At 37.2% G+C, this 71,723-nt stretch overlaps 6 protein-coding genes and 1 non-coding gene across 9 annotated transcripts; 2 read left to right on the plus strand and 5 right to left on the minus strand.

Annotated features, from left to right (window-relative positions):
• The first annotated feature begins 14,297 nt into the window (after positions 1 to 14,297).
• Positions 14,298 to 19,169, plus strand: LOC142170439 (uncharacterized). The gene is made up of 7 exons (XM_075232347.1): positions 14,298 to 15,756; positions 16,450 to 16,611; positions 17,799 to 17,965; positions 18,316 to 18,444; positions 18,560 to 18,740; positions 18,919 to 18,963; positions 19,107 to 19,169. The coding sequence occupies exons 1-7, from the start codon at positions 14,383 to 14,385 to the stop codon at positions 19,167 to 19,169; spliced, it is 2,121 nt and encodes a 706-aa protein (XP_075088448.1). The 5' UTR covers positions 14,298 to 14,382.
• Positions 19,170 to 20,324: 1,155 nt separating this feature from the next.
• Positions 20,325 to 20,990, minus strand: LOC107809159 (kunitz trypsin inhibitor 5). The gene has a single exon (XM_016633752.2). It carries the CDS (start codon positions 20,988 to 20,990, stop codon positions 20,325 to 20,327), a length of 666 nt encoding a protein of 221 aa, XP_016489238.2.
• Positions 20,991 to 23,918: 2,928 nt separating this feature from the next.
• On the plus strand, positions 23,919 to 31,112 carry LOC107809158 (uncharacterized). The gene has a single exon (XM_075233388.1). The coding sequence runs from the start codon at positions 24,000 to 24,002 to the stop codon at positions 24,549 to 24,551; it is 552 nt and encodes a 183-aa protein (XP_075089489.1). The 5' UTR covers positions 23,919 to 23,999; the 3' UTR covers positions 24,552 to 31,112.
• LOC107809161 (uncharacterized) lies at positions 24,826 to 31,037 on the minus strand. Of its 3 annotated transcripts, XR_012700320.1 has the most exons (3): positions 30,735 to 31,037; positions 27,761 to 30,461; positions 24,826 to 25,709 (listed from the first exon to the last, which is right to left on the minus strand). XR_012700320.1 is itself a non-coding variant. In XM_016633755.2 (2 exons), the coding sequence occupies exons 1-2, from the start codon at positions 31,035 to 31,037 to the stop codon at positions 29,859 to 29,861; spliced, it is 906 nt and encodes a 301-aa protein (XP_016489241.1). In that variant the 3' UTR covers positions 24,826 to 29,858. The 3 variants fall into 3 exon arrangements, 1 of the variants encoding a protein (XP_016489241.1); XR_012700319.1 differs by having other exon boundaries at positions 27,761 to 31,037; XM_016633755.2 differs by having other exon boundaries at positions 24,826 to 30,461.
• On the minus strand, positions 25,599 to 29,697 carry LOC142170440 (uncharacterized). The gene is made up of 7 exons (XM_075232348.1): positions 29,247 to 29,697; positions 28,687 to 29,088; positions 28,577 to 28,584; positions 28,267 to 28,471; positions 27,322 to 28,050; positions 26,634 to 26,894; positions 25,599 to 26,395 (listed from the first exon to the last, which is right to left on the minus strand). The coding sequence occupies exons 1-7, from the start codon at positions 29,695 to 29,697 to the stop codon at positions 25,599 to 25,601; spliced, it is 2,853 nt and encodes a 950-aa protein (XP_075088449.1).
• A 10,580-nt stretch (positions 31,113 to 41,692) lies between the features above and the next one.
• Positions 41,693 to 44,097, minus strand: LOC107809160 (protein RGF1 INDUCIBLE TRANSCRIPTION FACTOR 1-like). The gene is made up of 4 exons (XM_016633753.2): positions 43,989 to 44,097; positions 43,459 to 43,731; positions 42,722 to 42,880; positions 41,693 to 42,380 (listed from the first exon to the last, which is right to left on the minus strand). The coding sequence occupies exons 1-4, from the start codon at positions 43,989 to 43,991 to the stop codon at positions 42,150 to 42,152; spliced, it is 666 nt and encodes a 221-aa protein (XP_016489239.1). The 5' UTR covers positions 43,992 to 44,097; the 3' UTR covers positions 41,693 to 42,149.
• Positions 44,098 to 48,642: 4,545 nt separating this feature from the next.
• LOC142170817 (small nucleolar RNA R71) lies at positions 48,643 to 48,749 on the minus strand. The gene has a single exon (XR_012700430.1). It is a non-coding gene; the product is annotated as a small nucleolar RNA R71 (small nucleolar RNA).
• Positions 48,750 to 71,723: the final 22,974 nt, after the last annotated feature.

Consider the following 71,723-nt stretch of genomic DNA (forward strand, 5'->3'; position numbering starts at 1 on the left):
AGAAGCCTTTGATAAAGTCAAAGAATACCTTTCGAATCCCCCGGTCTTGGTCCCTCCAGAACCGGGAAGGCCACTTTTCTTGTATCTAACAGTCTTGGAGAACTCTTTCGGTTGCGTCCTCGGGCAACACGACGTAACCGGAAAGAAGGAGCAAGAAATTCACCGGCTACGAGGCCAAATACACACTGTTGGAAAGGACATGTTGCGCTCTCACATGGGTTGCTCAAAAGTTGAAACATTATCTCCAAGCCCACACTACGCTCCTCATAAGCTGGTTGGATCCTTTGAAGTATATATTTCAGAAACCAATGCCTACTGGGAGACTGGCTAAATGGCAAATCTTGCTTACGGAATTCGACATAGTCTATGTCACTCGCACGACAATGAAAGCCCAGGCGTTAGCAGATCATTTGGCCGAAAATCCGGTCGATGACGGATACCAGCCATTGGATACCTACTTTCCAGATGAAGAAGTAAACACCGTAGAGGTGGTCTCGGAGGAAGCTCATGTTTGGAAGATGTTCTTTGATGGAGCCGTGAACGCCAAGGGTGTAGGGATTGGAGCAATTTTAATCTCGCCTTCTGGTCAGCATTATCCCGCCGCAGCTAGACTTCGTTTCTTTTGCACAAATAATACAGCTGAGTATGAAGCCTGCATCATGGGCATGCATATGGCAATCGATCAGGATGTCAAAGACTTACTGATTATGGGAGATTCTGACTTGTTTATCCGGCAAGCTCAAGGCGAATGGGAAACTCGGGATGTCAAGCTTATCCCTTACCGACAGCATGTAGAGGACCTCAGCAAGCGCTTTACATCAATAGAGTTCAGGTATATCCCGAGGTGTCACAATGAACTGGCAGATGCACTTGCTACTTTGGCTTCAATGCTACCCTACCCGGGCAACGCCCACGTCGATCCTTTGGAAATCCAAATCAAGGAAAGACACGGTTACTGCAATGTAATCGAGGCAGGATCAAATACGCAGCCGTGGTACCATGACATCAAGAGGTTCCTAAAGACACAAGAATACCCCGAGCACGCTACTGGAGATCAAAAGAGGACCATTAGGCGACATGCAAGTGGTTTCTTTCTAAGCGGTGAATTGTTGTATAAGAGGACCCCGGACCTCAATCTTCTAAGATGTGTCGATATCGAGGAGGCAAGAAAGATCATGCACGAAGTACACGCAGGTGTGTGCGGACCTCACATGAACGGTTATGTCTTAGCAAAGAAAATCCTTCGAGCAGGTTATTACTGGATGACCATGGAAAAGGATTGCTTTAGCTTCGTTCGGAAGTGTCATCAGTGTCAGGTGCACGGTGATTTGATTCATGCACCTCCCACGGAGCTGCATCCCATGTCTGCACCTTGGCCATTTGTCGCCTGGGGCATGGACGTCATTGGACCAATCGAACCGAAGGCTTCGAATGGACACAGGTTTATACTGGTTGCCATCGATTACTTCACAAAATGGGTAGAAGCTGTCACTCTCAAGTCGGTCACTAAAAAAGCTGTAGTGGATTTTGTACACTCAAATCTTATCTGTCGTTTCGGTATTCCTGCGACTATCATTACAGATAACGCAGCAAACTTGAACAGTCACTTGATGGGAGATGTATGCGAGCAATTCAAGATAACGCATAGGAATTCTACTCCTTATCGGCCGAAAGCCAATGGCGCTGTGGAAGCGGCGAACAAAAACATCAAGAAGATTTTGAGGAAAACGATCCAAAGTTCCCCACAGTGGCATGAGCAGTTACCATTTGCATTGTTGGGGTATCGTATTACGGTACGCACATCAGTAGGAGCGACTCCTTATCTTTTGGTTTATGGGACCGAGGCTGTAATACCGGCAGAGGTAGAAATTCCTTCGCTTCGAATCATTGTCGAAGCAAAAATCGAAGACAGCGAGTGGGTCAAGACTCGGTTAGAGCAATTGACTTTGATTGATGAAAAGCGAATGGCCGCAGTTTGTCACGGACAGTTATACCAACGAAGGATGGCCCGTGCTTACAACAAGAAAGTCTGACCCAGGAATTTCGAAGTAGGTCAGCTGGTACTGAGGCGTATTCTGCCGCATCATGAGGAAGCAAAAGGTAAGTTTGCTCCAAATTGGAAATACCCATACATCATAAGGAAGATATTGCCAAGATGAGCGTTGTATTTAGGTGATATCGAAGGAAATGACCCTGAAACAGCAGTAAATGCAGATGCAGTCAAGAGATACTACGTCTAAATTATACTCCAGTGGTCCTGACACATTTGAAAATAACGAAGGTCTTATTCCCCACTACTCCCAAACACTACCCAATTCTCTCTACAAGCCTTTGGGCCGCTTACAAAAAAAAAAAACAACAACAAAAACAAAACATTGATTGAGGCCTGAACTACGTTTGACTTGATTCCGAAAGGATACGTAGGCAGCCTCTCCCTGAGGTTCAGTCACACCAATAATAAAATCCCATTCACCCTGAAATTGAAACCGGGGCACGTCGAGCAGTTTGGAAGTTAGTATCATCTGCCTCTCTTTACCAAGCACAAGCTTTCAGATCAATTACCAAAGATAGTGGGAAACCAATAAGCGTCACAAATGGAGACCGACACACTCTGAATCGAGAAAGAAAAAATGAGAGAGTCTCATCGGTGAAAACCTTCGGGCACCACGAGGCGACGGGAGTAGAGAAACCAAAATGAGAGAGCTTGTTTAGTAAAAACTCGCAAAGAGTGCTATCAAGCGATGACAGGAAGAGAAATGAGAGAGGTCAGCTAGCGAAAACCCGCAAAGGGCGCTGTTGGCCGAAAAAGAATGACTCCACCCCAAGGAGGTCTCGGCAAAGCTCCACCGGTTTGGAATCGCAGATCCGTTCTGGTTCAGGGAAACGCAAGTTCATGGAAGGTCAGGCGTCCAGTTCAAAGCGCATGTCATGTCATTTAAAGCCAGCGTTATCTTCCTCAGATAAGTCTTTCTCGTCCCAAAAGGGACACTCCCTTCCTGAAATTTGTTTTTTCCTTTCTTTGTTTTTCTTCGAATCCCTTTTATGTTTTAACCCCAAGTTCAGGATACACCGGAAAGGGCAGGTGACAGGTTTGTTTGCATGGAATCCCGTTTCATGAAGGAAAACGCCTCATTTCATTGGCACGATTGCCCAAGACTGATGAATCATGATGTTTGATGGTGTTTAAAGTAAAGAGGAAAGAGAGAAATCTTCCCCAGCAAGTCCGCCTTCGGACGAATCCCCACAGAGTCTCCCTCTGTACAAATCCCCACAGAGTCTCTCTTTGTACAATCTCCCACAGAGTCCCCCCAATATGAAAATCCCCGTTAGAATTTCCCCAGCACATCCCCAGCGAGTCCCTTTGTAAAATTCCCCGAAGATCTTACCCCAACCAAGCCTAGAAAGCCCACTGCGAAACAATTACCCAGCATACCCCATTGTACAAAGATCCACACAAAGAATACACTTTGTAAATATTCCCCCATAGGACTTCCTTTTGTACAAATCCCCACAGAATACCCCCAATAAAATCCCCGTTGAGAACCTCCAAGCAAAAACGGGACACAAAAAAAAAATGGTTCGACATATGGATCAAATCAATGGCGAGACTTCGCAACAGAAATGAAGACTCAACAAAGCATCCGGGAACGATCAAGGTCACCAAACCGACCGTCATTTCCGAACTAACAAATGTTCTTTGTCTGAAAAGTTGAAACAGGTTTAATCCAAGACAACCGTGCAAGAAGCAGGTGTCGCCCAAAGGAGAAGGTACATGGGTACAAGAAATATCTTGGCAATAAGGAACTCACTCGAAAGGTAAGTTTCCGCGAAACTCTCTTTTGTTTTTTTACTAAAACAAGAAAATTCAAAAAAAAGAGGTCAGTTGTTTGTTCTCGAATTTTGCCCCCAGCTAGTCAGCATTAGGGTTTAAAACCCTAAACTGAATTTTTCCTTTAGTCAGCATTAGGGTTTTAAAACCCTAAACTGAACTTTTTTCCATTCAGCCAGCATTAGAGTTTTAAACCCTAAACTGAGTTTTTCCTTTAATCAGCATTTGGGTTTTAAACCCTAAACTGAACTTTTTCCCATTCAGCCAGCATTAGGGTTTTAAACCCTAAACTGAGCTTTTCCATGCAATTAGCATTAGGGTTTTAAACCCTAAACTGAATTTTTCCTTTAGCCAGCATTAGGGTTTTAAACCCTAAACTGAGCTTTTCCATGCAATCAACATTAGGGTTTTAAACCTTAAACTGAATTTTTCCTTTAGTCAGCATTTGAGTTTTAAACCATAAACTGAACTTTTTCCCATTCAGCCAGCATTAGGGTTTTATACCCTAAACTGAGCTTTTCCATGCAATCAGCATTAGGGTTTTAAACCCTAAACTGAATTTTTCCTTTAGTCAGCATTTGGGTTTTAAACCCTAAACTGAACTTTTTCCCATTCAGCCAACATTAGGGTTTTAAACCCTAAACTGAGCTTTTCCATGCAATCAGCATTAGGGTTTTAAACCCTAAACTGAATTTTTCCTTTAGCCAGCATTAGGGTTTTAAACCCTAAACTGAGCTTTTCCATGCAATCAGCATTAGGGTTTTAAACCCTAAACTGAATTTTTCCTTTAGTCAGCATTTGGGTTTTAAACCCTAAACTGAACTTTTTCCCATTCAGCCAGCATTAGGGTTTTAAACCCTAAACTGAGCTTTTCCATGCAATCAGCATTAGGGTTTTAAACCCTAAACTGAATTTTTCCTTTAGTCAGCATTTGGGTTTTAAACCCTAAACTGAACTTTTTCCCATTCAGCCAGCATTAGGGTTTTAAACCCTAAACTGAGCTTTTCCATGCAATCAGCATTAAGGTTTTAAACCCTAAACTGAACTTTTTTCCATTCAGCCAACATTAGGGTTTTAAACCCTAAACTGAGCTTTTCCATGCAATCAGCATTAGGGTTTTGAATCCTGAACTGAACTTTTTCCTTTAATCAGCCTTAGGGTTTTAAACCCTAAACTGAACTTTTTCCATGCATGTCAGCATTAGGATTTTAAACCCTAAACTGAACTCTTTCCTTTAGTCAGCATTAGGGTTTTAAACCCTGAACTGAACTTTTTCCTTTAATCAGCCTTAGGGTTTTAAACCCTAAACTGAACTTTTTCCATTCAGCCAGCATTAGAGTTTTAAACCCTAAACTGAGCTTTTCCTTCCAGTCAGCATTAGGGTTTTAAACCCTAAACTGAATTTTTCCTTTAGTCAGCATTAGGGTTTTAAAACCCTAAACTGAATTCTTCCTTTAGTCAACATTAGGGTTTTAAACCCTAAATTGAATTTTTCCTTTAGTCAGCATTAGGGTTTTAAACCCTAAACTGAATTTTTCCTTTAGTCAGCATTAGGGTTTTAAACCCTAAACTGAATTTTTCCTTTAGTCAGCATTAGGGTTTTAAACCCTAAACTGAACTTTTTCTTTAGTCAGCATTAGGGTTTTAAACCCTAAACTGAATTTTTCCTTTGTTCGGCATTAGGGTTTTAAACCCTAAACTGAACCTTTCCCCAGCTAGTCGGTATTAGGGCTCCAGTCCTGAACTAAGAATTTTTATCTTCCTTCATCAATTTTGTGAACTTCCTGGCGAATAATTAACGAAATTTTCCTAGTGAAACTGGGGCAGAAAATTTCGTTCGTTTGTTTTCTCCCGCAGGTCTAACCTCGAGCCACATGGATCGAAATGACCCACGAGATGAGTCCCAGCTCGGAATCAAAGAAGAAAAAGAAAAAAAAGAAGATGTCCCGAGATATCAGAGTAAATGGAAGGCGGATTGACTCCAACATTTGTTTAAGGTCCTGAACCCTGCCAATCGCGTCTCACTCAGTATCCCAGAGATTAAACAAGTCGCCGCAACTCGCAAGCATCAAGATTCAGATCGGAGTCTACAAGCAGAATCTGCTAAGACCCAAGATCAAGTCATAAAAGAATCATAGATAGGAATCTTGTAACTAGCAGTTTGAACGCATATAAGTAGTTAGTTCAGTTTCCAATTTTCGTTTGGTTGTAATAAGGCGTTCACTGACACAGCAGTGACAACAGCAACAGCAGTAGCAGCAAGCATTGCAATCCCATGGTAGTCCCAGCTACCAAAACTTCCCGAACTACATTGACCTGATTCCTGTTTAGCCCAGGATATGTAGGAAATCTTTGAAGCAAGATTCAGTCAGATCTTTCAAAAACATGCTTCATACGGAGTAGTCCATAGGCAAAAATCGCTCATACACGCTCACTTTATCTTTGCACGAAAACTCTTCGTGTTTCCGAACAAAAAGGGGCAGCTGTGAGCACGTGATTTTTGTTTCGCGCGACAATCGCTCCAAAAGAAATAAAAAATAATAACAATTGGTCCTGCTGTACAATTTTTTGATTTCTATATGACACTTTGTTATTTATTTATGACTTTTGCCCATTTTTATTTTTTTTCTTTTTTTTTATTTAAAGCAAAATACAAAAAATGTGTGTGTCATGCATAATTCGAACCGTAATCCGGTTATTAAATGGAAAATAATAAATAGGCATTTTTGTCCGTAATTTTGTTTTGTTTGATTTTACCTGTTTTGAATTATTTCAATATGTGTGCAAACAATTGTATTAAGTGTTTATTTAATTTTAATTTGATTTTACTTAGTTTTGTTTTTTTAAAAATAAAGAAGAAAAGGAAATAATAAAAAAAAATCTCTTCTTCTTCCGGACTTGGGCCAATTTTAAATAAATTGGCCCAAACAAACTCAGCCCAAAACCAGGCCTGCCCAGTCCAGTCCAAGCTGACACCAAGGACGTCCAAACGACGTCGTAATGGTTGAGTCTGATCTGAGCCGTTGATCTCCGAATGATCAACGGCCAAGATCACCTCCCCATAACTCACTAATGACCCCGACCCGTTTCCACCCGGACCGACCCAAACCCTCTAAAAGATGAAACGATACCGTTTCCTTCAAGCTGAAGGATCCTGGCCCTTCATCGTGCCTCATCCGACGGTTGAGATCGACCCACCCATTCCATATATAAGCCCCTTAACATACCCTGCCCCCCTATCCAATACCCCAGCCTTCGTCTCCACAGACCCTTCCCCTCAAACCCTAGCCGCCCCCATCTCCCTTCACCAGAAACCCGGCGGCATGAACGCCGGTGACCTTCACCTTAACACCCTAGAATCCCCTTGCCATCCTAAACATGGATCTGTTAACTACTTAACTCGAATACCATCCCACCTTCTCGAATCTTCATTTGAAGATTCGAGTCAAAACTCGATCTACACCGTTTAACCCCAGCTTCACACCAGACACTCCCCAGACCCCCCTCGAGACCAAACCATGCTTGGTTTGGTCCGAATCTGATCAGGGAAGCATGAATCCCAGATCTGATTTTTGGAACCTTAGGGTTCCTCATCACTGGTCCATGTCCGTTCGAGCCAAAGAAATTAAGGTCTAATGGACCTTAATCGAAGTGTTTCTCATCTGAGAAACACTTCGATTAAAGTCCGTTCAGCCTTAAGAAAGGTCTGTCCGAGTCCGAGTTAAGGTTTTGATTTTTCGAGATTTGAGGTGAGTCTTGCTTTTTCTTTTCTTATTTCTGTTTAGTCCATGTGATTGACTAAAAGTCTGTTCATGTTTGTTTTAATTTGTGTCTTTGAATTTTATCAACTTTTGTTTGTCCACTTTACCTGAACCTCTGTGTTTGTCTGAATCCCTCTCATATTCTGATAATGCGTATGTATGTGCTGTGCGAATAATTGAGCTTCAAATGTTGACTGATCAATTGGCTCCTCGAGTACCACTTTGCTTAGTCAGTATAATTCAAATCGTGTGTCGATACAGTTAAATGTCTGATTTTTGGTTACGATTGTATGTGTTATAACTAGTATAGTCGAGTCGACATGTGTCGTCAATTAGTTTCAACTGTCTGAACAAAAATAAATCGATTTGCTTCTTTTAAACATTGCCTGAATCAATTAAGAACTAAGTTCAGTTACTTATAGTTGTTAATGTGACTTCAGAAACCTAAGGTTTGGTCTGTAATTGCAATCTGAATTGATGGCATGTGCACTTGTGCACAACATGTGCATAAAGGCCCTTTTCGAATTAAAATAGTTTGACAGCATGCTTGTCAGATTATATTCCTGCCGCCCATGTTTGCTTTTAGTAAATAAAATGGGAAAGAGGACTGTCAGGAAATGTCATGGGAGGGTTTTATTTCTAAATAATTAAGTGGAAAAAGAGAACAGAGCACATGGGAGGGGGTTTCTTTTGGTCTAACAGGCTGTTAAAGGGCTAAGGTTTAGGCTTATAAAAGAAGGGAGCTGAAATACAAAAGGAGGGGATACAGAGCATACATAGAAAAAAGAGAGAAAAGATAGAGAAAAACAGGAGGGGGAGGAGATAGAGATACAGACACACAGGGAAATTGTTAACACAAAGGAGAGGGGAGGAGAGTGTTAAGGAAAAGATAGAGGGAATTTTCTTGAAAAGGGAGGGTGATACACATTGAGAGATATATATACACACACACACACACAGACAGACATTGATAAGAACAGAGTGAATTGAGAGGGAACATTTTGAGGAGAGTTGAGTTCTGAAAAACAGAAAAACTGGAAGAAAATTCTTTTGGATAGCCAAAAATAATTTTCAAGGCTGAAATTGGACATTGGATTTTGAAAAGAAATAGATAGTAAGAGGGATAAAGATACAGAAATCAGAAACTGGTTTCTGCCTACTTTTGTTCAACTTTTAGCCTGCTCAACCTATTTAGCCAGTTTTCTTTTCTTTCAAGTATCAGTTAAAGTGTGTTTAGTTTGGTTTGCCTTGGTTGATTCCCTTGGAATTGGATGGTCTGATTTCTATTTCCTACTGCATTGTCTGATGCTGCCTTTCTGCCATTTTTATCGGTTCCAACTGTATCTTGCACTGGGAGCTGTCCTATTTGCACCTGCTGTTACTGCTGCTGTTTGGTGTTACTTCTATTGCCCTACTGACCCCTTGCTTCTTCTGTTGTATCCAACATCCAGGTACATACTAAGACTTTGCATTTAATGTAACGATGAAAGCATGAAATCAAATATATGCAGGAGTTTAATCATTCGTTTGCTGTAGTTACAGTTTTTACGAATGTTATTAAGATCTGTGTAATTTTTTTTAGTTTGTAATTCAGTAAAAGAACACGTTCGGTAGCCTTGTATTTAATCGCAGCTTAGTCCATCCTAAATTGTGATTTTGTTTGCTTAATGGGTTGTCTAATGAGGAATGTATGAGTGTTTTAACACACAGGTAATTAGATAACTTTTCAACTAATATTCTGCATGTACAAAAAAGAATGCCTTAGGCTTGCTAGATATGATATTTAGTTTTTACTGAATCTTTGTAGATAGTTCACATGATCCTGTTCAAACTCTATTAGTAATAGTTTCCGATAAGTAATTCCACTGATTTGGTTCAAATAAGCGAGTTTCGAACTCGGATCTGAAGAACATTTATTATAAGCTTTTTAACAGTTCTATTAATCTTGTATATTAGTTTCCCCTGACAATTTAATAACATGCTCATCCATGAAATAAGGCATAAAATAACTCACGCCTCATAAAATCAGATAACCAAGTAAGGATCCGGATCAGGCCAAAGCATATAATTAAATTAGCATGTACCTCTTCTTCTAGTTTTAGGGACAAATGTATTAGAAATGTAGCCACTTTAGGATATCCTTTCTAAAATAGAGACGAGCCTCGCCAAATAAAAATGCAAAATTGCGGGGCCCTCGATAAATAATCATAATAATTATTTAGAATTCAGGCTAGGCCGTTTAGTGAATCTCATGGCCTTCTCAAAAAATAATAACGCGTTAGGCTCTTTAGGCACGGTTTAATTAAATCATATTCTTAAATTCGGGTGCACATTGATGTGACCCAAATCCAAATCTCAACGAAGTCAAAATGTGTTGACGATCACGGGCGCATTGATTGTGACGTGGTTCGAGATGCATTTTCACGACGTTGCAATTCTATAAAAAATAAGTGATAATGATAAAAGCGGTTTAAACTTAATAAAAGCATGTAAGTCATAACATTGTATTTAAATCAAATATTTAGCCACTATAACAATTTAAGCGACCGTGCTGGAACCACGGGATTCGAGGGTGCCTAACACCTTCCCTCGGGTCAACAGAATTCCTTACTTAGAATTTCTGGTTCGCAGACTTCATTTGGAAAAGTCGAAAATTTACTCGATTTGGGATTCAAGATAAACCGGTGACTTGGGACACCAAAAGCCAAACCATTCCCAAGTGGCGACTCTGAATTAAATAAATAATCCCATTTCGAATATTGTCACTTAAATTGGAAAAACTCCCCTCGCGCATTTCTAACCCTTCGGGGCGGGCGCGCAAAAAGGAGGTGTGACACATACACATTAGTTAGTCAATAACATTAGCTTTTCAGAGTTCTATACAACTCTTTTATGGTATCAGGGCTATACTGCCTAACGGTGCAACCATCCCTCATTTTTTTCGACGCCCCAAGAATTCTGAAGGAAAATCTACCCAATCTTCCTCACTTTTGATTCCAACTACCAGTTCTGCTATAGCACCAATAACTCCTCCCTTCATAACTGACATCATTGCAGCCGATGTATCTCACAGCATCGGACACCTTCCGTCACTTCTGGTTGGCACTCATCCCTCAGTGGCTGCAACTACTACATCGTCTACTTTAAATCCCCAGGATCTGCTATCAACTCTTTGTTGTTTCACCCATCTCTGGGTTCTCTACCTGCAACATCTATGTCACCTTTTCACATGGCTGCTCCTTCTACCTTTTTCCAAATTATTTGATGGAACCTTGTGTTAATCAGACCCTTCTTCTCTCCCTTCTTTACAGACTCCATATCCAGCATCTACGTCTAGTTCTTTTGCTCCTCAGATAATAAACCCAATCCCCTCATTCACTGTTCCTTCTCAACCAAACACAAGTCCATCTTCTCAGTCATCCTTCCTCCATTAAACTCACGCCATCGAATTATCAAACTTGGTATTCACAATGGCGCTCCATTCTTATTGGATACGGATTCACACAGTTTGTTACCACACAGCCATCTACACAGCAAATTCTGTCTGACTATTGTTATCGTCAAGATCAATTTTTAAGAAGGCAATTATTGCTTCTCTTTACACAGAAGTTCTTCCACTTGTTAAAAATAGGTCTATCTAAGAATGCAATTATCAATAAGGTACAATAGGATACCTTAGGGTATTTCTTGGTAATCTTGCGTGTTGGTGGATCAATATCAACAACCGATTCTCTCGTTTCTTCTTCTTCATCGGTTTCAGAGGAGGGCGCGGTTGCAGAGGATGAAGTTAACAGGTTTTTTTCTGATTCCTTCACTTTCTGAGCAGTAACCTGAAAATCCGATAGAAAATTAATCTGAGAATTATATGTGAATGAAATCAAAATGAGTCAAAATTTGAATAGCGTGGTACTAAATGCATTAAACGATGATATCTCTGCCAAACTCACCATTGTTTCTGTATAGAGAACTGAGAGCTTAGAGAGAGATTCGGAGATTTTGAAAGTTAACCGGAATGAATTGTGAGAAATGAAGAAAACTGGCGGGAGATAGTGCAGAGGAGTTGAGTTTATTGAGCAACGCGAACTGTATGCTACAGTGGCTTAAACGGAAATTCGGAATAAGGCAGGGGTTTTATTTTGAACTCGGTCATTATTTGTTTCCTTTTTTCCTGTACAACATTACTTTCTTTTTTATCAAGTTAATTTATGCTGTAGCAAATAAATTTACTACTTTTGAGTCTAGTTATGCTTGAATTTACTACTTTTGAGTCTAGTTATGCTTGAATTTATTACTCATGTATGTCTAAGAAAGTAACTTAATAATTTTTGGTATCCACTAATACAACTTAGGTTAATTGGTTTATGGTACATTATAGTTTTTTTAAGTTTTATATTAAATCTCCTAAAATAAATTTATTTTACACATAAAAATATAAGAGATCTTTCATATTTACACGTGTCTTATAGTACTTCTTTTCACCTTATTCTATTTCTTCCTCCTCTAACGTAAGCAATGTTGAATAAAGCAATGCGCATCAAGTTCTTTGTCTGGTTTTTAGAACCAAGGAGTAGATAAATATTAATATGTAAATGAAAAATGAGATAAAGTTAGAATTCAAAATAATAGAAAAGTAAACAGTTCAATTAACTGTCAAATAGCCAAGTGACAATTTAAACTGGCAAATTTACCCGAGACACAAAAAATACAGATTTTCACAATAGTAAAAAGAGCCTAAACTTCTCTATTAATTTACCCTAAGAAAATTTAGTAGTAAAAGGATCACAGTACAAGACCGGATTATGTTATTTTTGACAGTCACTGGAATTTTTAAACATAGATAAGTTAATAAACAATAACATAATTCCGGAAAATGGTGAATGGAGCATAAAATTACAGATTAAGGCGAGGTCGATACAATTTAAGAATATAATGCAAAGTTTTGACATTAAATGAAGATAACTTCTCAAATCTAACAAGTTATTCAGATCAGGTTCGATGATCGTGAACTTGTCGCACAATATTTTAAAATTAGGTTGTTTAGCAATAGAAAATCGCTAACAGAGAATCAACGCTCTAATTAACAAACTAACGTTCCGATCAATTGCAATTGAATAGCTACACATATATATATACGACATGCTTGCGCCTGCTCTTATAGATAATAAATGTTCGTTAATGCCTGTTTAAATATACGGAGTAATAAGCTCAAATTAATGCGCGATCATAATTAGCTGGAAAAAAAAAACGTCGAAAGGATGAAGTTAACAGGGGCTCTTACTTGGAGGAGTGAGTCCTGCTCTGTAATCTCTGATTCCTTCACTTTCCGAGCAGTAACCTGAAAATCCAATAGAAAATTAACGTGAGAATTATATGTGAATTAAAACAAAATGAATCAAAAGTCGAGAAATGAGAAAAGCATTAAACGATGATATCTCTGCTGCACTCACCATTGTTTCTGTAGAGAGAGAACTGAGAGTTTAGAGAGCGAGAGATTTGGAGAACTCGGGAAGTTAATCGAAATGATTTGTGAGAAATGAAGAGAACTGGCGGGAGATAGCAGGGGAGGTGAGCTTATATTGAGTAACGCGAACTGTGTGGCAGTGGCTTAAACAGTAATTTCGGAAAAAGGCAGGGGTTCTTTCTAAGTGCTTTAGGTCGGGTCATTATTTGGCTTCCTTTTTTCTTGTCCAACATTACTTTCTTCTTTATCAAGTTAATTTGTGCTAAAGCAAATAAATTTACTACTTTTGAGTCTTAGTTATACTCATGTATGTCTAAGAAAGTAACTTAATGAGTAATTTTTGGTATCCACTAATACAACTTAGGTCAATTGGTTTATGGTTCATTATAACTTTTTTAAGTTTTATATTAAATCTCCTAAAATAATTTATTTTACACTTAAGAGAATTAAAAATAAAAAATAAGAGATCTTAAAGCATCATTATATTCTATATGAGATAAATTTCTGAAAGCTAGTTCAATACGTAATAGTAATATTTTATCTGAAAAAATAGATATTTATAGCTTTTCCCCAACGACATAAATATTATTTCTACTGTGGCGCAAAAATGCTTATAACCTTTGGCGAAACAAACTCAAATTTCCAAAAAAATATTTTCTGCAATGAAAAAAGTACTTTTAGCTTTCCAAAAAGTTGCTAAACGTGATAGAAACCACAATGCCGGATTATCTTTACCAATTTTTGTGGCATTATTTGATTGAACATGAAAAGTATAAAAGAAAGATTTTTTTTTTAATTTGTAATCTAAAACAGATCATAAATATTTGTGTGAAATAAAATGTAAATTTTAAATATAAAATATTTTTAAATAAAAACAGTGTTATTCTTTTTAAAATAGATTAAATATAAGTTTTCACATAAGTTGAAATAGAAAAAGTATATTCTATAATTTTTAATTATTTTTCTTCTCTTTCTACAACATATCGTAATGTACATGGAGCTTTCTTTCCAAGCAAGAAATTGAAGTGAATAGGCAAATGAAGGATTTGCACGATTAATCATTTTGAGAATTTAAAAATTAGAACTAAAGGTACAAAAGTCGGAATCCGCACGAGAAAAGAAAAAAAGAAAATGTGAGGAAAGGGCGTGACTGAAGTGGACATCAACGTCGGGCCCCACTCAACCATAGCGTATATAAGCCTCACACTCCCATTTCCTCTCCGAGCAAACAAACGCTATTAACGGCTTTCTCTCAGTTTCTCTGAATCACGCACACACAACTTGAACACTCCAGTTGAGAAATTCACACGTTCTGAACCAAAGTACTAGCAATGAAACGAAAGTTACACTCTGAAGCACTTCAACCGGCGGTGAAGAAGCAGCTCCGGTCAAAGCTACCACGCCGGCGGCGATCACATATCTCTCCGATTCTACATTTCTCTATTGCTGGTAATTCATCGCACTTGACCTGCGAAGTCTCACGCGATTCGAGCAAAAGTTCCGTGAATAAGGAAACGGCAGTGAAAAAGCGTGAAATCGAAGGAGATGAATTTAGGAGAATTACTAGAGCTTATTACAGGAAGAACATGCTTGAGAATGATCAGAAGAAAGATGCTTATTTGGAATTATCGGAGTGCTCTTGTGTTGATTCGTGTTCTGAAATTAATGGAAAAATCATGAAAAATGAATATCCAGTTGATATCGTATCAAAACAGAATAGAAATGTAAAAGATATTGAAGGAACTGAGGATTCTGATGCAATTTCGCAATTTCTGAAAACTTCTGCTGATTTTTGCGGTAAAAGCTCGAAAAATGCTGCGGAAATCAACGATGAAGATGCTGTTTCGTTCAATTCCGTGTTACAATCGCCTGCTGAGTCTGAATATGGTAAATCATCAGTTCAAACAATCAAATGTACTGAAAACAGAACAGCGGAAGATGTTGTTTCATTCAATTCTGTGCTTCAATCGCCTTCTGAGTCGAAACGTGCAAATTCATCAGTTCAAACAATCAAATGTAGTGAAAACAGAGCAGCGGAAGATGTTGTTTCATTCAATTCTGTGCTTCAATCTCCTTCTGAGTCGAAATGTGCAAATTCATCAGTTCAAACAATAAAATGTAGTCAAAACAGAGCAGCGGAAGATGTTTTTTCACTCAATTCTGTGCTACAATCGCCTTCAGAGTCGAAATGTGCAAATTCATCAGTTCAAACAATCAAATGTAGCGAGAACAGAGCAGCGGAAGATGTTGTTTCATTCAATTCTGTGCTACAATCGCCTTCTGAGTCGAAATGTGCAAATTCATCAGTTCAAACAATCAAATGTAGAGAAAGCAGAGCAGCGGAATTTGAAGAAGTAGAACTATCTGCTGAAGAACAAGCACATGAGAAGCTCGTTGAAGCAGAATTTGATCTAGAATGTTCTGAAAATTTCTCAATGACTGATGTTTCTGATGACTATTCATCAACTTACTCAGAACTCCAGTCGGAGATTTTCCCTGAGAGTTCCGATATAGATCTCTCCGATTATAGTCTATGGTACGACGACTCTGGAAGCCAATTTTCTGAGAAATCGAACGCAGATGCTACTCCGTCACATACTTTCACGTTGTTTCTTCAGTTCAGTCAACAGTTTTTCAGATCAACCGTCGCTTTGCAGTCTCCTTCCATAAACTCCTCAGACGATCACATTTCTACTGAATTCACCGTAAGTTTTATAAAATCTCAACTTCTTCATTTGTACTGATAATTTACATTTCACAAATTTTAATCTCTCTCTAACTTCATCGAATATGAATATGTATCATAATAGAGATAGAGAATTTAGATAGAACGTCGTTATAATCGTTGAAGTTCAGGCTTTATGTGTAGTTTTGATATTGTATATTAATTTTGTTCACCTTTATATCATTATGATTCTGTTTATTCATTGATTTTGAAATTCTACAAATCTTCTTCCTTTGTACTGATAATTTAAATTTCACAAAATCTAATCTCTCTATAAATTCATCGAATTTGAAATTCATGTAAAGAATTTAAATAGCGGATTCAACTAGTTTGAGATCGACATGTAACTTTTGTTTTTTGTGGTTGTTGAAATTCACGTGTTATTTTAGTTTTAATATTGCATACGTATTCGTTAACCTTAAAATCATTATGATTCTGTTTATTTAGTCTCTCTCTAAGCTCATCGAATTTGAAATTTATGAACTTTGTGCTAAAATTACAAATACCGAATAATGGAATCAAAGGAAATATATCACAAATCACAGTAGATACTGATAATTGATATAGAACGTAGTTAAAATTGTTGTTGAAATTCAGGCTTTTATCTAGTTTTGATATTGTAACTAATTTTGTTAGATTTAAAATAATTATGAATTTTCCTTTATGTATGAAGGAGGGATGGGACGAAGAGGATGAAGAGAGTTATTTGATGATAAGGAAGCGAGAGAGGAGGCAATTGTATCTACACGATTACGCCGAGGAGTACTGTTCTACAACGGACCACGGCGAATTAATCGTACAGCAGCGGTTGCAGATGGTTCATTGGATCCTTGCGGTAAGTTACGTTTAGCGATGAACGTGCTATTCTCCACATTCCTTTCTAGTTGATCAAATCACATAAACTCTGTGTGACATGGAATGTTTCCGTTATAGTGCATGTGGAAGTTATATTTTTCTACTACTGGTAATAACTAATAAGAGAAACAGAATCCAGTTTGCACGTGAGCTTATAACGTTACTTGATGTCCATATTGCGTGATGCATGTAATTCATGGCAGTTTGAGTGCGCTTATATACCCCTACATTTACCTTTTTTTCTGAAATAGAAGTAACTGTTAGTAAAAAATGATCCATGAACTATGATATAGCACAACTACACAAGTGTGTTTGACTAAATACAACGTTCAAGATGTTAGTCATTGCGTATTATTTCATACTAGTGGTATAGAAAAAAATTATATTTGCTGAATAGTTAGTTTGATAGTGAAGACATCATGTTAAAACTTAAATTCATGAAATTTTTGAAAGTTGAGTAGATCGGTTATACACTTTGGAAATGTCGAAAATGAAAAGGATGTCGTATAAATTGAAGTAAAGTATGTACTATAAAATCTCTTGTTTTGCTTTTTATTCATAGATTAACTCATTGGGAAATTAATTATAGCAAAAAGGAAACAGTAAATCCTACTTAAACACCGAATTAACTTTTTATGTAAAGAAAATAATACCTCTCTCATTTTGATTGGGATAGAGAATTCCCCTTACCTCAAAGTCAAAGGTCAAATGAGATGGTCATTGATAGAATCTTCAAGTAAAAAATGACCCTCAATTAGTAAGATTATAGCATGCATAATTTCAATAAATAAAAATCTGAGGTTTACGTGTTAAACCCAATGGTGGTGGGAGTAGTCCTCCACTAAATTGTTGTTACTTGGTACTATGTTGATTAGAAATTTTACAATACTTTAGATGGTGAATTGGGCGAAACCATTCATTGGCATCTCAGAATTCTTATATATAAGTATATTTTTTGAATCTGCAAAAAGTTGCAATCGAAAATATACCTTTTAATAATATTGACGGATGCTAAAACCCCTGATTGAGAGCCTTGGTAGTTGGTATACAAGGAAATAAAATTTGTATTAACAGCCTATGCTTGGGAATTTACAAATACAGACTAATTCAACTAGTGTTATGGCAGTTCCTCTTGCTGTCTAATGTTAGACATTACATCTTTTACAGCAAGCAACGAGGAAGGACCTTCAGAAGGAAACAATGTTCTTAAGTGTCAATCTCTTTGACAGACTCCTAAGCAAAGGGTACTTCAAAACCAAAAAATGCCTTCAAATTGCTGGCATAGCGTGCCTTACTCTGGCAGTGAGGATCGAAGAAAACCAGCCTTACAACAGGTAATATTTCTTGCTCTGATGTTATATCCGGGCTTGTTCACTTGAGAGCCACTAGAGTATCAGGATGAAATGGCTATAGAAAGTGCATATAACCAGAGCTTGAAATCAATTGTAGAATCTGAGGAACCTCATTGCAGATCACCTTGCATTCATTTTTTCTGATGTTAGTTACTGGGAAATATAGTTAAAATTTCCAAAGAAAAGCTCAAAATGATGAGACTGAGCACATTAAACAATTTAAGAGTCTTGGTCTTTCATATCATTATAAAAGCATACTAATATGTCTTAGGTCTCATTTGCAAAAAAAAAGGTTACATATTTAGTTGACAAGTTCATTACTTTCATTTCAGCATTCGCCAGAAGACATTCGTTGTTGCAGACACTGCATATAGCTGTTGTGAAGTGGTGGCTATGGAGTGGCTGGTGCAGGAGGTCCTCAACTTCCAGTGCTTGCTTCCCACAATATACAACTTCTTATGGTACAAAGATTAACCATTGCTGTACAATTGCTCAAGATCTGAAATTTGATGATTTTGCCTTCACTAAAAAGAGCTATGCCATCTAATTTATACGGCTTTGGTCACAATGGCACAGGTTCTACCTTAAAGCTGCTAGAGCTGGCGAACGTGTGGAAAGGACTGCGAAATACCTGGCAGTACTAGCTTTGCTCAGTCATGATCACTTGTGCTACAGACCATCAACTGTAGCTTCCTCACTGGTGTTTCTCGCTTCATCAGCTGCAAATCTTTATGCCTCCTGCTATTTGGTCACAAAGGTAATTTCTGAACGACATATTTATTAATCCAAGTAAAATGTGTCTGTAACTTTCTTCTCTACTTGAAAATACGACTTCAAATACGAAATCAGCTCGAGTGTTTTCTTTTAGTGTGGAGTCATGACGGAAAGTGCATTTGAACTCTAATTCACATGCTTTTTCATCTCTTCATTTGCAGACTCATGCCAAAATGAAAGACGACGATTTACCTGAATGCATAAAGGTACTATATCCCTAACTTCCAATATTTAGCTCATCTTTTGTTTCTCCGCAGAAACACACGTAGAGAGACTGAAAACAACTAAAACAACACTTAGGTCACTCCTTTTTTAAATTTTTGTATAATCAAAGTTGTGATATTACTAGTTTAATGAGGTTACTGCTTTTACCTTATCAAAGAAGTTCCCTAATGGAATGTTTCATACATGACAGAGCTTGGAATGGTTGGTGAGGTACATATGATACGAAGATGGACCAGCATCTCAGTCACATATTTTGGAGTAAATCAGTATATCTTCCCATTCTTTTGCTGAAACTTTTTCTTGGTCTCTTCTCAAAGTCGTGGGTAATAACATCAGGATATTCTTTTGAAGTTTGATCAAGTGATGCTTACTTCATCATGTTGTCCTAGTAAAAATACCAAAAGTACACTTTATGTCTACTGTCCTCACCAGGAAACAAGCAAGTAGTTAGGGCTTAGAGTCATTCTTGTACTCAGCAGCACCCTGTACCCCAAAGTATTGATAAACAATGGTTTAGCTGAAAGAGAATTTGTGATCTATGTTTCAACTCAAATGTTGAAGGAATCTGTAAGACTGAATATCAACTGAGAAAGGGAGTTTGGCAATGGCAAAGCCAACCGATACCTTTAGGTATGAGATTTAAAATGTAACTTCTGTACATCAAAGCTCGTACTCATTTTAGCATTGGCCTATGCCTCAACAGGTCAATGCTCACTCTCCTGGTTTTATTTTACAATCCTAGCCAACTGTTTTATAATGCCTCAACAGGTAAATTCTCACTCTCCTAGTTTTATTGCGAAACACTACCGTACTATCACCACGGTTCCAAGGATAGAGCACAATCAGAACTAGTAATTCAAAAGGCATAGTACTAATTGTTGCTACAAACTTCAGCAGCAAGATCATCTAACTAAGAACTAAAATCAACCGCAATATAAATTGTTAACATTCCTTAATATCTAGTTTGATCGATGTGAACTTCTAGGCTATTGTTTCTGAGACTTTCTTGCTGGCCGTGGATTATTCTAGCAGAGATCTCAGCTAAAGGTTCAAAGAATGCATTTCACTGATTTCTAGTGTTGGGATATCTCCAATCTCACAAGAAATTTCCTTTAACAGGTAGCAAAATTTGATACCATAAATCTAGTAAACTACATTCATTAAGTATGCTTAGTTCCTTTCATGAAAAGCTTAAACATTGTTTAGAGCATGGACCTGCAGATTCAAGGAGGAGGTATTTCATGCAAAAAGCGGACTACTAAATCTACTATTTCAACATATTGTTTTGAGCTATAACCAAAAGAAATAAGAAGAAGAAAAATGATAAGTTCAATTCTTCATACTAATTCAGAACTTTCTTGAACCTAACAACAAGTGGTTCATCATTCAACCCAAGCCATCTCTTCCCATTCTCATTAAAAACACCAACATTCCCACACACTACCTTACAATTATTACAAACCCCAGGACAGAACACAATCTTATAATACCCATTATTAATACTACTCCCATTCGCAATCCTCTCTATTCTAAACCAATTGCTCACTGTCTCCAGCCCCGGCCGGCCAGTCATGCCACCACTCATGACATACCTCCGGCCGGTTATCTCGTCCGCGCCACCGAGCTTCCACGCCGTGGACTGCACACAAATGGTGGCAGCAAAAAACACAATGTTTAAATCAGTAGAAAGATTTATGACATTTTGTTTATTGTCAACCGTCATGAATCTTGTTGGAAGGCCATTAGAGGATTCAAGATTTTCTTGCATGACATAAAAAGGACATGGCCTGTCTTTAGCTGCTAGTGCTAGTCCACCTCCACCAGTTCCATTTTGACTAGGTAAAATTGTGTATTTTGAGCCAATTTGGAGCTCATGGCCATCAATGTCTAGCACTGGTGTTGTGGTTGGTGTTGTTGATGGGGCTGCAGGTTGGCTGGTTATTAGGCAAGCTAATAATAACAAACTCTGGAGTAGGAGTGATAATTTTAGATAGTTTGTAGTACTCATGGTACCTTTTCTTTTTGTTGAACAATGTAAGTACTAAATGACCAGTCACACGTATATATAGACTATCCGAGTAATTGTAGGTAGTGGACCATTTAAAATTTTAAGTAATGAAGCATAGTACCACTGAGTAGTAGGTGCGATCATAAAACACAAAGGTGCGATGACTAAAATTCTCTTAACCAAAGGTATCAAATTCGAGTTTTAAAAATAAAAATTTTCTTGATAAAGAGCGGTTTATCTCCTTAGGAGGACTACGCAGCGTGAATTTAAGTGATCCAATATTGATTTGAATGCAGTAGCAAATACTTGATGCCTAAAAACGTCTTTTATTACTGAGCGTGAACAGTTTAGTATTTTTCTTCTTTATTACATATGTGTCTATTTTATTAAGCTTAAGATTATTTACTGAAAATTTTACTGAAAGCATTCGAGAATGGTCCATCCCGCCATAATGAATCTCTCCTATCACTACCTACTATGGGTCGATTTAGGAAAGGAAAGAAATGTCGAAAGTTGACAATTTGAAAGTTTAGAAAGTTCATAGGTTTGATCATGGGTTGACTATATCAGGTTCGGATTGTTCCGGGACTTGGATTAGATTCGTTTTAACGTTTAGAACTTATCTCAACGGGTAAGTATATAGCCTAGACATGATTTCTAGCATGAATAATAGCTCACGTAGTCATACAAGTGAAGAAAACATGATATCAAAGAAGCATGATAGCAAAACAAGACATATAATAGCCTAAGATCTATCATGATCACAATCTACGTTAGCTTTAAAGATATTCAATAATTTTACTTATGAGTTTGGGGTTTAACCCCGTCCCCAGGTATACCTTCTGTCCAAAAACTCAGTGAACAAAATGACTTACTTTAGTCATGAGCACATCTAGTAAAATCTTACGGATCGGTACGAAGACGTTTGTACTCATTTTTGAAATGCTACGAGATTGTTAGGAAATCTTCTCTTTATTTCGATATATATATATATATATATATACTCCACATGGAGCTTGGTTGCAACCATAGTTATCATATGTCAATTTTAAATTCTGTGATGTGTCGCATTGTAATTGCTAGTTGAAAATAGAGTTTCACGAGGGAGAAAATCATAGTGTCTTTTTTCTTTTGTTACTATGTACAATTTCTTCTCTCACAGGGACCAAGAAAGTGACTTGGTCCTATGAAGAAAATGAAATAAAATGTCATCACCTTCACTTGATTACATGTGCAACAGTCTTAGAGGCACTCATGTGACACAATGGACGAAATGAATCATGCATGCTTTCAAAGATGAATAAATAATGGTAAATTTGTGTGAGTTGTTCTTTTGTAATTAAGAAGTTGCCCCCATATGCATGTAGAATGCTAATCAATGTTATATTTGCTCATGCTATACCCACTACACCTACTTGGTTGAATCATGATGCAACCCATATTTCATCTTCTAAAAATTTGTTTTTGATTATTAGGTTGTGACTAAGTTTGGCTTTTGGATCTTTTACTTGGAGTGGAGCTAGAGTACAACTTACGAGCTCGGCAAGATATAGCTTTGGTTCAGATTCTATATTTTTATTAAAAAAAAAAAAAAAATAATAATAATAATAATAATAATAATAATAATAATTTAACCATAACCCAATAAGCTGTCTTTTCTGCAATTTAGAATTTATAAACTCAATTCAAAGCTCCGCCTCTGTCCAAATGATACTTTACCATAACAATTGATAGCTTGATGATCAAAAGGACATAATTTGAATTATAGTATCACACCTTCATTATTATCATTAGGGGTGTACAAAGCCAACTGGAAAAACGCACCAAATCGGTTAAAAAAATCTGATTAGATTTAGTTTGGTATTTAGTACAAAAATTCGAACCAAAGCAACATATTAATATATGATTTTTATATATAATTTTAAGATTTTATATAAAATTTTCTTTTAAAATGCCTAAAAATATTTGAGATTCTCTTACGTGACGTAATATTTAATAGAATATGAAGTGCTCCATATTTATTAACCTTAAATAATGAGTTGTATGATCACTTTCTTATCAGGTGTTATTGAAATGCGCCAATCACTGTGTTCTTCGATATTCATATGTCAAGATCTATTAAATTCTTATATCTTTTTCGAATTTGAAGTGGATATTATTATTTAGGTATCATATTGATTTTTATATTTAATTACTAAATTCGATTAACAATAAAAGTGTACATCAACGAAAAATTATTGTCAGACGACTAAAAAAGTAACTATCACGTGTTACTAAGTAAATTCTCTCATAAGAATACTTTAATAGATAATATGTTTGTCAATTTTTTAAATTTTTACTAAACATATATTTACTTATCAATATATGTGACCAGGAGGTTACAGGTTCGAGCCGTGGAAACAGCCTTTTGCAAAAATGCAGGGTAAGGCTGCATACGATAGACCCTTGTGGTCCGGCCCTTTTCCGGATCCCGCATATAGCGGGAGCTTAGTGCACCGGGATGCCCTTTTTTTATTTTATATATTTACTTATCAAAAATTTAACAAAGTAAGATTGAAATAAATTTAAGTAAAAAAAATTTCGAAAAAGACGACAAAACCGAACCAATCCAAACCGATATAATTGATTTGGTTTGATTATAATAAAAACTGAACCAACTCGATCCATGTAATCCTAATTATGATGCTAACAATGTGAAAAGAAAGTGTTTAAGTGAAAAATTAAAAACCACAGGCTTCCATTTAACAAGCAAGACATGATTAATTTTCTAGCTGTAAATTCCATTATGCACAAGAACCTCATATATTCAATATGGTTTAGGTGAAAAAATAAATGGTGGGTTAAGTAACCAAAACCTTTAATAGAAGTTTAACAAAACCCCCTAAAATGAAACTGCATTAAAAGCAACCTCTCCAAAATAATCATACATCAAAGTCCTATTCCTCAAATCAACTTCATTTCTTTTATAGACTACAATCTCACCATTCATTCTAACCATTTGATATAATCATGATAGGAAGAATAATTTTTTGCACTGCAGTTCTTCTAGCTACACTTTCAGTCATTCTCATTGCAATATTCTCACCAGTACCCCACGAAAATAAATCAAAAAATTCTCCTTGGGTTGATTTATCTCTTTATATTCAACAACCTCAAGTCTCGACTTCCAATTTCTCCCCTAAAAAAGCCCCAACAGACGTTGGCGCTTTGATTTTCCATCGCCTTCTCACTGAGGGGCCGGAAAACACCTCTCGAGTAGTTGGAAAAGCGCAAGGTTTTATCATCCCAATTCAAGATTTCGCGAATTCAGCGTTTAATATTATTTATCTTACGTTTAATAACAATGAATTCAGTGGAAGTCTAAGTGTTGAAGCTAAGAGTTTGACAAATGATAATAAGGAAGAGTTGACTGTTGTTGGTGGTACTGGCTATTTTGCCTTTGCTCGTGGCCTAGCTGTTTTTGCACAAACAGAAAGGGAACATTCTGATAATTTGGAAGCTACTTATCATATAAAGCTACAATTGAAATTCCCAAATAAATCCAAAACAATTCCTAGATGAATTGCAACTTTGTTGAAGCATCTTTTCTTGGGGTTCTTTTTATTTATTTATTTATTTGTTTTACTTTTTTCCTCTGACTTTTGTTTAATATGGACATAATTTTTTGAAGAAATCTTTTCTTCATAAGAGAAAGTCGTATAAGATGGCAGTGTATGGAAAAGAAGATAGCAATAATACATGAATTGAGGCAGCTGCTTTTGCTCTGAAGTGAAGGTTATGGTTCGATTCTACTCTTTTATTCAGGTTTTTTTTTTTGAATGTCACCATAGAGGGGTTGAGGCATGACCCTTTACCTGTGTATTACCAAAAGTCAAAAAGTGAATACATGGAGGAGAGTGACATAGTGCCTTATCTCCTTTGGATCATAGTCCGAATTAGGCCTATTTAGAGATCTACTAATTACACAAAAGCTCCTATGAGGAGGGGTACATGAGTGGTGATTACCGAGAATTTGTGAGGGGTTATTTCCCGTTCCACAATGATAGAAAATATATAAAAATACGGGGCTAATTGCATAGTACATAATCACCATGAGAGTTTGTACCGTACCTCCTAAGTCTAATTCTAAAACATGGGAATTGTGCTCTATCCATACAGTAAGCTCCCCTTGCTTCAGCTACTAATTCACACACCTGAGAGAAAATTCTTGCCTCTATAGACATTTGCGAGTTGGCTCCAAATTTGGCTAAAGCATCAGCGGTTTCATTTCCCTCTCTATAGCAATGCTGGACTTTTATGTTCAAATCGTGTGCTATTTGAGTCATGTATCCAGAAAGGTTTATAAACTCCCTTCATCATATTGATAGTCATAAGGGAATCCATCTCTAAAATGCAATTGGTCATATTATTTTGCCTGCACCAATTAAGAGCATACAATGCTGCCTGAACTTCAGTTTGGTTGTTAGTGCAGAAATGAAAAGCTTTGGCAAATGCCATGATCAAATCTCCATTTCTGTTCCTAACCACCCCTCCAATTCCTGCAGTTCTCTTTGTAATATTACTGCTTCCATCAGTGTTTATTTTTACCAAACCTTCTGGAGGTTTATTCTATATAACTGGAGTGCTCGTGATTCTTGGTCTATAGTCTTCCATGTAAGTGCAAATTTGATGCCATTGCCATTTCATGTCCACAATAGCTCCTCTCTTCTTCATGTATACCTTCACACGAAACAAAATAGACTGTCTTAGCTTTGCAATCGTAGGATTTATGTTTCCATACCTGATAGAGCATCTATGTTTCCATAGATCCCAACAGATAAAGATAGGAACTACTCGACATAGGTCTCTTTGGACATCATTCTTATTCTGAGGTTCCTCCATTCTTTTAAAGTAATATGCAATTGATTGGCATCCTACTTTAATTCCAAGAGGATCTGCAAAGAAATTCCAAGTTAGAAAAGCACTATCACTATTAAAGAGAATATGAGATATAGTTTCTTTCTTGGGATGTAGGCAACAAGAACATCTGGAAATTATATTATGACCAAATCTCTTTAAGGTTTCATCCACAGGTAGTTTACCCTTAATAGCTCTCCAAAGAAAGAAAGACATTTTAAATTGGACATTCTTCTTCCACACATCTTTCCAAATATTATCCATATCCCTTCTTTTCCTAATGCAGTTAAAAGCAGAGGAACAAGTAAAGGACCTATTAGAAGTCTCAGTCCAAACAGGGGTGTCATTAATCTGTCTATTGCCAATAGGGATATGAATAATATGATTCAACATATTATTAGGAACCAGCCTAGATATAGTATTTACATCCCATGTCTCATCCTTGATACAATCCCTGATCCTCACATTTCCAGGTTTTCTGTTACCATTGACATAAGCACCAAGTGGTCCTGTCCAATTATCCCACCAAAAGGAGCTATCACCATCATTGAAGGTTAAAATCTTTTCTGATTTGTATCATTTCCTTCCATGCAGCAGAATGTTTAGGTTCCAAGGCCTTTGCAACAGGGTGGCTTCTCGGGGAATTTTTAGCTCTCATGAATTTGGCCCTAAGGTTGTTTGCAACTCTGAACCTCCACCATCTTTTGGCAGAAAAAGTCTTACATAAGTTAGTTAAACTTTTAAAACCCACACCACCTTCATCAGTAGGATAACAAAGATTCTTCCAAGAGCTCCAGTAGTATTTGTTCTTGTTTTCAGATTTGCCCCAAAAGAAATTGGAGAAGTAACTCTCCAATTGTTTGAGAATTGTCTTGGGAGGGGTAACAACTGCAAGAATATGAAGAGTTTGAGATTGAAGCACATGTTTAATGAGAATAGCTCTTCCACCAGGGGATAGTACATGACCTTGCCAACCTCCTATCTTATTCATAACATTCCCGACAATATCTGTATAATAGCAAATTTTCTTTCTTCAAGAATAGATTGGACAACCCAAATACTTGAAAGGGAATGATTGATATCGATAACCAGTGAGCCTCTGAATCATATTATGTCTACTATCACGAATATACTTGGATGCCAAGTAAAATCTTTTATCCTTATTGATCTCCTATCCTGAAGATTCCTCATATCTTCTTAAAGTTTTCATTACCTGCTTTATGGAGTATTTATCTCCAGAAGTGAAGATAACTAAGACGTCTGCATAGGCCAGATGATTCATTCTTGGACCTCTGTTATTCATAGAATATCCAATATACTTACCCTTATTATGGAGTTGATTAAGGGCTTTGGACAGGGCCTCAGCTGCAATAACAAATAGGCTAGGGGAAAGGGGGTCTCCCTGTTTAAGACCTCTAGAAGAGGGGGGAAAAACCAAATCTAGTGCCATTAATAAGAACAGAGTACCAAACATTAGAGAGCAATCTATGAATCATTTCAATGAAAGGTTCAGCAAATCCCATACACCTCATAACAGAAGTAGGAAAAAACCAAGAAACTTTGTCATAAGCTATAGCCATATCTAGTTTCATGATCACATTTCCACCTCTATTTTTGCGTTTAATATCCTGGACAATTTCTTGAGTTAAGAGAACAATTTCAGTGATTAGTCTTACTTTGATAAAACCAGTTTGATTTTCAGAAATAATACTAGGAAGCAAATCTGTTAATCTATGGCAGATAATTTTTGAAATAATTTTATTGGAAAAATTACTTAGACTAATAGGTCTAAGTTGAGAAAATGTAGAAGGAGATTCAACTTTTGGAATAAGAACTAGACAAGTATGAGTAAAATATTTAGTTAAGAGTGTTACCACCAAAGAAGTCTTTAACCATAGCACACACACATCCTCAGCAATAATATACCAGCAAACTTGGAAAAATTTGCCATTGAATCCATCCGGACCAGCTACACTATCAGGATGTAGCTCAAAGACTGCAGTTTTCACATCCTCATCGGAAGGAAGCTGGATAAGAGCTTGATTGTCTTCCCAAGTGATAACATTGTCAATCCTTTTGAGGAAGTCCATGTCATTGTTCTGGTCAGGTTGTGAAAACAGCTTGCTAAAGTGAGAGATAGCAACTTCTGCAATTTTCTCGTTCCCTTGAATCCATTGACCATGATCATCTTTAATTCTATGGAGATAAGATCTTTTCCTCTTCTGTCTAATGATGCTATGAAAGTATTTGGAGTTGCTATCCCCTTATTCCTCCCATTTGATGTTGGCTTTCTGTTTCAGAAAAGAGTCTTGAATATTCATCCACTTAATTTGTTGAGCATATGCTAAATTAAGATTGATCCTATTATTGTCGCAGTCACCTTGTTCATATTTAATCTCTAGATCCTCAACCTTCTTCTCAAGTTCTTCTGCCTTGTCGAAAATATTGTCAATACTTTCTTTAGACCATTTACTAAGACAATGCGTGAGATTCTTGAGTTTCTGATGTAGAATATACATAGCATTACCTTGTATTTGAGTTTCCCAGCATTCGTTAACAACTTGTTCAAAATCAGGTTGATCCACCTAGAAATTTAAAAATCTAAAGTATTTGATAGGAGAAGAAACAGACTTGGAGCACTTATAGAGCAGCACATTATGATCAGATCCTGTTCTGGGCAAGTGTCTGACCGTAGCCACTGGAAAGAGAGCTGACCATTGATCGTTATAGAAGACGCTATCTAGTCTCTAAAGAATCCTATTATCTCTCCTCCTTCCATTAGACCAAGTGTAATTGATACCTGTATATCCAGCATCTGCCATACCACAATCTTCCATACATCTGATAAAGTCCATGCTTTTACTAAGTCTGTGAATTCTGCCACCTTTCTTCTCATTAGGGTCCATAATTACATTGAAGTCACCTCCAATAGACCATGGTCCATTGATATGATTACTCATATCGTTGACAGATTTCCAAAGGCTCTTTCCTCTTCTTGTACTGGTTTTTGCATAAACAACAGTAATCCAGAAAGGAGTCTGCATTATACTATGATTGACTTCCATAGTAATCTGTTGTTTTTTGTTGCTAATGACTTTGCAGGTATAATCATTATTCCAGAAAATCCAGATCTTCCCATTACTATTTGCAATCGCATTTGGAAAGCTAAATTTTCTTCTGTAGTGGTTCAACTTTGTTTTGTCTACAAAAGGTTCCTGAAGAGCAATAAAGGTAACCTTGTGCCTTTTGATAATCTTTTTAAATCTTTGGAAAGATCCCTTAGAATTAACACCCTTGATATTCCAAATGATTGTATTAATCATGGAAAACTGGATTAGAGATTATTTTTGGTTCCTCTACCTCTGCCTCTAGTATTAGGTGCAGTAGTAGATTTCTTGGTGCTTTTGTTTGAAATTTTAGCTCCTCTTGGAGGCAAATCTTCCTTTTCTATCACTTCCTGAACCTGTTGGATGACAACATCATGTAAATTCAGATCTAGAGGTGAAGAGAAAGCATTGAATGATTGCTCATTTGTAGCATCATCTTCTTTTAAGCTGTTAGATTGTTGTGTTTCTTGATCTCCTCCTTTGTTGATTTGATGTACATGAGTATTAGTGATGATGTCTTTCTTGATCCCTTCAGAGTTAATCTCTAGAACTTGAGACTGTTTCTGATTAGTGTCACTCTTAGAGCCTTGGTTCTGTTCTTCTTGTTCTTCCTCCAAAATCTGAAAGGAATTATGGATATTGATTGACGATCCTTTAGGATCACAAACAACTTGTTGATCATTTGATTCCTGGCATGTAATCATCAACCTCTTGGATTGAGGTCCCTGGACATTGGTGCCAAGGTTGATGGTTCCCTTAAAGAGGTTGTCTTTCTCAATATTGATCCCATTTCAGGATTAAACTTAACAGTTGATGCCTTTGTAGCATCAATTCCTGAAGCTTGCCCAATCCCTTCATCCGATTGTTACTGGACCTCATTCCTTATTGGCTTGTCAAAGTTGTCATTTGATTTTCTATCTTCAGTTGTGGAGAATAGAGCCATGTCCTCAACTTGATGTTGTAGATGCTCATTTACCTGTTTTTTCCTCTTCTTGATTTTTTTTGAAATGGCAGTTCTTTGCCTTCTCTGTTTCCTTTTCACTCTTTCTTTCGATTTTTTCTTGTTTAGCTCATCTTGTGTATTGTTGTCAGGCTGGTTAACCTTCCTTTTGGAAATCATATTGCTAGTTTGCTCCATTTCCTCCTCAGATTGTTTGCTCGCCTGAGTCTGCTCAACTTCAATCTTATCTTCTATTTCTTCTACTGATTTCTTCTTAATTGCAGCTCTACATTGGACTAGAGAATGTCCAATGAGTTTACAATGCTTGCAATATTTTGGAATGTGTTCATATTCAATCTTCTCAGTAAACCCTTTCAAAGGATTGGTTTCCTCTTCTTGGCCTACATAAACACTAGTCTCCTGAGGTTTTGTGAGATCAATGTCGACTCTGACCTTAGCTGTACTTGGTCTAGTTCTGCCAAAAGTTGCCACATCCATAGATAAAGGTTTTCCCACCGGTTTCAAAACCTGCTTAGCATAATGCCATGAATGGCAGTGAAAGAGAAGTTCAGGTAGCAGAAACCATACTGGGACAATAGGAGAATCATGGTCTGGCCTAAAATCAGGAGTCCACATTTCAAGCCACATCTGGAATCCATTAATTTTCAATGCCCTTCTAAAGTAGAAATTTTTGCAATCTTGCTCATCAGAGAAGTCTATGAAAACACTACGCCTATCATAGGCACCAAATTTAACAGTGCCTTTAAGAGAAAAATTTTCCATAAACACAGCTCGGATTACCTCAATTTTTGGTCGGGTTCGCAGGAATTTGCCCACAACGGTAAGCTTGCATTCTTCAGCCATAACTCCATAATAGTCCTTAGCTTTGAAAATTACTGCCGGCATTCCATTGTGAATAGTGATTCTAGCTTTTACATCTTGGCATCCATAACTGATAGAGGTTTTGTTTTGGGGTTTCGGAGAAGATAATTTCGTGGCATAGCTTGATTCTGCGACATTCAGTTGTTGGAGATTCAAAATCCCAGCTTGAGGTTCCTTTTGATGATCTAGACGCGCCGGTGGAAGCTCCTCTGGCTTGCCCATGGAGGAGGCGCGTGTGCGCCAAGCGCAGAATTTGAGAAAAAGACTTTATAAATTAGGTCGTTGTGTGAGAGAAGAGAGAGAAGAAAGAAAGATTCATTGAGATGTCTTCCTTGATTTGTTTTATGCTTAATTTTATTCAGGTAAAAGGCAAAGATATATGGAATATAAATTTATCAATCTAAGTTATATGCATCAATAATGTAGCGCACTATTCGTATAATTTAACTATAATAGCAGGTTAATTATCATTTTATTAGATTATCGATTAATAATTTATCAATTGAAATTTAAGTGATCTAATATGTAAATATTTTTTACAATGCCGATACATGAAATTAAGGTAAGCTATAACTACAATTCGGAATTGTTTGAACGTTGAATTAGTAAATATATGTGACGAATTCCCAACTCTTGTCGTTTAGAACGTAAAAATTGCGCCCCCATTTAACATATACTCATTTTTTTTAAAAAAGTTTTAATTTATACCCATTTTTTAAACAACTTCAGCCTCATTTCTTCTCCTCCTCAAAATTATATCTGCCTTCAATTTGAATTCAAAGTTGAGAGATTTTTCATTGACTCAGGAATCACCCCTCCAAAGTTATTATCATCTAAACCTAATTCTTCAAGATTAGTGGCATTTGTTAAGGACGAGATGAAGCTTAGGTCATCATATCCTCCGCTTCCCAGGAGGTTGTTGGATATGCTTAAATGACTAAGCTTATACAATTTCTCCAACTTAGGAACTTGACATGTAAGGCTGTTGCTATCAACCAAAAGATACTCAAGATTTGACAAATTTGATAATGAAATAGGAAGTAGTCCTGAAAAAGAATTTTCAGATATGGCTATGTAGTACAAATTAGGAAGAGTGGTTCCCAAATATGGTGGAAGAGTCCCTTTTAATTTGTTCAGTTACAAACAAAAAGAGCTGAAGTTCGCCGGTTACAAACAAAAACTTCAGCTGTAGAGCTGAAGTTCGACAGTTACAAAACAAAAACTTCAGCTCTACAGCTGAAGTTCGCCAGTTACAAAACAAAAACTTCAGCTCTAGAGATGAAGTTCGCCAGTTACAAAAACAAAAACTTCAGCTGTAGAGCTGAAGTTCGCCAGTTACAAAACAAAAACTTCGCCAGTTACAAAAACAAAAACATCAGCAATTACAAACAAAAACTTCAGCAAATAGAGAACAAAACTTCAGCTACTATACTTAAGTTCAGCAATTACAAACAAAAACTTCAGCACACTTGGTTCAACACACTTGCTACTTCAGTCTCGTCTACTAGAATGCTGAAGTTTTGCGTGATTGTCTTTGCTACTTCAGCCCCGTATGCTGAAGTTACGCGAAAAAGTGGGTACGCTTGCAATTATTTTTATAAAGCAGGCACAAGTTAAAACGTGACCAAAAAAGCGGGTATAGATGCAAATCCCCTGATTGGATGGAGAGCAAACAAGCTTTTACTATATAGTTTATATTCTAGCAATTTATGTTAAGCTTTTTTCGGATAATTTTCAGTGATTTTTTGCAATCGGAGTTAGGCTGATATTCTGGTTGTAAATTCCAATCAAGTTAATGCGTTACTTTGGCCGGATCATACTCAATCCTACTTAAATTGAAACTAAGATTTGATTATTCAAATGTCACTCAATTAATGAAAATTATGTAAAAAAGACATTTTTTTCTTTAATTTGTAAACCAACCAAAGACCTTCTCAAGTTGAAGTTAGTGCACTTTGAACTAAAAGAACCCCATCTAAGGTAAACAAATTTGCCAATTTGAGCCACTTTGCCATTATAATGCACTTTATTAGTCTTTTATTAGATCGATTCGTAAAAATTCAAACTTATCATACCAATAAGCTACAAATATCAAATAGTTAAAATACAAAAACTACTATGATAGACAATAAACTAATGGTTGGACACAGGGTTGTTCACGATTTGACGGAAAACCGATCCAAACCGAAAACCAAACTAAACTAATTAAGTAAATCGATAATTTTTTTGATTTGGATTGATTTTGGTTTTAAATTTTAAAAACCGATAATATTTGGTTTGGTATTGGTTCTATTATAAAAAATCGAAAATTAAATCGAACCAAACCGATTAATTATATACAATATAATATCTTTTTTAAAATAATTTTAAACATTTTATACAATTTAATTGTTATTTTGAATTTTGGTTTATCAAGCTTATATCTTAAAAGATTGCCTAAGCCCAAAATAATAGGAATCAGCCAATTTTCTTTTCCTTAAAAGACTTTAATTCTCTAACCCTCCGCACATACTTTTTCCTAACATAAGAGTTAAAAAAATCATACCATTAGAGTAAAGAAAGCAAACTCAAATTGCAGGACTACAGTGGCTAAAGCTTGAGAAAACAAACTTTTAGTTATTTTTTTGTTCATTCTTTTCATATAAAGAGGTAAATAAACTTTCAGTTCCGAAAGAAATATATAAAAGTATAAATTTAGCAAATTATTTTCAGATTATTGTCTAGTGTTGTTTTACTATTATCGACTTATTATTAGCTTACTACGAACCGAAAAACCAAACCAATGACAACCAAACCGATGGTTTGTATTTAATTTGGTTTGGTTTTGATTTTAAACTTTTAAAAATCGATTAAATTGGTTTGGTTTTGGTTTTAATTAAAAACCGATCAAACCGAACCGTGAACACCCCTAGTTGGACAATAGACTACTAAACTATTCTCCACGTGGATACGAGCTTACCTTCATCTTCATCATCTATTGAATCAGTCCTATTAATTGATTCCACTTTTTTTCTAATCTTCATCTGAGTTTTAGAATTTTTAATTTTTTTGTGCCAAAAATATTAATTAGATAAAGTTGGTTATGTGAACTTTCACTTAGTTGGTGGAAATTCGATTTACCACCTTATAATTTTCTTACCCAATTTTCCCTTCCCCTTCCCCTTCCCCTTGCATATATAATTAAAAAAAATCAAAGAATAAAAATTAGATAGGGTTGAACTGTTATCTCCGTTAAAGATTGTCCAGGATGTAGGGGTGTGCATTCGAATCGGTTTATCGATAAATCGAATCGATTATTTGTTATCGGTTTATCGATATCGGTTTATCGGTTTATCGATTTCGATTTCGATTTCGAAAATTTTGTTATCGAGTTATCGATTTCGATTTCGATTTTGTCCACTTCGGTTATCGGTTTATCGATAAACCGATAAGATAAACTAAAAAGACAACTATACCCTTATTCTATATAAATAAGTAATAACCCTTCCTTTACCCTAACTTATTATTTCCATTTTCATGCGCTGCTTCTGCCTTCCTAATCTGAAGTTCCTCAAGATTTTCCCCTACCCTATTATTTCCTCTTCACGAGTCACGACTTCATCGGTTCATTCGTTCAGTTCAGGCGCCGGCGAGCCGCTTCTGCTTCAGTTCAGAATCTGAAGTTCCTCAAGAGTCAAGCTCTGCTCAAGAACTGTTCTGCTTCTGCCCCTTTATAGCCGAAGCCTCAAATTTTCTTCAATCAAAATTCCTCCTTTCTCGGTTTCTCCCACAGATCTGGTAATTCTCTATCTCCAAATGGGTTCTCTTAGTAATTTTTTTTCCTGTAATTGGAAAAGGATTTCCGAAAAGGATGTTCATTTTTAAACAACAGGTAATTGGAAAAGAAAAAAAACATTTTACTTTTTTGAAATCAAGATGAAGTCACGAGAAGTTGAAATCTTGAGGTTGCTTTGATATAAAACAGGTTGATGATGGAAAATGGGAAAACATTTTCCAATGCTTTAAAATGGAAAAGTTCTGTGATCCAATTAACACATAAAGCAGTAAAGCACTACATGAATCAAACTAAATAATTAACAAAGTGACAAAATAAATGGACATGAGTTTTAACACTTTGTGGACCTCACACTTCACGCCATATTTCTCTTTTGAGCAACTCTTTTTTATTGGTATCATTTTCCACCTTATTAGTGTGATGATGTACAGCTAAGTTTCAATTGCTTCTTGTATGCAAATGGTGAAAAGTTACTTGTGGCAACCATGTAAAACAAGGTTTGTATTTTATTTTGATATGTAGATTCAAGAGCGAGGAGTGCTGACTTCGTCTTGCTTTGGTTCATTCAACTCGTTTAAGACTGTAAGTTACATTCTTTATTCACTTCACATGGCTGAAAATGGTAATACTGATAAAGTGGCTGATGAAAGTAGAGGTTCCGAGTCTACGGCTACAACTACTCACTCGACAGTTACAAAACAAAGGAAAAACGATCTCGGACATGGGATTTTTTTGAAGAAAAGGTTGATGCTACAGGAAATAATAAATATGCATGTAGATTTTGTGGACAAGAATATTTTGAGACAAAAGGTAAAAGTACGACACAAATGAATAATCATATCAATAAATGTCCAAATAATCCTTATAAAGTTGAAAAAGGTCAAAAACTATTACAATTTCAAACATTACCGGGGGGTAATAAAGGTGGTCTTATTCCATGAAAATTTGATCAAGAAGAGTGTAGGATGACTTTGTGTCGTATGGTGATTGTTGATGAACTTCCATTTAGTTTTGTTGAGAAGGAAGGCTTTAGAAACTTTATGAAAATGGCACAACCTTGTTTTCATATTCCTTCCCGTACTACTGTTACACAAGATTGTTTTGCTCTTTTTAATGTGGAAAAAAATAAATTACTGAAGTTTCTTAAAGGAACAAGTCAACGAGTAAGTCTTACCACTGATACATGGACTTCTATTCAAAAAGTTAACTATATGTGCATCACAACCCATTGGATTGATAGTGAATGGATTATGCATAAAAGAATTATTAACTTTTCTCCAATTAGTAGTCATAAAGGTGAAGATATGGCAAGGTGTATTATTGATTATTTGCGTGAGTGGAGTTTGCAAAAGATTTTCACTGTCACAGTTGACAATGCTAGTTCAAATGATGTGACCGTGGAGAAATTGTCTGACAAATTAGATGATTGGGGAACCAATTCCATGAATGGTCATCACCTTCACATGCGATGCATGGCACATATTGTAAATCTTATTGTGAAAGATGGTTTAAAAGAGTCAAGTATTTCTATTGCTCGTGTTAGATGTGTAGTCAGATACATTAGACAGTCTCCTGCTAGGTTGAGGAAGTTTCAGGAATGTTGTGAAAGTGAAAATATTGTCAAGAAGTCTTTATGCATAGATGTTCCTACAAGGTGGAATTCCACCTACTTGATGTTGAGCAGGGCTATTGAATATGAGCGTGCAATTAAAGAATATTCTGATCGTGATACCAACTTGTCACGTTATCTTATGTTTGATGCCATTTCAGATGGAAAGCCTGTAGGTATTCTTACAAGAACTGATTGGGATGAGGTAAAGAGAATTGCACAATTTCTTGAAATATTTTATAATCTCACTTTGAAGGTGTTTGGGTCACTTTATGTAACATCGAATGCCCATTTTATTGAAATTGGTCAAGTTGCTGTTTACTTAAATCGATTAATAACAACTGAAGATAAATTGTTGAGTGAGATGACATTAAGTATGTGGAAAAAATTTGAGAAGTATTGGGGTGAACCAAAAAAAATGAACAAAATGATTTTCATTGCTTGTGTTTTGGATCCTCGCTACAAGTTTACTACTGTTAGTTTTGTACTTAAGAAGATGTTTGGAGATGATGAAGGAACAATTATTGAAAAAGAGGTTCATACTTATATGAGTTCATTGTTTAATGAGTATGTCTCTAATTCGGTTTCAAAAGATACTGGTGGTAAAGTTTCTACCTCTTTGCCAAGCTCTTCATTCAGCACAATGGAAACTTCAACTGGTTTAGGTGCACTCTTAGATGAAATAAGGAAACATAAAGCTGCAAGTGGAGGTGTAGATTCTAAAACAGAATTGGAAAAGTATCTTGGAGAAGATCCTGAAAATGAAAGACCGGAGTTTGATATCTTGGTTTGGTGGAAGGTGAACTCACCTAGATTTCCTATTCTTGGTATGATGGCTCGAGATGTGCTTGCTATTCCAATTTCAAGTGTGGCATCTGAAAGTGCATTTAGTACCGGAGGGCGTATTCTTGACCAATTTAGGAGTTCATTAACTCCTAAATTGGTTGAAACTCTAGTGTGCCTTCAAGATTGGCTTCGAAGTGAATCGCTTCCTGTAAATGTTGAGGAAGATTTAGATTTTCTCGAGACACTCGAGGAAGGCATATATATTTTAATTAATTTTATTGTATTGCCTAAGATAGTTAAATAATATATTAATTGCTTGACTTGTTAATGTATATTCTTATCAAATTTTACTAATCTTGACAAAGAAGCTTCCACCGACGATGTTTGCTAAAGTTTGTTAGCTTCTATGTAAGTTCTCCATTTTAAATAATATACTTGTAAAAAAATGTGATGTATTACAAAGTTACTAATATTTTTTTAATTTCTTTCAGGTTTAAAGATTGGTGTCTTAAAATTGCTCTGTGCAAGAATAAGATCTGAGGTCCAATTGCACACTCTAATCTCTATTCTGTTCAATGTTCATCCAACATAATTTCATAAGAACAATTCTGCGCTTAACATTCTGATTTCAAGTGTATTAAATTATTTGAGATTGTTTGATTCTATGGCTTTAGCCTGTCACTAAAGGGTTTGACAGCATGCCCATTTTATTTGAGATTGTTCGTTATCAGTTGGTAGCATGTTGGTGACTTCTGATTGTTGTAAAAGCATTTGCAACTTGTTCAGTTTGTTTTTAGTGTGCTGACACTTTTCTGGTCAAATGAACAGTCAAGCAAAGGAAAAAAACATAAAAAAGAAAGCAAAAAAGTATCTGTTACTGTATGTAGAACAGTAGAAGGAACAATTGTTACTATTTACTATGATTATCTTAAGTTATTCTATACTTAAAGAACATCAAATTTTCTTATTGGTGTAATCGATAACCGAATCGATAAGCCCCAAATATCGATAAATCGAAATCGAAAAAATCGAAACCTTATTGAAATGATAACGATAAGCATATGTATAAATCGATAATCGATAAGTAATTATCGATAAGGGTCAAAATCGAATCGATAAATCGAATGCACACTCCTACCAGGATGTACCCAAAAAAAAAAAATTATCCAAGAAAATGACACTCTCCGCTAGTGGTGGCAAAAGGAATAAAAAATAGTTATCCATCCATATTATCCACTAAAAATGAGTTGGATAATGAATTTTTTAAAAACGGGTCAAATATGGATAAGAACCATATTATCCACACTTAGAAAATGGATAACTAATGAGTTTAACTTTTACATTTGTAAAGACGCAAATGGGAGGTTCCCCAAGTTTGGGAGACTAGGAATTCTCTCAAAAATGATCATATTAAAAAAGTCATGAATAATATGATTTTTCATAATATCTGTCAATTAACCTATTCTCTATCTGTATTAAATATAAGTCGGACCGGATAATTTATACGTTTTCACATTATCCATTTTAACCTGCCCATATTTGAACCGACCTGTATGTTTGCCACCCCTACTCTCCGCTATCCTTTCTTCTATAGCTAATCTATTAGGGCTACATCTCCCTATCGAGAATTTCGAATAAATCTCAACTAAAGCACTTCAGTAAATCAAAAAAAAAATGCTGAATAATTTTCAAAATATGTTCCACTAACGATCAAAGGCCATCCAATATATAATTTAAGTAATAGCATATTCAATTTGGGGGACGGTTGAAACTTATGTCACAACAATACATTTGGCTTTTAATTATATCTGAATCGTGTGATTCAAACTAACTATCAGAGTGTAGCAAACGTGAATGAATACCACATAGAAAACTTCAAAATTTCTCTACTACAATGTTTTTTAATCGATCCATTCTGGATCATCTCACTGAAATGTCCCTAATAAGTTCTAACTTACCAACCTCTAATCATTAATCATAAACCTACCAAAACTAGTTAAACACATACAAAAATTGAAAACCCAAATAAATAAGGATTCTTTCTCTCCAAGAATCACACGCAAAGATCTCCTTCCATATTTTTAAGCGTGATAAGCAACATTAAATGCAAGACGAAAAGGAAATTTCATGGATGAGGTAGCAAACAAGATGATGAAATACAATATATATATATATATACACACACACAAAAGTTTTCAAAATCTAAGCAAAATGGGACTTTTTTCAATGGGTGATTCCAAAAAAGAACCTTTTTAATGGGTATAGTTGAAATTCATTGAAAACATACAAATGAGTCAATATATAAAATTTGAGGAAGATTGGAGGTGATTTGGGAAAAATTTGGTATCAAAATTTGTAGTTAAAATAATCGAGTTCATAAAAATTTTCTGCGGCACATGTATCACGCATGTATCTCATACAGAGGTATACATTAATATACATGTGATATACATTTGATACAAATATGATACATATGTGATACACAGTGTGATACATATATCTATCTTTTTTATGTTCATCTTCTTCTTCGAATTTTCAATTCAAACCATCCCAAAAATGAGATTTAAACTCCTTAAGATGTATCCATTCTATTCCAACAACACTCGCTTAAAAGAAAACAAAAATTTAACCTTTTTTTAGTTATAAATAGCTAATTGGATAATATTAGTAATATTAAGTGAACTGACTAATATTTGTACTAATTTACTTATGGACCGGCATAACTGATAATTTACATAAGTTGTAACATGAAAAGGATCATATTAAACATGATTTTTTATTTATTTATTAAAGGTCATACTTTTGACATAAGACGATGCCTTTTATGAGGCAAAGGCCACGGTTTACAAAAAAGTGTCATGACTTTTAAGTAACCAAACCCTTCTAAGAAAATGCGTTCCATGTACATATTGTACTTTACCGTGTATAGGTCGGACATAGGGACTCGAATTTATATGCATCGAGCCACATAATTAACTTAATTAAATTAAGTAATAAAACGAAGCAGAATATGTTTTAATTAATCATAATTAAATAATTAATCTATCTATCTCTCTCTCTCTCTCTCTCTCTCTCTCTCTCTCTATATATATATATATATATATATATATATATATATATATATATATATATATATATATATATATATATATATATATATATATATATTGTATTAAAAGTACGAAGGTCCTTAGCGAAATATCGTTCGCTTTTTTTACCCTTTAAAAATAAACTTTACATTAGACAAAATTATAATTTGGTTATTATCCTAATATATAGGACTTTAAAATTAATTTATTTTTTATTATTAAATATTTCCTTATTTGAATTATGTAAGAAGTTCTAATATTATGGACTCTAAGGTAGGTATTATTTGGGGAAGCACAAGTAATATTATGTTTCTTTTCCAGTTTTCCTTGTGTATCCGACGACAAATTTCAACAAAAATACGTTTCACATTCATTCTTCTTATATTGGGGAACTTATAATTCTAATAAGATATACTACTAAAAGTAAGAGATTTGGTACCTAATTAATTATATATTTTAATTATTAATATAGTTTTTAATTATAACACAAATTTGATAAAGAAAATAATATGTTGTTCGAATAGGAAAAAAGTTCAAAAATAATTTATATCTTCTATTATTTGCACGTGTACCTATATCAATAAATATATAATTTTTAATAAATATGTAAATATTATTAAATAATATAGTTGAGTTATTGAAAAAATATTTAAAAAAATATAAATTCCTAAAAATAATGAATATTAATCTCACTTAGCTAGCTCAGTAAAATTATTGATAGAGCTAGCTTAGTGAGATTAACATTCGATATTTTCAAAAACTTATAATTTTTAATATTTATTCAATAAGTCAAACACAATATTTAATAATATTTATGTAATTTTTAAAAATTAAATATTTACTGGTATAGGTACAAACACAACAACTAGTCTTATATAAAAATGCATTGACAGTTCTATTATCAAAAGGCAAAGTGGACTTTAATGTCACTCTATAGTCTATATCAAGGATATTAGTAGGTTAATAAGACCATATAAGTCCATTCTGTAGTTTTACTGTTTTACCATTAAAATAAAGGTCACATGCTGCTTTGGACTTTTAAGAAATAACTCTGCTAAAGCAGAAAACAAAACAAGACAAACCCAGAAATTCAGAATTTCTATTCCCACTGAACCCTTTTTGTCTGCCATATTCACATGAGAAGATTAAATATGAACTTGACATTTTTGCATAGCACATGGGTAGTATGGAGGCTTAATTAATTTACACTAGCGCACAGAAAATTAAAAAAGGAAATTATATTCTTTGTAAGAGTTATACCAAACATTTTGATTTTCAAAGTGTTGAACAAGATGCGTAAGCAAAAGACATAATAAAATAAAGCATTGATAGAGGAAAATATGGCAAGAATGATTATTTAACCATGAAAGTAGAAAATTTCTAGGAAAAAGATCACTTTCATCTTGCGGCCCAATCTATTTATATTCCGTAGTTGGTAAAGTGTATAAAATTTGTATATTTTTTTGCATATCACATACAAAAATGTGTGTGTATATACAAATATATATAATATTTTTTTTAGCTATTATTTTAAGAACAACTATAAAATGTTATTTTACCAAATTTCTAACTAAAATATTGATTATATAAAAATTTTAACATATACAAAGAATATTATCAATATATCTGTCAACACCGACCATCTTTAAGCTGTACAACCACTAGAATTTGCTACTCCATTAGTCAGACAAGGTGGGGATCACACCATCAACAAATCCAACTAAAGCCCAAAATTGTGGCCTATTTCAGTATGAACATATAATGTTTTCCCATAATTTAACATTTTTTGTATAAAAGATTGACATTATTCTTATTATATGTTCATGTACATCCCTTCTTGAATAGCAAAACCAGTACTAAAAAATGTAAAAGAAAATTTGAAAGATCTTCAAAATCAACAGCGATTATATTTATGGTGCATATTTTGTTCTCTCGCCTTAGAAGGGTAATCAAAGAAAGGTAGCTTACTTGTCTTGTGCATCGATGATCACTTATATAGTGGTCGGCCTTTTTATCAGAATATTTCTTGGTCGAAGAGCCTTTTTTACCAGCAATTTTGACTTTTGTTTTGATAATTAACATAAAGGAGCTCTCCAAGGAATGCCTTTCCTTTTGTGCAAATTCTTCTTTGGCTTCAAAGCTGAACTGCACCATGTTTGAATTACCTCTGAGGATTCAGTCAAAGAGATGCAAGATTCATTCTCATTTGTGTAACAACTTTCCTTGGTTGACAAATGATCAAATTTCGTAATTTGAGTGGAGATGACATTCTTCCGTTGTTTGTATATATCGGCATCTATTGATACCTAAAATAGATTTTCACAAAATTCTATCATTTACAAGCAAATAAAGTTGACGATTAGGCAAATCTTGGAGGTGCCGGAGCCTTGGAGCAACAGTTAATGTAGTGAATTAGTAAAGTTTTCGTTATACAAAATTTAGTGAACATATATAGTGCAATAATGTAGAAGGGGAGCCTTGGAGCAACGGTTAAATTGTCTTCATGTGGACACGGGTTCGAGCCATGTTATCGGACACTGATGATTGTCAGGACATCACAACTTTGTTTTAGTGCAATAGCGTAAAAGGTGTGTGATCATCCATAATAAATTAAACATTAAAATATGGTAAGTTAAAAGAAAATTACTTTGCAAGCAATGGAGCAAAATCGATTAGGCAAATCTTGGAGGTGCCTCCCACAAGCTTCACAGGCTACGACACTGCCTCTTAGCTTTGAAGTTTTGCTATCCTTAGATTGAGGCCGTGGATTTAGATGTATAGCTTTTTCACCATTAATTTTGTAAGTCTGCAAATCAATAATTTTAACATATAAGTTAGGTAATAATATACACCACTGTAGTTATTGGAGTTCCACCAAACAATGTATTTGAGTATCATGTTTCATTAGGACTATATAACCGTTTGGTAGGTTAATGGGCGTATATGATCACCGTATAAATATTCCGTACTAGTTAATACTACATTACATTGTTTGGTTTTTATTTATTTATCAGTAATATCTACCTAACTTATGAGAAAATATATACAGTGTTTATGTGGAAATAAGAATACAAATATTATTTTTATCAAGTTACCAATTTATGTTATATTTGTTTTATGCACCTACAATGTAAAAGATATTTAAACATCAAATTTATAAGGTAATTAACAAGTTAAAATTTACTGATATGGTCTTTACTATATATAAATTAGATCCATTACCTTATAAGACATTATTCAATTAGAGATGAGTTACGTTGTTCATGAGTATCACATTGGTAAAAGAAACGATATATATACATCAACTGACTAATTGATTCAACAAAATTACAAATAAATTTAACAACCATATAAATAAGATGAAGCAAATAAAAATTAACTGACCTGAATTGCAGAACAATTAAGATGTTTCTGAATTTCTTGTAGTCTGATAACATCATGATATACATATTTGCAGATTTGAAGCCATTCATGAAAGCAATGAACTGAAGAATTCACGCAGTGTTTGCAAAAGCATAGATTACAATCAATACAAAACATGTTCTTCTCATTTCTTCTAACTTCTCTGTGATTATCACAAGACTCAAAGAATTTGCTATTAAGTAAATTCTTGATCCACTCTGGTGTCCTCTCCTTCACTTGAATTTTACACCCCACCTTCACCAAAATTTAAACAAATTCAACTGAATCCATCATTTTTTATGCGGAATATAAGTGTATATTAAAAATATCACCAAAATTTCAAATATATTAAACTTTGAACCCATATGTACTAAGATGAATGATAAGACATTAAATATTGAACACGTTAAATTTAACTCGTGAACATGAAAGAATGGTTTAGAATCTAAAATTATCAATAATAATATCAAATTCAAGCACATAAGAATATGAAATTAATTTGATATACTAACCATTGTTGTGATGTAAAAATGGATGAGCAATTGAATCAAACAAGAGAAGAAGGAGATTAGAGTAGTGAGAAAGAGAGAATAAAAGAGAAATGGAAAAATAGAGGTTTCTTTATACTATAAAAAGCTATATTACTTATTGATAATTATGGGAAGGTGACCTAAGACGAGCGGGAAGGTGAAGCATTATGGGCCGTCAGATCTTTTAAGTGGGGCCCATGTGAGTCGAGGCCTTCACTGTTGGATTTTCCCGCCAATTTCGGCCGCTTTGCTTTCGGTTGATATGGATGCGGCGGCGTTGTCTTTTTTTTTTTTTTTTTTTTTTTTTTCTTTTTTGGTTTGGTAATTATATGGAACTTTTATATTCAACACAGTTCAAAGAAAATTAAATTTTAGGGATACAAATATTTAGTAGATTTTAATAAATGTATAAGTTGGTCAAACTAATTTATTATTTCTTCTGATTGATGAAATATTTTTTCTTTTTTAGTCTATCACAATAGAATGAAATATTTATATATTTAAAAATAATTTAAGTTTCAACAACAATTATTCTCGCAAGTGTGGTTTGGTGATGGTAAGATGTAAGCAGCCTTACTCCTACTCTGGGAGGGAAGAAAATTATTTTCGATAGACTCTCGGCTAAAGAAAATATGAAAAGAATTAAAACTAATTTAACTTTAAATTTCACATTTTAGCCTCGGCAAAGGGAGTAATATTTTATCCTTACACGTTTCAGTTTTTATTTTTTTTTATTTTTTCAAATACCATCACATTGAAATGAAGAGAGTAATATTTTATCAAGAGGTTCGGTTCGTACAAAACACATTTATAAATCAAAATCAATCAAAAGTAATAAAGACATGGCCTCTAGTTTTGTAAACAACTTTTAGGCATAAAAGCCATTTAAGCCAAAAAATGTTTATCACTATTTTTTGTCAAACATATTCACTGTTTATTATCAGCTTAATTGCTTTCATTCAAATACATTATGTATTTGTAAAATTAATTTTATGCTTTCAATATTCAAAAGCATTTTCAACATTTAATACTTATCAGTTTAATCTATTAAACCAAACAATTTTGTTGTTTAAGAAGCTAAAGCATAAGAAACTTTATGACAAAGGACAAGTTTTGATTAAAAAAAACAACTTTTTTAAGATTTTAATATCGATCTTTTCATTATTTGACTTTAATTTGTATGCAGTTAACAACTTGTGTTATACGACTTTACTGCTTTTTGTTGATAAACAGAAAAGAAAATTGCACTTGTAAACTTAATTGTAGTTATCTTAGTAATTAGCTGGTGAGTTTTAGATTCTCCTATTGCCCATGAGATGAAGTGACACTTAACTATTAACCAGATTTAATAATAATTATTAGTCAAACTGATTAGCATTTCAATTCAACTAATTACTGTTACGTTTGAATAGAAATTACATGCGTCAAATGGAGAGGGGACCCAAGGTTTGAAAGCGGTAAGTGCACAATTATCCAATAAAAATTTGAGCAAATGCTAGAATCAAAATCAAATTAGACAGTGCACTATAACTGTCTAAAATTTGAATATCAATCAATATATGTATGTTATTTAGAATATATACACATATTACACATATTTTTGTCCCCCTACCGAAAGGATTGGTCCCCCTCCGTTCAAATGTATTGATCGTCTTTTACTCAACTTACATTAATAGATTTGGAAAAGAAAATATTTAAAAAATAATGGCGGATATTAGGGTAATAATATGATCAGAATAAATTTATGATTTTTTTTTTTCTTTGCCAAATCCAAATGAGAATGTTTGTAGCATGCTCAATTCTCGCCATGCAAATAGCAAAATTCATTTTGGTAGTGAATTTGAAAAAGAAATTAGAAATCCAGCGAAGCAAATCTTGGTAAGTGGTGATTTTTACCCAAGTAAAAGGAAAATGATCCTTGGCAATTTCCATGATTAGCATTTGGCATGATTTTCTTGATTGATTTTGATGGGAAGTTGGCCCATTTATCTTTCTATATATGTTTCTTTTTTCTTTTTGCTTTTTCTTGTTAATTAATTTAAGGACTAAGGTGGGGAATCTTGGTTACAGAAAGGGCCAAAATTTTCATCAATTGTTTTTTCGAGTAATTATCGTTTTATGCCTTTAATGATTTCAAAAAAATCGTTCATATGACACAAACTTATCTACTATGCTAAATTAAAACATACTATTGTTTTTGTCTATAATTTTACTCTGATTTTTATTAAAATTAAAGAGGTTTGAATGAGCGGTTGGATATCGATTCATGACTTCTATAGATATATTTTCGGTCATAGTAGGGCGAGGTTTAATCAAGAAAATACATGTGACAGATACTTACGTACTTAAGGAGGAAGAATGGTATAGTGATCAATGAAAATGCTTTGGCGAATTGAAAATAAGCTTAGATTCATAGATTTCCGATTAGGACACAATTTCAAATTGTTGTTGTATCCATGAATAGCAATATAAGCAAGTACTTTAGTGGAGCAGGCAATTATTAGCAAATATATAATTATATTATTGAAGAATTCTAAATAGACGTTAAATCGGTTAAACTAAAAATAACAGGTATATTAATAATATATGTATAATATGTTTATAGTTGATAAATAGTCAAAATTGCAAGATTTTGAGTATACTTTCATCTCATTTGTCGTGTGAGTTGCGGGAAATTACATGATTTTTGAAGTAAATTATACTTATTACGTATTTCTTATGTGTAGGAGTGAGCTTGGATGATAATGGATCAAAAGATATCAAATTATTGCAAAAAGGAGAAAAATGAAAGGAATGAGAGCTCGTCTATTCTCGTACATGGAATAAAAACGGATGCACAAAAGGAGAAAAGTGAAGGCACAAAGCAACTAAGTAAAGCAAAGGCACATATTGCTTTGCAAAATGGAAGAATTTCAAAAACTGAATCTGCGTCCATGGGCGCGCGACGCGCGGAGGCAGACACGGATTCCAGCTTCTCCCATCTGAAGTTGGATTGAAAAGTTCCGCCCCTCATCAACCCTAAGTGATATAAATACATCAAAGAACGACTTTTTAAGGGTTAGACAACATCTTCGAAGACAAGAACAAGCAAGGAGCAAGGCGGAAGATTCGAAAATAAGTTTTTATCTTTCTTCTTCCTTTTTCTATTACTAGTGATGAATTCTTATATTGTAGTTGTGCAAACAATTATGAGTAGCTAAACTCTTTATTTTAAGGTTTGATGGAACCTCTTGGAGAATGAATTTTTGTTGCGTTTAATATAAGTTTACCGTTGAATTTTCTCTATTTGTTCAACTACGTGATTATTGTGGTTGATTGAAGGGCATTCAATTGACAATGCATATTTAGTGTACTTGGAAAAAGGTACATATTTAGGTTATTGTTGAACAACTTCACTCCTAAGATATATGAGGGATCAATACGGAGGGTTTAAAAGTAGGATTACGACTAACGAAACATTGGTGTGAACTTAGTGAGCGGTGAACTAATGCCAGATAGCGTAGTTCGAAAGAATACGTCTAGTAAATTATTGTAGTTGCTCGGAAGAGAATTATGACACTTAAAGTGCTCACGATCGGTACAGAATTTCTAGGCGAATTTATAGGAGACGTCGCGAAGAGGATTCCGATAAGAGGGGAAATCATAGCCCTATACCTTTCCAATCTTGTATACAACATTTGCTTTGTTAGTAATAAAATTACAACTTTTTAATTACCTTGCTTTTAGTTAGTAAACACTCAACTCATTATTCAATATTTCTGGAAGTTGATTACTTAAATTCTTACGGAACTAGCAGTTGTGATTAGTAGGTTAATTCCTGGTGGGATTCGACTTCGGACTTGTAAATCGGATTATATTTGCAGCGATCGCTTGACCTTTTTTATAAGGAATAGTTGGGCGTGATCAAATTTTGGCGCCGCTGCTGAAGAATTAACGGTATTATTAATTACATCTAGAAGAATTTTTAGGATTCTAAATTTAGTCAAATTTCTTCATTTTAAGTTCATTATATTGAAAGTCTAACGTTTGTAGTCATGCGTGTTATGGGTGCATGCCTAGGAACTCTTCAAGAACTGGTAAATTGTTTGAAGCATTACCGGATTCTAAAAAATATTTGAAGGAATTAAATCATGCAAACAAGAAGGATAAACGACAACAAAACCTAACAGAACAGATCGAGCTAGACATGAGGGACATCATAGACGACCAAAACAACCGAAACAGTGTGAATGACCCGAACAATCAGGGTGTGACACCTCTTGTGCCAGAAACGGCCTTGTATGAGTGGACACAACCCACCGCTAAAAATCTGGCAACCACAATTGCAATCCCTCAAATAAAAGCAGAGTCATTTCAAATCACAAACAATATGTTGCATTTGCTGCAGAATAAGGGACTGTTTTTCGGATCTTACATTGAAGATCCGCAGCAGCATCTGATAAACTTTTTGCCAATTTGTGTCACTCAAAGGCAACCAAATGTGACACTGGAAGCAATCAAATTGTTATTGTTTCCATTCTTAATGATTGGAGAAGCTCAAACTTGGCTTAATTCGCTCTCCATAAGCTCCATCACCACTTGGGAGGAATTAGTCAAGCAATTTTTGAATAAGTTCTACCCATCCAATAACATTTCCAAGCAAGTTGATGAGATATTGAGCTTTAGGCAGAAACCAACTGAAACACTACAAGAAACATGGGAGAGGTTCAAAGGAATGCTAGTTAAGTTTCCACATTATGGCATTCCAGATCAAATGTTAGGATTTTTTTATATGAGATTGGCAGATAGCTTGAAGGCCAACGTTGATGTTTCAGCAGGTGGAGCATTTTTGAGCAAATCATTTAGAGAGTATGAGGTCCTGCTAGATAAAATGGCTTAAACTTAGGATGGATGACAAGAGGCACTATAGTCACCCCTATAGTTCACTGAGTAGCTTTAGACCCAACTAACTCCATAGCCGAGAATATGGCCACTCTAATGACACAAATGAGTATCCTCACTGTGAGCACGTGATTTTTGCTTCACGAAAAAAAACTACTCCAAAAGAAATCAAAAATTAAAACAAATTTTCTTGGTGTACAATTTTTAGAATTTGCGTGACATTTTTGGATAATTATTTATGTCTTTATCTGTGAATGTTTATCATGTTTTAATTAATTAAAATACAAAAAAAACAAATATGTTGCATGCATATTTAGGATTTTGATTGTGCATTTAGGAACTAATCGAACTATGATTTGGTTTTAAAAGAAGAAAATCACAAAAATATGCATTTAAAGTGTGCCATCGTGTGATTTTATTTTAATTAAATATTTTAACTTGTGTGCTAATTGTTGATAAGAGTTAAGTTAATATTTTGTAGTTTAATTTTGGTTTTACATTTTATTTTTAGAATTTGTTAATTGTTAATTAAAAGAAGAAAATGAAAAGAGTTGAAAATATAAGACAAATCGGATTTGGGCCAAAATTTTAGACCAAAATCAGGCCCAAACATTCAAAAGACCCGGTCCATTTCAGCCAGTCCCTCAGAAGACTCGAACGACGTTGTTTCTGAGTCTCAAATCTGGGCCGTTGATTTGTTTCAATCAAACGGTCCAGTTCATCCTCTGCATAATTGAAACGACGCCGTTTTAGGTGATCAGATCTGAGTCGTTCATCTATCTTGATCCAATGGCCTCAAGGCCTCCTCTATACCCGACCCATTTTCACCCAAGGTCGGCCCAATTTCGTATAGAGACCAAACAGCGTTGTGCCAATAAATGAAACAATCCAGGCCGTCGATCGTGCTTGATCGAACGGCCAGAATCAAACAAACCCCGCCCCTATATAAACTCAACCTCCTACCCCAGCCCCCCTAACCAAACACCCCCCTCGTCTTCCTGTTCATCGTCTCAACTCAGAGACTGAACCAAACACCCCTCACCAAAACCCTAGCCGCCATGACACCCCACCGCCTAAAACCCGGCGGCAACAACGCCACCGGCCACCACCTTAACACCATAAGACTATCTGACCACCCCCGTTCCAAATATGTTACTTGTTTGGTTCGAATCTTCCCCCATCTTCTCGAATCTTCATTTGAAGATTCGAGCTAAATGGAAACCTACACCAACCAACCCCAAATTCATACCAGGCAACCCCCAGACCTCCCTCATGCCATAAATGATTTTGGTTCCATTCAAATCTGCCTAGAAACGTTCGAGCCTTAAATCGAAAACCAGGAACCCTAGAAATTCCAAATCATGGAATCCATCCAAATTAAGTGAGGATTTGGGGTCTAATCGACCTTAATCGAAGTGTTCTCAATTGAGAACACTTCGACTAAGGTCTGTTCGACCTCAAAGTGTCCAAGTCCGAGTTCGAGCTTGGGTCCATATAGTTCTGATGTTCTGAGGTATTTTTCTTTTTCCCTTGTTCTGTGTTTATTTTTTTATCTGTATATCTGTTTAGTTTAGTTTTGTTAATTTTCCATTCTTTATCAATTCATCTTCTCATTCCTAGTGACCTTTTTTTTATTTGGTCGATGTTTTTGTTTGTTGATTAATTGTACCTGTTATAAGCTACACATTCGATTTGATTAATATCGTCGAATAATTAGTTTCATAAGTCCCCTATTTTGTCCAAAGTCACGAATCACCCTGTTTGTATGTTGATTCTGTTTGTTGTTACCAATTGTGTATGTATAATCGATTAATAAGTTGCATCGATTAATTAGTTTCCTGTTAGTCCCTGTTTCTGTCAATACCACTGAAATTACCCGAATTGCCTGATTCTCTGTTTCTGATTGTTTAGTGTCAATTGTAATATGTAATCGATTAATTAAGTTTCGTTGATTAGGTCGTTCGTATAGTTTGAATCATTTGGCGTTTTGTTGTTTATAGTTTTTCAATTGTTAGTTGTCTGATTAATTAAGATTCTGTTTAATTATAAGCATTGTTCTGAATCACTGAAACTCTTGTATTTGATGTATTTTTCTGTCTTAAAGTACTAGCTGGAATTGGTTATAACTGTTAATCAAATTAGTTTAGTTAATTGATAGTTGAGCAGATTTTAGAATCAAAAGTTTTAATATATTTGAATAGTTGTATTAGGGGGGCCAGTAATATTAAGAGGTTTCAGGGGTAATTTGGGAATGAAACAGTTAGAATAATATGTTAATGTTAGTGTTTTATTAGTGGAGGGCTGAAAATAAGGAAAAGTTTTCCTTAGTGGATTTTAAGTGGAAAATTTCAGATTTAGCGGGAGAAAGGGGGTCGGGCAATAGGTTTGAAAGGAAGGCAGACTTGTATAAGAGGGGGATGAGGTCTGTATAGAGGGGGAGGACAGAGAGAGGACTGAAAAATATCTTCTGAAAAATACTAAAAAGGAAAAAAGTTGGGAGAGTTGGTTTTTTCTTTCACTTCTGAAAATCAGAATCAGTTATGTTAGTGTTTAATAAAAAGTTCAAAGTGTTTCTTTCTTGGAGAGTTTAAAAAAAAATAGAAATCGAAGTTTGTTGTTCTATTGCACTTCTGGTTCTACTGCTCTGTTTGTGATTGCCGGTTTGTTTCTGGGATTTCATTGAGGTTTCAAGTGGTTTTCTGAGTTTGTTATTTCTGGTCTACACTGGTAATTTGTTGTTGTTTCTGGTATATCTGTGTTGCTGCCTTGTATTTCTGAGTTTATTGCTGGGTTTTAAATCTCCTAGTTACTGGTTGTTGTTGTTGTTGTTGCTGCACTGTTACTGCCCTGCTGATTTCTCATCTTCCTCTTCTTTTATTTCAATACCAGGTACACTTTCGAATCAATACTGATGTGGCTGTGAGATGTGAAAGTAAAATGAAATGCTAGGGTGTTTGATGAATTAGTGTTGTATCTATAGTTTAATAAGATATGTGTATTTATATAGTTTAGTTTTATAGCTCAACTGGAATGCATGACATAGTCTTGTATTTAACTGGAACTGTTTGGTTTTCAAACTATAGTTTGTAATTATCAATTACAGATTCTATGTAGTTAAATATGTAATTTGTAGAATGAACAAATAAGTTAAGGGATTAGTTGTCATATTTCATCTCTAACTTTCTTTTGTATTTGAGGCAGATTTAAAATAGGCAGTGTTTGATTCCGTTAGGCAGCATATAGGCCAATATTCAAATCCGTATTGATAACATTTCCTAGCCGTTAATTCCAATAGTTTAAATCAATTTTAGGAATGTTAGTTTAAATCAAGTTGGAGAATGGTTAGTTTGTTTTGAATATCTTGACAATTTTGTATGCATTTTGTAATTTCAGCTTTAGTAATTCACTTATAAAATAAAGGCACGAAACATTTCTCCATTTTTACGAGTTCGAGTGTAAATTACCGTTATCATCTACTGTAATCCAATAACTACTTGTCAAGCATGTAATTAATTAAGACTTTTCTCGTTTTCTTTTAGAGACAAACCTAATAGAAATGTAGTCACTTTAGGATTGCTCTTTAAAAATAAATGGGACGAGCCTCTCCAAATAAAACGCAAGGTGCGGGGCCCTCAATAAATGGTTAATAATTAATTATATTTTGGATGGGCCATTTTAGCAAGATGTCACGGTCTTTTCAAAAATAATAATGCTCTAGTCGCTTTAGGCGCGCCTTTAATAATTTACTTTCTTAAACGCGGGTGCACATTGATGTGACCCAAATCCAAATCTCAACGGAGTCGAAGTGTGTCGACGACTACGGGTACATTGATTGTGACGTGGTTCGAGATACATTTTCACAACGTTGCAATTCTCTGTAAAATAATAATAATAATAATAATAATAAAAGCGGTAAAGAGTTAAAATTTGCACATAAGTTCGTATTTGTATAAAATCAGATAATTAAGCCAAATATAATAGTGGAGCGACTGTGCTAGAACCACAGAACTTGGGAATGCCTAACACCTTCTCCCGAGTTAACAGAATTCCTTATCCGGATTTCTGGTTCGCAGACTATTAAACAGAGTCATTCTTTTCCTCGATTCGGGATTAAACCGGTGACTTGGGACACCATAAATCTCCCAAGTGGCGACTCTGAATTAAATAACAAATTCCGTTTCGGTTGTCCTTTAATTGGAAAAAACTCCCTTTTACGCCCCTTTGAGGAGGCGCGGGCGAAAAAGGAGGTGTGACACTCACCAAGAAGATTGATGAATCAAGCCAGAAGCAGGTACACGTAGTTGACACGACTAATGGGGTCTTATGTACACTATGCATTAACCAACCATATGTGTGCTCGTGGAGTGGTGAAAGTGACAACCAGAACTATCAGGAGAATATAAACTATGTGGGCAACTATGGAGGCTAGAATTGGGGGCAGCAAAATCAACAGTATAGACCGCCACAACATCAGTACAAGTAGCAACAACAATTTTGGAGTTATGCGACCACAGGGTCAAGTCGTGCCTTACCAAAGGCAATAGGGATACAATCAGCAAAATAAGCAACTAGCTTATCAACAGCCTCAACAACAACAGATAGTGAAATAAGATGATGGGTTATCTAAAATTAAAGAAATGTTGCAACAACTGATTGGGTCCAATGGAAAAATGCAAAAGAAGGTTGAAGCATATGACACATCGAAAAAAAGGCATTGAGATTTGATGTGCAACAGAATTTTAGCATAATTGATACCAATTACTTAGATTTTAACTTGTCTTTTAATGCATTTTTAGTTAATTCTGATCAAGTTTGGTTGTTTTGTAGTGCATGAGCTTGAAGATCCGAAAACATGAAATAGAAGTCAAAAAATCACAAAAAGACGGATATGCTGCAAGTATGCGGTCACATAATTCATATGCGAACCGCATAAGTGACATGGTGATCACAAACAGAGACAGTCTTTTGGGCCAAATGAAGAAGAAAATATGCGATCCATTATGCGGCCGCATAACACCTATGCGAGCCGCATAATGGTCACATAACTCCGATAGAAGACAACCCTCAACATGATATGCGATGGGATATGTGATTGCATAACACATATGCGGACCGCATAATTGTTATGCAACTGAAGCAAGATCTAGAACTCAGCAAGTCTGCGATAGAATGCTTAATATGCGGTCCGCATAACTAATCTGCGACCATTATGTGATTGCATAAGCTATCTGAAGGGTCATTTTTGTCCGATTTTTACTACGACTTTTGATCCACTATAAAGAGAATAACTAGGGTTTTGTAGGTCATTCAAGTCTGAAACAAAGTCCTACTTAGAGAGCATTGAATACTTCATTTATTTGGAGGGTTGTGAAGAAGGAATCTTGCACTTTTGTAAGCTTTATGGCTTTATTAAATACTTTGTTCTTGTATTTTAGTATGAGTAGCTAGTTTTAAATTCTAAGGTTGTGGACCCTAGATAGGTGTAATGTTAATGGGTGTTTAACATTTAATATATATATATATATATATATATATATATATATATATATATATAGCGCCCATACTGAGGATGACGACATAAGTGTTTGATCATCTACATCTGTAATAACAAATTGCACCCTTCGAAGAAATCTGCTCCGGCCTTACAAGCCGTGAGGGCTCGGTATATATCCGACACTACCATAGGAGCAAGGATGTTTTTGTCGTTGGTAATCAGGACCTTGACGATTCCAGCCACCTTCAGATCGATATTTCTATCTTTTCGGGGAAACACCACAATGCCCAAGAATGCCACCATGAAGGCGAACCGCCTATGCTCATTCCACTTTGCTAGATTCCCTCTGCTGCAGACACCACTTTCTGGATCATTGAATCCTCCTATGTGCCCGTACCTCTGGTATGTGAATTGCAAGGTAGAAAAACCTCTATCCAATTCAGCGTACGGGACTCCCTTGCTTATTTTCAACAGATCCATGAATTTGTATGAATTCACAGCTCTTGGAGTGCTCAGATATTTGTGCCTTAAACCTTCAGTGATGTCCATGTAACCTGCTATTTCTTCTAAAGTTGGGGTGAGCTCAAAATCTGAGAAGCGGAATACGTTGTGGGCCGGGTCCCAAAATGTAACCAAAGCCTTTATGATGTCGCATCTAATCCTGACATTCAATAAACTAGTCAGGCCTCCCAGATGCAGTTTGATCTTGTCTTGCTCTGACTTTTCCAAATCCTCCCACCACAATCGCAACTCGAGAGGGATTTTGCTCCTAACGGTTAACGGCAAATTTGGGCTTATGCTCATTTTGCATGTTTATTGGAATGATTAAGCAAAGACCCAGACTCAAATACCAAATTGACACACCTTTCTTTCCTAAAAAAATGAAATTCGGTTGTTTCTGAAAAGCATGATGTCACCTTGACTATTTCAAAACTTTTGTTCTTTTGGACTGTACCTATATTTTTTGAAAAAGTAAGTTAGGCCCGATGGGGGTTGCCTACGTATCTCACACCCTGCGAGAATTAAACTGACGTAGTTCGGGCAACCCAATTTTGGAAACAATATTTCTCATGACACACTATTTGGAGACATAAACCTTTCTATTTTCTTTTGCTTTTAATAAAACAAATTAATAAGACACACACATTTTTTTTATTTCCTCAAAATTCCGGCAGAGTTTTAACCGTTTTTTTTGGGTATTGGTTTTTCCAAAAATAAATAATTAATTCTCTAACCGTTATTTCTTTTTTCACAACATTCCCAATATTCCAAAGCCGGTCAGCATGCAAGTCTGAAACAAGTAAATGCATAAAGCAAACAGGATGTAGCAGGATGGTCTTTCATTTTAGGTTGCTAGTCCTAGACGGACCCAACCCCTGTGTTGAGTCCCCTAAGTCAGATGCATATGATGCAAATAAGCGTTTCTACTAGTGATCCGGCATGAGGCTTTGTTATGCTGAGTTTAAAACCTAGGTGTTTGTTCTAGACCTGGCTTACCCGAGCAGACAACTCGAGCCGAGGATGGGAGCTGTGTACCGGTAACCAAAAGGCCATCCGGTTTTGCAACTCCTCCGAATCCTCGTTCTATTTTGGTATATGACACTAACAGAAAGAAGTCACGACCAGCGTGCACTCCTCAAGAGAGAGAAGAGAGGGGTTTCGACACAGTTTATATATACAGTCCAAGTAATATCAAAGCGGTAAAAGCACCATTCAGCACATTAGGCATGTATCATGTAACAAAATCAGGTAAAACCAAATATAACAATTTATCTAAGCTCGAATTTCTAACCCTGAACCAGAGATTCTGGGTTTGATCCCCAGCAGAGTCGCCAGAGCTGTCACACCTCCTTTTTCCATACCCGAGAGGGGCGTAGGGAGTTTTTTCCAATTAAAGGACAATCGAAATGGGATTTATTTATTTCAGAGTCGCCACTTGGGAGATTTAGGGTGTCCCAAGTCACCAATTTTATTCCCGAATCGAGGAAAAGAATGACTCCATATTACAGTCTGCGTACCAGAAATCCGGATAAGGAATTCTATTAACCCGGGAGAAGGTGTTAGGCATTCCCGAGTTCCGTGGTTCTAGCACGGTCGCTCAACTGTTATATTCGGCTTGATTATCTGATTTTATACAAATATGAACTTATGTGCAAATTTTAGCTTTTTACCGCTTTCATAATTATTATTATTATTTTTTACAAGGAATTGCAACGTTGTGAAAATATATCTCGAACCGCGTTACAATCAATGTACCCGTGATCGTCAACACACTTTGACTCCGTTGAGATTTGGATTTGGGTCACATCAATGTGCACCCGAGTTTAAGGAGATAACGTTACTAAATACGCGCCTAAAATGACTAGCGTATCATTATTTTGGGAAGGCCGTGGAATTTTGCTAGACGGTCCATCCCGAAGTCTAAGCAATTTTAAAACAAATATTTACTGAGGGCCCCGCGATTTTGTATTTTTCGGCGAGGCTCATCTCATTTTTATTTTTAAAGATAAACCTACAGCAATTACATTTTTCTATTAAGTTCGTCTCTAAAATAAAAGAAAAACTCTTAATTAATTACATGCTGAAAAACGTAACTTGTTAGTTATTAGTTTACGACTGACACAAACGAGAAATTGCAGCAGAGTTACAAAGAGGGATTGCTTTCGTTCTATATTCTATTATTCAAGAAAACTGAAACATGAGATTGATGCACAATAATATCGAAGCAGATTATTCTTAGGCGAAGAAATTAGACGTATTCGACCTTATTCATTGACAGTCATACGTACGAAGTTCAGTTAATTATTTCTTACATGCTTGACACTTAAAAACGGAACAACTGAAACTAACCCTATCTAACTTAAATGGTATTACCACATGTTTAGCTACACTATTTTTTTTTTATCTTTTTGCTATAATCTAAATTGCCTAGTATGCCTTCGAAATACACATTACCTACTGATGAATTAAGGTGACACAAATGTGATCACTGCATTTATTTTAACAAACCCTATGTGAAACCATTGTTGGCCAAGTATCACTATTATCCAGCTAGCTCCTTTCTGATTTACATACAACAACAGGTTACCGGACCAAACTCAATAGGACTGAAAACTGTTTCGTTACATAGTTTGAAAGCCAAACTTTACATGTTGAACATACAAGTATTCTAAACCACAAGCAGCAGAAAAATGGTGACCATGCTAATGTTTGGACTGCAATACTTCTTATGCTCTTATTCAACTCCAAACTTCACCATTTACATCAATGAATTTAGAATGTGTACCTGGATGTTTGGATAATAAGAAGGAGAAGAAGAAAAGTATAAGCAGCAGGCAACCAAACAGCAAACAACACAGCAACAAACAACCAGCCACAATGATGAAGCTCACAAGTGGTCGAGCACCAAGCAAACCAAACCCAGAAAACAGAGTAGTAAAATACAGCCGAGAAAACCAGAATGTTCAATGCAATAGCAACAGCAACCCAATGATCACAAACAGCTCGGCAAACAACCAACAACAATTGGCAAAGACAGCTTGACTAACTTAAAATCTTATGCAGTTTCAGTCAGTGTTTGGTTACAATATTCCGAAAATTTCTTTATGTTTCTTTCTTTCAGTTTTTTTTTTCAACTTAAAACCTCTCTCTTTTCTTAAAAAATTCCCCCTTTCTAATGGAAGTTCTGCCTCTTTTATAGCCTAGCATCAGCCCTTTACAGTCTGTTTGACAACTCAGAACCCCCCCTTTATCTGCTGTTTTTCCACTCGTTTTTTAAAGTAGAACCCTCCCATGATATTCCCTGACAGCCCCTTTTAATCCACTTATTAAACTAAACAAAGGTTTGGGCAGGCTGCCCATGGTCTGACAGCCCATGCTGTCCCATTTCTTCTAATTATTAAAGCACTATGGTGCACATGCTATCAACTCAGAACTCAAGCTGAACTGAAATCACAAACTAAACTTATAAATGTTTCTGATTCAAACCAAACAAACACAGACAACACTCAGTTTCTAATTTGACTCAAACAAAGTTTCAGCAGGAAACAAATCAAATTGTTCTTATTCAAACAGTTGAAACTAATCGACGACACGAATCGAATCGACTATACTAGTTATAACATATACAACCAATAGCCAATGATCAGAAATCCAACAGTATCATCATGAGATTCAAATTGTACTGACTAAGCAAAAGTTGTACTGGGGAATTAATTAATCAATCAAATTTAAGTTCAATCGATTGTACAGCTTACACACATACACATGATCAGTAAATGGAAAGAACTTGGCCAAATACAGAGGTCCAGGCAAGGTGGACAACAACAGTCAACAAAAATTCAATAACATAAATTAAACAAAACTTTTGGACATATGAACAGACATTCAATTACAACAGACAAAATAAACTGATAAAGAAAACAAAAATTACCTTAAAACCTTGAAAAATCAGAAAACCCCAGCTCGGATTTGAAATCGACCTTTCTTGGGGTTGAATGGACTTTAATCGAAGTGTTCTCTAACGAAAACACTTCGATTAAGGTCCATTAGACCCTAATCATCTGGTTCATCTGACACAGATCGGACATGAGGACTCCTAGGGTTCCTAGAGGGCAGATTTGGGATTTGGGTTTCCCTGGTTAGATTAGGACCAAACCAAGCATGGTTTGGTCATGGGGGAGGTCAGGGGAGTGTCTGGTGTGAACCTGGGGTAGATCGGTGTAGATCGAATTTTGCTCGAATATTCGAGAACCTAGGGTTTGATTCGAGACAAAAGAACAACAGATCTATGTTCAGGGTGGTGAGGCGGTCCTAGGGTGTTAAGGTGGGGGTCACCGGCGTCCTTGCCGCCGGGTTTAATGGTGAAGGGAAAGGGGGAGGCTCTAGGGTTCGGGGTTTTTGGGTCTGTGAAGGGGATGACTAAGGCAGGAGGGGGTTTGTCTTAGGCGCGGGGTGAAGGGGGGAAGGTTTATATACGGGGTAAGGGATCTGATATTGGCCGTTGGATTGCCACTGATCAACGGCTGTGATCTTTCCACTAAAATAAATGGTGTCGTTTGTTCTCATGCTGGGATGGATCAGACCGGGTTTCATTGGGTCGGGTCCGGTAACGGGTAAAGGAGATGGGACGAGGGCTGTTAGATCGGCCTGGTTTGAACGGCTGAGATTAGACGGCCTTATATGGCGTCGTTTGGGTAAAGGATTGGCCTGATCTGGGCCGTTCCTCTGAATCAATCAACGACTCAAAAGAATGATGCCTATACGACATCGTTTGGGGTGTCTCGCAGAAGGCCTGGTTGGACTGGGTCATTTGTATTGGTTTGGGCATTTCATTTGAAATTCTGGCCCAAATCCCATGTTTTCCTTCTTATCACTTAAATAAAAATTCCTAATAAAATAAAATCATACCAATATTAATTAATACTAAAAACAACAATTATCACTCACATTAACATTTAATTAAAATAAAATCACTTAATGACAAAAATAGAATGAAAGATGCATTTTTGTGATTTTCCTTTTACTAAACGGATTACGGTTCAACCGCACATGACATATATTTTTTATATTTTTCGTTTGATAAAAAATAAAACGGACAAGTTCACAAATAACCAACAAAACGCCACGTAAAATCCAAAAAAGAAAATGTACAACGAGGCCATTTGTTATTATTTTTTGATTTCTTTTGGAGTGATTGTCCGTGAAGCAAAAATCACGTGCTTACAGCTGCCCCTCTTTGCCCGAAGACACGAAGGGTTTTCGCGCAAAGATAAAGCGGGCGATTTTTGCTCCACCGAGTACTCCGTGTGAAGCATTTTTTGAAAAAGATTTGGCCGAACCTTTGCTTTAGAGGTTTCCTACATATCCTGGGCTGAACAGGAATCAGGTCAATGTAGTTCGGGAAGTTTTGGTAGCTGGGACTACCGTGTGACTGTCATGTTTGCTGTTGTTGTGTGCTGTTACGTGCTGCTGTATGCCGTTATTGCTTACCGATCCCCTTGTTACATTGTGCTTAAAAGAAAACAAGAAGCTAGGCTAGCCTACGGATCATAAGATCTTATCTATCTTCAACTTGTTCTTGTCGCCTTGCTTTCTTGTCGGCTTGCGTTTTCCTCTGATGCTTTTATTTTGTGAACTTGGGGGACGACACTGGTCCTTTGCCTTTTCTGAATGCCAGTTTTCATCATTTTGCTTGGTCCGCTGGGGACATGGCCTTCTTCATTAAGATTTTCAGTGGTTCCTCTGGTGGTACGGTTCTCTTCATCAGATTTGTTATGCTGGGCATGATTTAATGTTCGCAAGCCGCTTCTTTCAAGACGCGTCCTTTCTTCCTTTTGACACATGCACTTGAGTTTGCAATCTTCTGCTTCCCGGTGCTGGGGATTTTTATTGTTTCCTGCTTGGGGATTCCTGTTGTAACCTTCTACCTTCCGGTGGGCTACTGATTTCAAAATCTACATTATAAGACTAAAAAGTATTCCTCTTGTTATACAGGTGGGCGCCTGAATGTAAAAACATGAATGTATGCCCGCATTATACTGGTGTGCGACCTAGAACATGAATGTATTCCCGTATTATACTGGTGGGCGACCTAGAACAGAAATGTATTCCCGCGATATACTGGTGGGCGACCTAGAACAGAAATGTATTCCCGCATTATACTGGTGGGCGACCTAGAACAGAAATGTATTCCCGCATTATACTGGAGGGCGACCTAGAACATGAATGTATTCCCGCATTATATTGGTGGGCGACCTAGAACAGAAATGTATTCCCGCATTATACTGGTGGGCGACCTAGAACATGAAATATATTCCCATATTATACTGGTGGGCGACCTAGAACATGAATGTATTCCCGCATTATACTGGTGGGCGACCTAGAACATGAATGTATTCCCGCATTATACTGGTGGGCGACCTAGAACAGAAATGTATTCCCGCATTATACTGGTGGGCGACCTAGAACAGAAATGTATTCCCGCATTATACTGGTGGGCGACCTAGAACAGAAATGTATTCCCGCATTATACTGGTGGGCGACCTAGAACAGAAATGTATTCCCGCATTATACTGGTGGGCGACCTAGAACAGAAATGTATTCCCGCATTATACTGGTGGGCGACCTAGAACAGAAATGTATTCCCGCATTATACTGGTGGGCGACCTAGAACAGAAATGTATTCCCGCATTATACTGGTGGGCGACCTAGAACAGAAATGTATTCCCGCATTATACTGGTGGGCGACCTAGAACAGAAATGTATTCCCGCATTATACTGGTGGGCGACCTAGAACATGAAATGTATTCCCGCATTATACTGGTGGGCGACCTAGAACAGAAATGTATTCCCGCATTATACTGGTGGGCGACCTAGAACAGAAATGTATTCCCGCATTATACTGGTGGGCGACCTAGAACAGAAAAGTATTCCCGCATTTTACTGGTGGGCGACCTAGAACATGAAATGTATTCCCGCATTATACTGGTGAGCGACCTAGAACATGAATGTATTCCCGCATTATACTGGTGGGCGACCTAGAACAGAAAGTATTCCTGCATTATACTGGTGGGCGACCTAGAACAGAAATGTATTCCCGCATTATACTGGTGGGCGACCTAGAACAGAAATGTATAGACAGAAAGTATTTGAATTTGTTTCCTCGTTCCTCCGAGAAAATTTTTGACAACGGCAGAAAATTTTCTGCCCCAGTTTTGGTGACCTTTCTGGCATCGCGTCCTTCTGCCATTATCAACCTTTATTTTCCTGCAGCAGACAAAAGGACTTTGTTAGTTTTAATCCTAGTGTTAATTTTCCGGTTTTCTTTTCTTGCTCTATGCCCCCACCACTGGTTGGGGGACAAAGTTGCTTGCTGGGGGTGACCTGTGTGATGGGGATGGTTTTCCATTTATCCCTTTTTTTGCTTTTCTCTTTACAGAATCAAACTGTGGGAGTCCGCTTCCCTCCCGAAACCACTCCTTTAGGAGTGTTATTTCCTCCCGGAATTGCAAAGCATAGAATTGCATTGCCTGGGGATATCTTGCACCGGATTGATTTCCCTTTCTTGTGGCGTCTGACCACTTCGGATTTGGGTCTGGGATTTATCAACATTCTGCGGGGAAACCTTCTCGGAACTTGGTCCACAAGTCCTTCACCCGTCATTTTCCGCTCTCTTTACGTCACCCTTCTTTCTACACAATTCGTCCTTTGGTTTTGCATCCGATGCCTTTTGTCTTATTGCCTCGGCTCTTGGCCTATCCTTTTCGTATTTTGCTTTTGTACCCCTTCGGCCTATGGTAGTAAACTTTGAAAAATCTTTTTCAAAATGAATTCTTAGAAAGAAAAATGAAAAAGATAGAAAAGGAGGAAAATCTCTCTGAACCAATACTTGGTGGAAAAAGGAAAAGATAAGAACTTATCTGGAAGACATGACTGGTCCTTGTGATCATGACATGCACCGTAGATTCCTGACCCAGTCTATTTGTATCAATCACTTGCCTGATGACCTTACTTGCTGGGGATAAATGGGTGTCCATTTCTTTGCGAACGCGGACCCTTTTGTTGATCTGTCTTGTCGCCTCATAGTGCCTTTCGAGGGGTTTTCACTAATGAGACTCTCTCTTTTCTCTCAGCTCCAGGCGCCTTATGGTGCCTGTGAAGGTTTTCACCGATAAGACTCTCTCGTTTTATATCTCTCATCTTTCGTCGCCTTGTGGTGCCTGCGAAGGTTTTCACCGCCAAAACTCTCTCATTTTATTTCTTCAACGGAGAATTGGAGTGCTGTCGATATGACCCTCTCTTTTGGAGATTCCTTTGGACTATCAATTCATTTCCAGTTTTATGATCCTCTTCTTCGCCGGGGATCAGTGTATTATTCTCGGCTTTATTTGCCTGACTTGGCACTTCTTGGATATTGATCGGGAGGTCTTTTGGACGTCGATGTTGGTTTTGGTGTGGGGCTAAAAGAAAGGCTATGAAAAAATGAAATAACTTTGATGGGTGATCCGCTACAACTTTTGGAATCAAACCTTTGTTGGAACTTTAAAACATAACCTCTGCCCCCGTTTTCTTGCTTGGGGGATTTTATTTTTTACACTATGTTGAGCTACGTGCGTTACGCACACTATGCCTATTATGCACACTATGTACACTATGCACACTATGACCGAGCCGTGAGGCGCCTACGTATCCTCTTTGAGGAATCAGGTCAAACGTAGTTCCCCCCGATTTTGTTTTTCTTGTGATTTTATCTTCTTCTTTTTCATTTTCTTTTACAATTTTCTTTTTCCTTCTCTTTTTTTCTTTTTATATTTATTATTTTTTTTTCTTTTTTTTTTTCATTAGTGATTCCAAAAGAGGGATATGAAAGAATAACTTTAAGGCTCAAAAGGGGAAAACAAGGGTAAAAAGTGTTTGGATAGAAGAAAGAATTGCCTCCGTCATTTCATTATCCAATAAGTACCAAGTACAAACAAACGAACTAATAATTGTCATAATCAAAGAAATTACGCATAATATCTCTTGACTGCATCCGAATTGATAGCCATGCCAACACATCTTCCCTCGATATCCGTCAAACACAAAGCACCGTTGGACAATACTCTGGTCACGATATAAGGCCCTTGCCAATTTGGGGCGAACTTGCCTTTTGCCTCGACTTGATGTGGGAGGATCTTCTTCAATACCTGCTGCCCTATTTCAAACTTCCTGGGGCGTACCTTCTTATTGTATGCCCTTGCCATTCTCTTCTGATATAGCTGACCATGGCACACTGCTGCCAATCTTTTCTCGTCTATCAAGCTCAACTGTTCTAGTCGAGCTTTGACCCATTCATCATCATTAATTTCGGCTTCAGCGACAATCCGGAGGGACGGAATTTTGACCTCCGTTGGTATTACGGCCTCAGTTCCGTACACCAACAAATAAGGAGTTGCACCTATGGAAGTCCGGACGGTAGTGCGATAACCCAACAAAGCAAAGGATAATCTCTCGTGCCATTGTCTGGACCTTTCCACCATCTTTCGCAGTATCTTCTTGATGTTCTTATTGGCTGCTTCGACCGCTCCATTCGCCTTGGGACGATATGGGGTGGAATTGCGGTGTGTAATCTTGAATTTTTGGCATACCTCTCTCATCAGGCTGCTGTTAAGATTTGCACCATTATCCGTGATGATTACTTTTGGGATCCCAAATCTGCAGATGATATGGGAGTGCACAAAATCCACCACTGCCTTTTTAGTTACCGACTTGAAGGTTTTAGCCTCAACCCATTTGGTGAAGTAGTCAATGGTTACTAGAATGAACCTATGACCGTTGGATGCTGCCGGCTCGATAGGTCCAATGACATCCATGCCCCATGCCACAAACGGCCAGGGTGCTGACATCGTATGTAACTCTGTTGGCGGAGAATGAATCAGATCTCCATGTATCTGACACTGATGGCATTTTCTCACGAAAGAGATACAGTCATGCTCCATGGTAAGCCAATAATACCCTGCTCGAAGGATCTTCCTTGCCAATACATATCCGCTCATATGCGGCCCGCAAACTCCAGCATGTACCTCTGCCATGACCGTCGTGGCTTGACCGGCGTCTATACATCTTAACAATCCCAAATCCAGGTTTCTTTTGTACAAAACTCCTCCGCTGAGGAAGAAACCATTCGACAAACGCCGAAGGGCTCTTTTTTGGTCTCTAGTGGCCTGTTCCGGATATATCCACATTCTGAGGTACTCCTTGATATCATGAAACCAAGGCTCGCCATCTGCTTCATCTTCCACCGCGTTGCAACTTGCAATAAGCGTGCTGATCACGAACCTGGATGTGCAAAGGGTCAACATACATTTTGTCAGGGTAGTGCAACATTGATGCTAAGGTGGCCAATGCATCCGCAACCTCGTTATGAACTCTCGGGATATGTTTGAATTTCACCGATCGAAATTGCTTGCTCAGATCGTGCAAGCATTGTCGATAAGGTATGAGTTTCAAGTCCCGTGTTTCCCATTCACCCTGAATCTGATGTACCAAGAGGTCCGAGTCTCCCAAGACCAAAACGTCTTGGACATCCATGTCCGCAGCCAATCGCAGACCCAAAATGCAAGCTTCATACTCGGCCATATTATTGGTGCAATAGAAGCGTAGTTGAGCCGTAACAGGATAATGGCGTCCTGTTTCAGAAATGAGTACTGCTCCAATTCCAACCCCTTTCGCGTTTGCAACTCCATCGAAGAAAAGCTTCCAACCCGGTTCCTCGGGTAACGCCAGCTCACTTGTATGCATCACTTCTTCGTCGGGAAAATACGTTCTTAAAGGCTCGTATTTTTCATCAACGGGATTCTCTGCCAAATGGTCGGCCAGCGCTTGGGCTTTCATGGCTGTCCTCGTCACATAGACGATATCGAACTCTGTGAGCAGAATTTGCCATTTTGCCAACCTCCCTGTGGGCATAGGTTTCTGAAAGATATACTTCAATGGGTCCAAACGGGATATGAGATAAGTAGTATACGAGGACAGGTAGTGTTTCAACTTCTGAGCTACCCAAGTTAGGGCGCAACATGTTTTCTCGAGTTGAGTGTACTTGACCTCATATACTGTGAATTTCTTGCTAAGATAGTAAATGGCATGCTCCTTCCTTCCTATGTTATCGTGTTGCCCCAGTACACAACCAAGTGAATTTTCCAGGACCGTCAGATAAAGAATTAAGGGCTTCCCTGGCTTAGGCGGGACCAACATGGGTGGATTAGACAAATACCCTTTGATTTGGTCGAAAGCCTCTTGACACTCTGCCGTCCAACTTACCGCAGCATCCTTTTTCAGTAGCCAAAATATGGGCTCACAAGTTGCTGTGAGTTGAGCGATGAACCTGCTGATGTAATTGAGTCTACCCAACAGACTCATTACCTCTGTTTTGTTCTTTGGCGGTGAAAAATCTCGGATGGATTCGATCTTAGATGGGTCCAGCTCAATACCCCGTCAACTGACGATGAATCCTAACAGCTTTCCTGATGGAACCCTGAATGCGCATTTGGCCGGGTTAAGCTTGATATCATACCTTCGGAGTCTTTGGAAGAATCTCCTTAGGTCTGCTACATGGTCTTCCTGACGCCAAGACTTTATGATCACATCATCTACGTACACCTCAATTTCTTTGTGTATCATGTCGTGAAACACAGCAGTCATTGCTTGCATGTACATTGCCCTGGCATTCTTCAGTCCGAACGGCATTACCCGATAGCAGTAAGTTCCCCATGGCGTGATAAATGTTGTCTTTTCCGCATCTTCCTCGTCCATTAGGATCTGATGATAACCCGCATAGCAATCCACAAAGGATCCGATCTCGCGCCCAGCGCAATTATCGATCAAGATATGGATGTTGGGCAATGGAAAATTGTCCTTAGGACTTGCTTTGTTGAGGTTGCGGTAGTCGACGCACACCCTGATTTTTCCATCCTCCTTTGGAACTGGTACCACATTGGCCAACCACTCGGGATATCGAGTGACCCGAATGACCTTCGCCTGCAACTGCTTAATCACCTCTTCTTTGATCTTTACACTCATTTCTGTTTTAAATTTCCTTAGCTTTTGCTTGACCGGAGGGTATGCCGGGTCAGTGGGCAATTTGTGAACCACTAAATTGGTGCTTAATCCCGGCATATCATCATATGACCATGCAAAAACATCTTTGAATTCCACGAGGGTTTTGATCAATTCTTCCCTGACATTCGGCTCAATATGGATGCTGATCTTGGTTTCTCGAATATTATCAGCGTCTCCTAGATTCACAGCCTCAGTGTCATTTAGGTTAGGTTTGGGTTTCTCTTCAAATTGGCATAGTTCTCGGTTTATCTCTTCGAAGGCTTTATCTTCGTCATATTCAGATTCATCGTCACAAATGACCTCTTGTATCATTAAGTCGGATTCAAATTGATGTATTAGACTAGGTCGAAGATCCGCTGTGCATGCCATGTCATTAGAACCAGTAAAAAGAGAACTGTTCAGAAAGAAAAAGAACAAAACAAAATTAAAATGAGACAAAAGAAGAGAACTTTATTAAACTTTGCGGGATAAAAGGGTTCACACTTTTACAAAACAAAAGTAAAATTTGGATTACACCCTGGAATAATCCGAACAAAACAAAACAAACAAAAAACATAAATCAAAGCCTACTACCAAGACTCCCCTCGGACAGGAAGAGGAGTAACCGTCCAATTGTTGGTCTTGGCCTCAGGCCCCACAAATTGTATCTCCGCTCTGCTGGAACTCTCTCCAGCTTCTACCATACTGACATCAGCGAATAGCCTCTCGAAACTCTGATTCAGGTCCCCATCCATACCAATCAATGGTCCTAGAATATTTGGGACTGGCGGCCCCTTGGCGCTTGCTCTGACAAAAGACCTTGAGAGACGTGGCACCGGCTTAGGCAGAAACCAAACTCTCTTCTTCATTTTTCGCGCTTGCTTCCTATCTGCCGCGGTTGGTTTGAACCCCAAACCGAAGTTTTCCAAGTTCTTGGGCAGGGAGACAGGTTGGACAATCCCCTGAAGCTCAACTCCCAGGCCTTTTCCCGGCACGAACCCGTTGCCCAGCATTTCCGAGACCATCATGATTGTTGCAGAAGCTACCCTAGGGTATTGAAGGATCCACCCTCAGAAATCTTGTTTGCCGACATTGTATCGAAAATCTGGTAGACCCAAGGACCTTTGTCATCATCGGTCTCTATGAATGGCACAATGGCGCCACCCATGGTGCATGACGTGTCCTCGCCGTGTAGTACGACCTCTTGTCTATCCCTCTCGAACTTGACCATCTGATGTAGGGTGGAAGGCACTGCTTTGGCTGCGTGGATCCATGGTCGTCCTAGCAGCATGTTATAAGATACTGTGGCTTCTAATACCTGGAATTCCATGGTAAACTGGACCGGACCGATGGTCAATTCAAGCACAACATCCCCCATAGTGGCTGTTCCATTTCCGTCAAATCCCCGGACACAGATGCTATTCTTGTGGATTCTTCCGTGGTCGATCTTTAACTGGTTCAGAGTGGATAATGGACAAATATTGGCACTCGAATCGTTATCCACCAATACCCAAGCAACTACTGAGTTTTCGCATTTGATAGTTAGGTAGAGAGCTTTATTATGCTCCGTACCTTCCACTGGCAGATCATCATCTGAGAATGTTACCCTGTTCACCTCGAAAATCTTGTTGGCAATGGTTTCCAGGTGGTTTACAGAAATCTCGTTGGGTATATGAGCTTCGTTTAATATTTTCATCAGGGCCCGACGATGCTCCTCAGAATGGATTAGTAATGACAGCAGGGAGATCTGGGCCGGTGTTTTCCTCAGCTGTTCGACCAAGGAGTAGTCCTGTACTTTCATCTTCCTCAAGAACTCCTCAGCCTCTTCTTCGGACACAGGTTTCTTGGTTGTAGCGGGGTTGGTTCTTCTCAGCTCCACCGGAGCAAAACACCGACCTGATCGAGTCAGCCCTTGCGCTTCACAACTAACTTCCTCCACTTGTTTTCCTTTATATATCACCACTGCCTTCTCATATTTCCAGGGCACAGCCTTGCTATCCCTCATCGGCAGCTGAACTACAGGCTTTATGGTGACCCGTTCCCTGTATACCCCTTTCAACACAACTGCAGGTGTGGGCGGAGTCCCTAATATTACCAACTTGTTTGGCTCGGGTTTTCTTGTTATGGCGGATGGGCTCTTTCCCAATATCACTATCGGCTTGACGCCCTCTCCCTGGGACTGTACCCCCGTTCCTCCACTGGTTGGTCCTTCTTTCGGAGCGGCCTGGATCATCATCACTCTTTGTGAGGGTTTTCTCAACTCTTCTCCCTCATACACCAAATCAATCATGTGAGTCTCGTGGTGCACTGGCAGTGGGTTCTGGTTGATGTTGGGAGCCTCCGGTGTCTGGACCTCGATCTTATTGGTATCAATAAGATCCTGTATGGCATGCCTCAATTTCCAACACTTTTCGGTATCATGCCCCAGCATCCCTGAGCAGTACTCACAACTTATTGATCGGTCCAAATTCTGGGGTGGGGGATTTGGTTCTCGAGTCTGGACAGGACTAACCAAACCCAATTGCCTCAATTTGTGGAACAAAGACTTGTAGGTTTCTCCCAACTCCGTGAAAGTTCTATGTTTCCGCAGCCTGTCATTCCTAACATCCGGATTTCCCCGAAAGCCTACCCCTGGAGGGTTTCTATATGCCCTCGGTGGAGGATAGGTATTTTGTGATGGTGCATATGTGTTCTGGAGAGTCGGCGCGCGCCATTGCGGGCGAACCGGAGGCCGAGTGTATGTCTGGGCTTGGTGTATGGAGAAATGTGGTTCTCGAGGTGGATAGTAGTATTGTGGTGGGTTGTATGGGTAGTTTGGCCTATGGGGCATGGGTTGGTTGTAGTGGGATTTGCCAGACCTGGACCAACTGCTTGCCTCAATCGTGGCAATTTCTTCTTTCTTCCTTCTTCCCAGCGCACCTCCCGTGCCGCTCTGAATAGCCTGGGTCGTGGCCTTGAGTGCCGAGTAATTTAGGATTTTGTCAGACCTCAGACCCTCTTCTATCATGACCCCTATCTTCACCACCTCGTTGAAGGATTTTCCAACCGTCGTCACCAAGTGACCAAAGTAGGTTGGATCCAGTGTTTGCAAGAAGTAGTCCACCATTTCTCCCTCTCTCATGGGAGGATCCACTCTAGCTGCTTGCTCTCTCCAGCGGAACCCGTACTCGCGAAAACTTTCCCCGAGCTTCTTCCCGATCCTCAATAATGTGAGACGGTCAGGGACTATCTCGAGATTGTATTGGAAATGACCTGCGAAAGCCTGCACCAGATCATCCCAAGTGTACCATCTGCTGGAATCCTGCCTGGTATACCATTCTAGTGCCGATCCGCTCAGACTTTGGCCGAAATAAGCTATCAGCAGCTCATCCTTGCCGCCTGCCCCTCTCATTTTGCTACAGAATCCCCGCAAATGCGCCATGGGATCACCGTGCCCTTCATATAGATCAAACTTAGGCATCTTGAACCCAGCCGGGAGTTGGACATCCGGGAAAGGGCATAGATCTTTGTAGGCCACGCTGACCTGGTTGCCCAATCCATGCAGGTTCCTGAAGGACTGCTCCAGGCTTTTGAATTTCCTCAATACCTCATCTTGTTCTGGGGCTTTAACCGGCTTTTCAATTTCTGTCGGTACCTCCAAATGCGGATTGTAGGCATGTGGTTCGGGGCATGGAATGTAGGCTCAGGGGGATAGTATTGCGTATCGGGAGCCTGAAACAATGGCTCGCTGGCCGTTCTCTATAGGGTGGCTGATGTGGGTCCCACAAAAGTGGGAACATTTGGTGTTGGGAGAGGTTGATGCGGTGGTGGAGCTTGGGAATCGTGGGGGCTTCTTTCTTGATGATAACGGGGATTCGTGAGGCTTGTTGAAGGGCCGGAGTGATGGTATTCCGGCATGTGCCCCAGTGGCTCAGGGTTCTTTTGTGCTTTGGCTAAAGCTAGCTGCATTGCATTCATCTCTAGTCCCATCCTTTCAATCTTTTCCATCGCTTCTTTTAACAACTGTCTCATCGGCCTTTCTCCCTCGGTACTATTCTCTGAAGTAGTCATGCTTGTTGCTACTGGTCCTTTGGATCTGGTTTGGTAAGGGTGTGTTGCCAAAATTCTTTAACAACTAACTGTCTGGATGCAGACAACAACAAACTTTGTTAGCGTTAGAGCTTAACAGATTTGATAACAACACATCGAGGATGCAATGCTCCTAGGCAGTTAACCGTTTCTAACATGCTTTACTTCAAACAACATGCGTCATCCCGGCTTGCTCATTTGTTTTTTTTAAAGCACTTTGGGAAACCCTGTATTTTATTTTATTCTTGTATTTATTATTTTTTCTTTTCTTTCTTTATTAAAGGCGGTCGAATCTTATGGGGATTGCCTACGTATCACGTCCCCGCGCGAATCAGACCAGCGTAGTTCTGCCCAAAGTAAAGACACACAAAATTCTTTTTGGAATCATTGAATTCATCATCAAAATTTTGCTATTACAAATTACTTCAAACAAAAGAATAGCAACAGTACAGACTCCACAGTTTTTAACTTGATTCGGCTGAAAGAAAAGAAAACAACATAGGGGAAAGCAACAAAGCCAAATAAACAGGATTTGACCAAAGATTAATTTTCCACCTTAGGGGCCCACGAGGCATCCTTCGGCCCTTTCGCGGCCCTAGGTGTAAGGTCTCTCTGCAAGCTTCTCAATTCATTCATGATGCGGTTAACGCAGTCCATGATGGAAACAAGGAGGGTTTTCCGAGGCATTTGCTCGCATG

The sequence above is a fragment of the Nicotiana tabacum genome, chromosome 16 (genome assembly GCF_000715075.1).
Source record: "Nicotiana tabacum cultivar K326 chromosome 16, ASM71507v2, whole genome shotgun sequence".
In the NCBI taxonomy this organism is placed as follows: Eukaryota; Viridiplantae; Streptophyta; class Magnoliopsida; order Solanales; family Solanaceae; genus Nicotiana; species Nicotiana tabacum.

Excerpts from the sequence above, each read along its gene's own strand:
- LOC142170440 (XM_075232348.1), bottom strand. The coding sequence starts at position 29,697 with ATGATTACATGCCAGGAATCAAATGATCAACAAGTTGTTTGTGATCCT. Across the intron at positions 28,051-28,266 it reads AGAGATTAAATATGAACAAG|GGAACGAGAAAATTGCAGAA; the intron begins GTGACTGCGACA and ends AATGGATTCAAG. Across the intron at positions 26,396-26,633 it reads TACTGATGAAGGTGGTGTGG|GACCACTTGGTGCTTATGTC; the intron begins GTTTTAAAAGTT and ends ATAATTGGACAG.
- LOC107809161 (XM_016633755.2), bottom strand. The coding sequence starts at position 31,037 with ATGGGCAAGCCAGAGGAGCTTCCACCGGCGCGTCTAGATCATCAAAAG. Across the intron at positions 30,462-30,734 it reads GAACCCGACCAAAAATTGAG|GTTTTGAAACCGGTGGGAAA; the intron begins GTAATCCGAGCT and ends TATGCTAAGCAG.
- LOC142170439 (XM_075232347.1), top strand. The coding sequence starts at position 14,383 with ATGAAACGAAAGTTACACTCTGAAGCACTTCAACCGGCGGTGAAGAAG. Across the intron at positions 15,757-16,449 it reads ACATTTCTACTGAATTCACC|GAGGGATGGGACGAAGAGGA; the intron begins GTAAGTTTTATA and ends TTATGTATGAAG. Across the intron at positions 18,964-19,106 it reads ATTTACCTGAATGCATAAAG|TTTAATGAGGTTACTGCTTT; the intron begins GTACTATATCCC and ends TGATATTACTAG.
- LOC107809160 (XM_016633753.2), bottom strand. Across the intron at positions 42,881-43,458 it reads TTAATTGTTCTGCAATTCAG|ACTTACAAAATTAATGGTGA; the intron begins GTCAGTTAATTT and ends ATTGATTTGCAG. Across the intron at positions 42,381-42,721 it reads TTTGCTCCATTGCTTGCAAA|GTATCAATAGATGCCGATAT; the intron begins GTAATTTTCTTT and ends AATCTATTTTAG.
- LOC107809158 (XM_075233388.1), top strand. The coding sequence starts at position 24,000 with ATGATAGGAAGAATAATTTTTTGCACTGCAGTTCTTCTAGCTACACTT.
- LOC107809159 (XM_016633752.2), bottom strand. The coding sequence starts at position 20,990 with ATGAGTACTACAAACTATCTAAAATTATCACTCCTACTCCAGAGTTTG.